General features: G+C 44.9%; 1 protein-coding gene across 3 annotated transcripts; it reads right to left on the bottom strand.

The window, feature by feature from the left end:
* Positions 1-7,895: 7,895 nt before the first annotated feature.
* TNFAIP2 (TNF alpha induced protein 2) lies at positions 7,896-37,826 on the bottom strand. Of its 3 annotated transcripts, none has more exons than XM_074956291.1 (12): positions 37,699-37,826; positions 26,434-26,830; positions 23,883-24,522; positions 19,304-19,418; positions 17,744-17,866; positions 16,356-16,456; positions 16,154-16,252; positions 14,304-14,430; positions 12,890-13,012; positions 10,958-11,113; positions 9,696-9,817; positions 7,896-8,615 (listed from the first exon to the last, which is right to left on the bottom strand). In XM_074956291.1, exons 2-12 carry the CDS (start codon positions 26,816-26,818, stop codon positions 8,474-8,476), a joined length of 2,133 nt encoding a protein of 710 aa, XP_074812392.1. In that variant the 5' UTR covers positions 26,819-26,830; positions 37,699-37,826; the 3' UTR covers positions 7,896-8,473. The 3 variants fall into 3 exon arrangements, with proteins under 3 accessions (XP_074812392.1, XP_074812394.1, XP_074812393.1); XM_074956293.1 differs by having other exon boundaries at positions 26,434-26,789; positions 37,699-37,814; XM_074956292.1 differs by lacking the exon at positions 37,699-37,826 and having other exon boundaries at positions 26,434-26,841.
* Positions 37,827-54,205: the final 16,379 nt, after the last annotated feature.

Raw genomic sequence — 54,205 nt, 5'->3', positions numbered from 1 at the left:
TGGGTGTTGTATGAAGAAGTACTTCCTTTTGTTTGTTTTAATCCTGCTGCCTATTAATTTCATCGGGTGACCTCTGGTTCTTGTGTTGTGTGAAAGGGTGAATAGCACTTCCTTCGTCACTTTCTCCCCACCCTCCATGATTTCTAGACTGATGTCAGAGCCCCGCCCTTAGTCATCTCTTTTCCAAGCTGAATAGTCCCAGTCTTTTTAATCTCTCCTCATATGGAAGCCGTTCCATACCCTCAATCATTTTTCTTGCCCTTCTCTATACCTTTTCCAATTCTAATGTATACTTTTTGAGATGGGGTGAACAGAAATACATGCAGTATTCAAGGTGTGGGCATACCACAGATTTATATAGCAGCATTATGATATTTTCTGTCTTATTATCTATCCCTTTCCTAATGGTTCCTTACATTCTATTAGCTTTTATGAATGCTCCTTTTCAGAGAACTATCCGCTATGACTCCACTATGTGGTAACAGCTGATTTAGACCCCATCAGTTTGCATTGTTGGGATTATGTTTTCCAATGTGCATTATTTTGCACTTATCAACATTAAATTTCATCTACCATTTTGTTGCCCAGTCACCCAGTTTTGTGAGGTCCCTTTACATCTCTTTATAGTCCGCTTTGGACTTCACTATCTTGAGTAATTTAGCATCGTCTGCAAACTTTGTCACCTCACTGTTTCTCCCTTTTTCCAGGTCATTTATAAACATGTTGAATTGCGCTGGTCCCAGTGCAGATCATGGAGGGACTCTCCCCCCCCCCCCCCCCCCGCTATTTAACCTCTCTCCATTCTGAAAAATGACCATTTATTTCTACCCTTTGTTTCCTATCTTTTAACCAGTTACTGATCCATGAGAGGACCTTTCCTTTTATCCCATGACTGCTTACTTTGCTTAAGAGCCTTTGGTGAAGGCTTCCTGAAAGTCCAGGTACATGATATCAACTGGGTCACTCCTGGCCACTGCTTGTTGACACCTTCAAAGAACTCTAATAGATTGGTGAGGCATGATTTCCCTTTACAAAAGTCGTGTTGACACTTCTCCAACATATCCTGTTTATCTAGGTATCTGATAATTCTGTTCTTTACTAAATTTCAACCAATTTGCCTGGTAGTAAGCTTAGGGTTATATCTGAATAAATCATATAGACTTAAATCTGGCAAGAGAGAATCCTACCAAGTCATAACAAAACTTGGCAAAGCAGTCTAGTCTGGTGATGGGAGAATTCAAAGCTTCTGGCTTCTAACCCTTATTTCTAGGCTCCAGAGCCCATAAGTGCCTTGACTGGATCTGACAAAGCATTCTCTATTTTTATTTTTTATGCCTTCTCATCAGAAACATGCTTTAACAACTCATTGCTCAGCTGCCCAGAAATCTCAAACACACAATCTTTAATTTCATCACAAACTTCTTAGATTTGGCAGCAGCTCCAGAGACCTTGCTGACTTTCCTTAGCTTTGGAGAGACTTTCTAAGAGTCAGGAACCAGTTGGGGCCAGAGTCAATGATCTTTATTTTAGCAGAACTCCCATTGATTTTAATGTGAGCGTTGCTTGATAGAGGCCTGTTGAATTGAGCTGTTGTATTTTTTTAAATGTTTCTGCATGTCCCATGTTCAGCAGGATCTAGTGAGGGATGTATTAGGCTCTGGATCAAGGTTGGTGTTTAGATCTCACTACTTAGGAGCTCCAGAGAACAGGCAGTGCTTCCCTCCTCATCTATGATTTATGCTTTTTAACAAGAAATCATTGTGAATGATACTGTTAACAATGTAAAATAATAAAACTGGCATTTAATCTGCTCCAAGTTTCTTTTCCCTTGGGTGTCTCCCAGTGTCTGCCCCTACTTCCACAAAGGTTGAGTTCTCCCCAGCCCACTCCTCCTTAAGCATGTTTTTTCATTTCTTCCCTCTGCCTTAGCAGAATCTGTGGCATGGGAATACAGTGCCATGGGTCAAGGAACATACTTTTTCCCCAAGTCAGTTTTTCAGAAGAGAAATGCTACTTTATCTAATCTTAATGATCAACTAACTATATGTCCAAGTGTGGGTAGATGCCAGTATCAATAGACGTCCTATGGTAACTAAACAAGCCACGTTACTGACCACAGAAGTTGATTTTATTTAGCTTATAAGAGCGCTGGTTTATTTGTGATAATATCTAATCAAGCCACTCACGTATCCTCATAAGTGTGCCTTGAAAAATGTGTATGAAGTATGCTACATATAAATAATGCCATTATAAGTATCAGGTCAGACAATAAAATTAAAAGACTCTTTTGTTCCTGGGCTCGCTAAAGGTGAAAATGAAGATTTTTATAAGGGGACTCGTACAAGGCAATTGCTCATGCCATATGAAATGTGTGCAAGAGATCATTTGTTCCTTCCCTTCAGATGTTTAGATTTGCTATTTTCCTTTAAGCATTTATTTAAGTGGAATATTTACTTTTAAGGCCAACATAACAGTTGACATGTTTGTTTAGTTACTAACAGAACTGTAAACCAAAACTTGGACAGCATCAAGCACTGCAAAAAATTGTTTACATCAAGTAAAACATTCTTTGGCTAAGTGGGATATAAACTTCCATATAATGGCTAATAGATGCTATGAGCATTCGTGCTTGAATGTTAAAAAGTCAGTACTGCACCCAGATTTTGATATGTAAGTAGGTACATTGAGTTGCAATCAACTCTCACCTCAGACCTGATAAACTCATTTCACCAAATACATCTTACAGGATATTTATGCATAAAGAGTAATATGCAAGGTATCTACAGAAAGCTCATAACTTGTCAAGATTTGTAATAATTGTGAACGTATGTACAGGTAATATTTAAGAAATAATGTATTTATATTGAAAGTATGCTTTATGCACTTGGAGTAAAAATAGTCACCAGGGATAATGTGTCTCAGTGATGGTCCATTCCATCAGGTTTGGAGTTATCACCCTGGTTGGTTGGTGATGCAGTGCAAGGCTCAACGTTTCGCCTTGCACAGTACTAGGACTTTCACTAGGAGACCATCAGAGGTAAATGCAAACAACCAAAACCACCTGAAGCTAAAAAGGGAACTTTACAGTAAGACAAGGGTTCACCCTGTCTGTGAATAGAAATAAAAGGCTGTTTTCAGTATAACGTAGAGGTGGGCGAAGCACTCTTCACTGAGAAACCCCCTTGTGGAGGGGCGGTGTTTCATGAATATCCTGCTTCTTGGGAAACCAGCCAACTTTGCAACAGCCTGAACTTTGGGGGAGGAGGGGAACACCCTACTTTATGAGGTAGGAAAGGGAACTATTGATAAGTGTAGATCCAGATTCACATTCTGTGATTTTTTGTCTTGTATTGTAACCATTTGTTTCCACGACTTACTCTCAATTCTAGTTAAATCTTTACATTGTCTTAAATAAACCTACTTTGGATTGATTATAAGTGCTGTGTAGTTTACAGGAGTGGTGGTTTAAGATAAAACTGTGAATTGGGGTAAACTGCACCTTTGGGTGTGGAGGAGCTGGTACTTCTGTGAGTAGCCAGTGTCAGGGGCTGGAGTTCACAGGGGAATGATTCAAAGGGACTCGGGGATGGGGGGGCATCTATTGTTAACCTGCAAGGTGAAGACAGGGATGGCATAGCCCAGAGGAGAGTGTTTGAGTAGCTGAAAGGGTGCTGGTAGTAGGGAGCTGACACCCAGCCAGGCCCAGGCAAGACTCCCGCACACTGGTGGCAGGGGGTGACAGTCCTGGCTGCCCCAAAAACTGTCACAGCATTTGAAATTTTTTATGGTGTTGCTTTTTCAGCCATGTTGACAACATTCAGTAATGGCTGGTCGAGCTCTCTGGGACCTGATGTTTGCTGTTAAAATGGGTACAATTCCCATCGGTTTCAATTGGAATTGTGTCTGTTACTGAGAGCCTGATTGACCCACGGTGTTTAGTCCTTTAGGATCAGTCACGCATGTGACTGCCATCTCTAGGGAGGGGCAGTTGTAAATTGTGGCAGTGAAATGGTGGCTGATCCCTCTAGCCAACTTTTCATCTTTCAGTGTATCTTCTTTTTGACAGTAACTAGGGAGTCAGAGACTGCTTCCATGGAAGTTTAGCAACCTCAGCATGGAGGTTGGGCCTAGGAGCACAAATGACAATATGCGGTGAAAAGAAAAGGAGTACTAGTGGCACCTTAGAGACTAACCAATTTATCTGAGCATAAGCTTTCGTGGGCTGTAGCCACGAAAGCTTATGCTCAAATAAATTGGTTAGTCTCTAAGGTGCCACTAGTACTCCTTTTCTTTTTGCGAATACAGACTAACATGGTTGCTACTCTGAAACCTGTCAATATGTGGTGAACTGTACTTTCAGCCACACAAGAATACAAATTGGAAACATGGGTGTGCATGAATAACAAGAATTAAGTGTTGTGATGTTTCACTCCATATTTTTTATGAAAATGTGCTTATGATATGACATAACTGAAATGTACTTTATGCAAGATGGGTCTTGTAAGGTATCATTGGAAAGGTTATAATTTACTGAATTTGATTATCCAATTTGTATGCCTGTATCATTTCTGTATCTGAAGTTAGGAATATTGATTATGTATCTCTATTTCAACTATTGTACTTTGGGTGACGCCCACTGCTACCACTTCAGGTACAACAATGGAAAAGCCAGACAGGGCTCATGGGCCATTAGCAGAGACAACGGACTGTGAAAGAGCTTAGTCTTCCTGTGGACAGTGGAGACAGCCTACAAGCAATGGCTGCCACAGCCATGCAGAGACCAGGGTCCAAGTCACCTGGTCCTGGATACCCCTCCTCCCCTTTTGGAATGCCAGTGGTTTTCCACTAGAAGACAAAGGGATCCCGCCTTACACAAGAGCTATATAAGGCAGGGGAGTGACATCATCATGGTTCTCCTCTGCCTCCCCCCCTGCAAAAGAGACACTGAAAAAGACCTGGAAGCAAAAACTGAACTGAGGGGAGAAGGGTTGAACCCAAGCTGGAAGGACACCTAGCTTGTGAGTAATAATACCTGAGGTCTCAAGAGGGAGACCAGTGCAGCTGCCTTTCAAGACTTTCGTAATCTGCCTGCAACAATATCTAGGGTGAGAAATATTATTGGTAACTAGTTTAGTTTACGTGTTTGGTTTCGTTTGCTTAGTAATCTGCTTTGTTCTGTTTGCTATCTCTTTAACCACTTAAAAAATCTGCCTTTTACAGTTAAAATTGTTTTTGTTTATTATTAAACCCAGTTTGTGTGATGTCTAACCGGGGGGACATGAGAAGTTGTGCATACCTTTCTCCACACTGAGGGAGGAGGCGGATTTCATAATATATCTTTGGGTCTGCATTCCCAGGGAGGTGGACACCTGTGTGCTGAGGCAAGTCCCTTAAGATGATCCTTCCCAGAACTGTTTGTGTGTTTCGTTCTGCAGTTGGGTGTGGCCCTCCTGTGTGTTTGCTGGAGGAGGCTTAATAACCTAGCTCAGCAAGACAGGTAAAAAGGGTGCCCAAGATGGCATAAGAGGCAGGCTCAGTGCTATCTCAGCATATCAGGTGGCATCTTAAGGGGGTCCAACCTGTCACAAATGTATCCTCAGAAAATATACTGATCTGTCTTTATTATTCAACGCTTATAGTTCAGTTACACCTAGGCTGGGCACCACTGTGCTAGGTGCTACACAAACATACAGGAGATGACAGTCCCTACTCCCAAGACCATAGGAAGCCAGGCTACAGTATGAAATGAATAAGGCAGAGTATGCAGTAACAATACACACACATAGCATGTGGCCCTGCAATACCAGCTTCTTTTATTTGTATTCCAGTAGTACCCTCAATGTACTAGGCACTTGACTCCAACATAGGGTTGCCAGGCATCCGGTTTTTGACCGGAATGCCCGGTCGAAAAGGAATGCTGGCAACTCCAGTCAGCACAGCTGACAGGGCCGCTAAAAGTCTGGTTGGGTACCCTGAGCAGGCAGGCTCCGTGCCTGGCTCTGCGTGGCTCCCAGGAAGTGGCCGGCATGTGCCTCTGGCTCCTAGGTGGAGGGGCGGTGAAGGGGGCTCTGTGCGCTGCCCCAACCATCAGCTCCACAGCTGCCATTGGCCAGGAACACCATGGCCAACGGGAGCTGTAGAGCCGGCACTTGGGGCAGTGCCTGTGGGTGGGGGCGGTGTAGAGCCCCCTGGCTGCCCATCTGCCTAGGAGCTGGAGAGACATGCCACTGCTTACCAGGAGCCACGTGTACTTCCTCCATCCCTGGGAAATGCTGGGGCCAACTGAGGTCAGTGTGGCCCAGAACCTGCACCCCACATCCCCTCCTGCACCCTTACCCCAGCCCTGATCCTCCTCCTGCACTCTGAATCCCTCTTCCCTGGCCCCACCTCAGAGCCTGCACCTCCAGCCAGAACTCTTACCCCCTCCCACACCCTTGCCCCAGCCTGGTGAAAATGAGCGAGCGAGTGATGGTGGGGGAGAGCGAGTGACAGAGGAAGCAGGGATTAAGTAAGTGCGGGGCGGGGCCTCTGAGAAGGGGTGGGATTTCCTGCAATTAGAAAGTTGGCAACCCTAACCTAACATTCATCAGGGTGCAAGTAGTAGGGGAATCATCTCTGAAGGAATACCATAGGGTTACCCATGCCTATGGTACATACACACAACCAGAGGTAAGTCAGCTACATTTCCAGCATAATTTTAAAATTGTTTAAATATAAATATTACATACAAAGATAACTAATTAGAGAAAATAAAATTGGATTCTAAAATACACCAATGACCTACAAGCACCTGTGGAAATACAACCTCAGGGTTAGAAAGCAGAAGCTTACATGCAGCATACACAAATTGTGGTCACATTTAAAGGTGGTTTTATAGGGACGTTGATGCCAGTATGCTTTGTCTGCAACTGCCATTTCACAGTTTCCATAGTCATTCATCCTCCTCGCAGATGAGCTTTCTACAGTTTGATACAGAGGGTAAAGGTCTTGGATTCAACAACTTGGATATTTAGGTAATTCTCTGGCTAAAAGATGGTCTTGAAAACAAACTTGCTTTCAAAACATACCCAAGATTAGTATTTCCAGCTCTAGTCTAGACCAACAACAGCAGGATAGAGGGCAACTGAGAGAGAGAGAGAGAGATTTTATACAAAACAACACAAAATGTGTGTTGCATTTATGCAGTTAGGCCCCTGAACACTTAAAGCACATGTTCAAATCCCATTGAAAGCAAGAGAACTGAAATGCATGCTTTGCTGAATGTTGTGGATGTAAGCAAGGTAAGTGCTTTGCTGAATTGGGGCCTTAGGCTACAAGAACTATTACAATGTATCATTAGCTATAGAAACCCCTAATCTATAGCACTGGAAACTACTGAATATAAACAGGAGAAAGTCAGAAATGTGAGCACTTAAAATCCCAATCCTACACAGAACTCGGACAGGAGCTCTGCGTGCAAAGCACTTGCAGGACTGGATGCTAATTTGCCAAGCAGGCTTAGAAATTCACACCTCATGGAGGTGAATGGGGTATAGGAGTGGTAAAGTCCCACCTTTGGCTGGCTGCTGTGGTATGCTTTCTGCAAGGCTTGCTTAGCTGGGAAGCAGCCCATCAGTTTACACTGTGCTGACTGTAGCCTCACAAAAGGAAGGTGCAGAAACCTAGATTTTTAAAAAAATTAAAATTTGGATTTTACAAAATGCAGAAAGCTCCTAAAGTCCCAGGATTGGCAGCTTTCTGTGCTGTGACTTTTCTCTTGTCCATGATAAGGACATTTCACTTTTTGAAACACATGCAGTCACAACTTTCAATGAGACCCTTTAAAACGTTCCTTATCCAAACTGTTCCTGCAAGCTAGCCTGAGGACAGACTTTGTTCCTTCCTGACCCCTTCACCACATCTTACTGATCTAATAGAAAATGCAGCTTCGTAGCCTCTGATTAAAAAGAAAACCTAGCAGATGTCTACTGAGCATACTCTGAAATTATTTTTTTCCCAATCACTTTGCTAAGCTTTTGGAAGAAAAAAATGAAATGTAAATAGCCTCTTCCTCCACAGAGGACAAGCCATGCTTTATAGATCTTATCTAAATAATTAGTTAGCTAGGTAATACTTGCAATGCTCCTGGGAAGTAAGTGGAGTACTACTGTACCCAGGGGGAAACTGAGGCATAGTGGGATATGCCTGAGACCTCAGAGGGAGTCAGTGTCGGATTTGAGAGCTCTGTTTGCTGTTCAGAGAACTAGGCCACAACCCCTCTATCAGATTCCATCCCTTCGTAGCTAAGCACAGAGCAAATCTCTTCCCACAGGGGAGTCAATCTTACAATGACAAAAAAGGACTTCAGCAGAGAAATGCTGATGCACTGGTTAGCTGCATGGCCCATGCATGAGGCCTGCTGAATCTGGCCCCATGCTGTGACTTTTACTAGCTTAGCAAATAGTCCCATAGAGTATGAGTGCTGGGATCAAGCCTAGGAAATCCTTATAGCTGAGAACAGTGGTTCACAGGAAGTGGTGGACTTTGTGCTGATATCCAGGATGCTCAGGATGCTTCTTACTTCACTGTTCGGCAAGTTTCCCTTGATGTACAAGATGGCAGCAAGGTGCTTTTTGCTAGGGAACAGAAAAGATCCAGTGTTAGATACATAGAGTGGCACTATCTTAGGTTTTTATGTGGCCCCATCATCTGAGCACCTAAAGGTCTTTAATGTCCTTTGTCCTTATCCTCACAGTACCTCTGTGTGGTAGGGGAAGTGCTGGCCTGTCTTTTCGTTCTGTGTTTATACAGCACCTATCAAAATGCAGTTCTGCTCCATGAGTGAGACTTCTAAGTACTACGGTAATACAAATAATTCAATCTCAATTCTGTAGATCATAACTGAGACATGGAGAAGCTAAGTGACTTGCCCAAGGTTACACAGGAAGTCTGTGGCAGAGCAGGGAATATAATCCTGGTCTCCCAAGTCCCAGGCTAGCACCCTGACCACTGCACCATCCCCCACCCTCAGTTGACACGAAGAGGAGAAACCTGGCTCAGAATCAGCAAGGAGTCCGGTGGCACCTTAAAGACTAACAGATTTATTTGGGCATAAGCTTTTGTGGGTAAAAAACTCACTTCTTCAGATATGCCCAAATAAATCTGTTAGTCTTTAAAGTGGCAGAGGACTCCTTGTTGTTTTTTGTGGATACAGACTAAGACGGCTACCCCCCCGGATACCTGGCTCAGAATGTGTAGATTCTAGATGGTGTCTTGCTTAACACAGCTTATTTCAGCTGATGTGTCACCAGCCAAACAAACAGTCACAAAAAATTACATGTTGAAGGGTGGAGTGGAGGACACCTAATTGGAGCTATAAAATCAGTGGTGGCACAGCTGAATTATGGAACTTGGATCTGTCTTTTGGAAAAGAGATCAGGAACATTTAGGGGGAAAAAAATACCTCCTATCAAGATCTCTGAACTGTACCTTGCTAAAAGGGGAGTTGTTACCCAACGTACAGCGGTGTTCCTAGGCACTCAGCATGGATGATGAACTCTCTGCTCTCTTTGTAGCAGGCCTTGAAGTGCTTGAACCTGATCTAGAAAAGCTGGTGCTCACAAACTAGCTGCTTTTCATCTAATACTCAAGTATCTTCATGGAACTACTGTGGACGTTCCTATTAATGTTCACAAATATTCTTCAGTACCTCTTACCTGATATCTGGGTATGTATTAGCAAGTATAGCAACTTCTATTTTAATGGCACTTGAATCCTGAAGTATGATTATTTCAGCCAGTTTTGGGAGTGCAGAATCCAACCATGTGGCCTCAGACCCCTATTAGAAAAAAGTAACTAGAGTAAACAGTCTGTAATACAGGTCCATTGGTAATACAAAACCCCATCTGCATGGGATGGGGACATAATTAAGAAACGCTGTTTAAATATGCTAAACCAGCTAAACCAGTTTCTAACACAGTTGGGTTGGCTATCAAGGAAGGAACTAAGCAGTAATTAGAAATGATGCCCTATAGTTTTCAGAGACACTGTTCTAAACTGGATTTAGCCGTGCCCAGACTTTGAAAAACTTATTTAGCTAGATTTTTGTTCTCTAAGCTGTACTCAGATCACTCTTCCCTAGCTGCTACTCCCCAGTATGATTTTCTTCTCAGCTACTTAATCTGCTGGTTACCCTTGGAGATATGCAGTGACCTAACCTACGTGGCAGATGCATGTTGCATCCGTGGATGTGTGCCAGATCTTTGACTTCTCTACTATCTGCTAAACCCCTTCCCTTATTCCCCTGGAAAAAAAAGCCCGAAGCAGACCTGCTTTCCAGTTGCTGGAAACCCTACCTATGAAGAGTCTGGACCTCCCTCCCACACCACCTGCTTTTCATAGTCACCATCCCCCCTGCCACCTGGGTTCACTGCAGAGCCATGAAAGGAGGGATAGGATTGAGATTAAACAAGTGTGAGTTGATCACTAATTCCCTTACCCAATACACTGTTCTGAAAATAAATACTGGCATTTCCAGACCCAGCCTAGACTAAAAGCAGCAGAGTCCAGGGAAATAAAGGGGAAAGTTGCATGTAAAACATACCCAGTGTATGTATTTATGCCACAGAACTGAAGCACCTTGGTATTACAATAGAGAACTATTAGATAAAGAAACTTAAATCTGTGTAAACTGAGCATAACAGGAAAGGAACCAATTGCATGAAATCAGGAGAAAGTGGGAAATCAGCATTGTACTTGGCAGCCCTTTTGCTGCTCCCTGTAAACTGTGTAACCTTCAGTCCCCAGGCATATATTCCAACTTGACCCACCCCTAGTCTCGGAAAACTCCCCTTTCGTCTAACATCCACTTGCAAAAACTAAATAGCATTTGAAGAATTAATCCTAGAGGCTGAAGAAAACTCCTTTCAGAAGTTCATAGGACTAAGTTCTAAAGTGGACATGATGAGCCAACACTAACCTTCTCTTTGCAGAAGCTCTGCAAGTGGGAGGCATGAGCTGAAATGAGTTTTGACAAGTTTTGCTGTAGTTCTGGGGTTTTCAAGCTGACTTTCTTCTTCATTAGCCTCACAATGTATTCTCTCACCAAGTGACCATGAATCTTCTCCATAATGCCCTGTTGGGGAGGGGAAATGGGAATTAATTCAGTAGGATCATATGCATGGAACCCACTGCGAGGGCTACAGATTATGCCAGATGTCTGACGTCTCATCTGACGCCTTATCTCAATGGCACTTACATACAGGGCCCCATAGCCCCCTCCTATTGTGTATCCAAGTCCAATGGTGGTGAGGGGTGGGGACATAGGGGCTGAGCCCTGCAACTGGGGAAGAAGTGGAGTTACAATGAAGCACCAAGCACTCGTCTTTGACTTGACAGGAGGAATGGGCAGGGAATAGAGACTCAGATGGTTCCAAAGAGTAGCAACAGAGGGACAATCCTCCCTCACCTCTAACAGACTTGCTCCCACTGCTGTCACGGAGAGGACAATCTTGGGGAATTTCTTTTCAGTTGCTCCCAGTCCCAAGTTCTACAGTTGTCCCTGGTGGAGCTGATGCAGGAGGCGAACACTTAGAGAAGGTAACAGCTCCTGCCCACTCACCCAGAGGACTTCCAGATGTGCAGCCTCTTTCTAAGGCCAGCCATCAAGGAACAGTCAAGAGCAGTCTTGGAACTGGATGAGTTAGGGGAGGAAAGAAAGGGAATGGAGGTGACATTCACCACGGGACGAGAGGATGGCCTGGGCTAGCATAAGTGAACTCAGGGAAAGGGTGGGGTCTGTTTCGAATTCTTAGCATAGGTGAACTTGGAAAAGGGTGGGGTCTGTTTCGAATTTTTGTTTGTGACACCTTTGAACAGCGTTAAGCCCCTGTTTGTACATGTGGATCGAGGGCAATATGGTCCCAATGCTAAAACATGGTGTGCCAAATTCCCACCCTCAGTTACACCTGGACAGCCATGCTGGATTCTCATTAGTTCCGAAGTACTCGCTCACCTCCCTATTACTGGCTGGTCTGGAGTCCTGTTCTACCCAGTGCACAAACCCTCCCAGCCCCTCGTAAGCAAAGCCAATGATGTCTGGGAATTGGCTCTTTCCCAGAATGGGGACTTCCTATTGGGAATGAGTGATGCTTGAAAAATGAAGCATGAGAGGTAGAAATATCGTAGGGAAACAGGAATCTGCCTCAACTCCTCCTGGTCCCCTATTTGATTACATATATTACTGAATTTGTTCAGATATTAGTGAGACAAAAGCAGGAAACAGAATTCTTACATGGGGACTGTACATAGTCCTATTTGAGGCTTGCTGTATAACCACAAGAAATATGGACTTGGACACTTAAAATTGCCTTGGATGTGGCTGAGGATAGAAGCTTGCACTGCAAATCACAACATCTAGACCTGGCCTGTTCTTGAGATTGGCTCCTGTTGCAATCACCCCTGCAAATACTTAGGATTATCAAAGCCACTATAAACTAATTTGCACATGTGCAGCCATGCTGGGGCTGGAGGACGAACAGCCGAGATCCTTGGTGTAGACAAGGCCTTATTCTGAAGAGCATCCTGAACACTGAAGCCTCTCTAATGTGTTTGGCCATCATGCTGAAGAAACCAGGGTAAGAAGGCGCTACGTGAATCTGGCTTTGATGGATAGGAGTTGGCATGATTTAGGTAATCTGCACAGTAATGGAAATCCCTCCTTGGGGGTGGGATTCGCAATTGTGAAAACTCTCCAGTTTAAATGGGGTTAAGCTGGCACTTGCCAACATGCCCACCCAGTCCCCTTGCCAAACCGAGGTGAGTCCATACAGCTGAGCGTCACAATGGTCCCTAGTTGACAAGCCAAGCTTGGATTCCCTAGAATTCTTTCAATGTCTCCCTTTGACCTTACCTGGTAAAAGGGGTCGAGGAGAGTCTTGAATTCTGAAAGGTGGTTGCTGGTGGCCTGAATGATTTCATCCATCGTTTCACTGCACGAAAGCCATTTACTTTGTGTGAACTTTCTAAAAATAGGCTGAGGAAAGAACATGCTGTTCAGCTTCTGCAAAGCAAAGTCTAAATGCAAATATGTACATAGAGATTTAACATCTTATACAACAGGTGTGCATGGTGCTGTACAGAGAAATTAAAGATGGCCTGCTAAAGAGAAGAGGTGAATGGGGCTTGTGCCCTTCTTTGCTTCCTTCTGATGAACAGGATAGAGGCCCTGAAGGGCTTAAATTAAAAACAATCTTTCTGTTTCCATTTCTTAAATTAGAATTTTGCATCTTGTCTACTCTATGGTGACTGACAAGGACTGATGGCATTGAGTTCCAAGGGAATGAAAGTTGAAGGAAGAGATTTTAATCAGAAATTGTATTTTGTTGGAAGTTAAATAGATATTTACCAAAAAAACCCCCCCAATAATGACACTGGAGAGAGGTTGTCTTCCTTAAGAGTCCACCCCCCTTGGTCCTCTCAGTTAAGGTTTGAGTTCACAATGAACATCCCTGAGACCTCCCAAGAGGTCCTCGAGGAAAAGCAGGGAAGATGAGATTTGACAATCCTGATGTTTCTTTAATTAGAAACAAGAAGTGGAGAAAAGCCTTTTATTTCAAAGAAAGGAAAAGCCCAGAAGCCAAAAAGTGAATAAGTCCAATTTTAAATGCTTCACAGATCATCTTTAGATATGTGTCCTATCCCCAGGAATTTACAGGCAAAGGCCCTGCTGCTGCAGACAAGTATGTAAGTAATGTTGCACATGTGAGGAGTCCCCGTTAGTTCAATGGGACTACAGTACTCAGGCTCATTAAGTTACATTTGTTTTCGGGATTGAGAACTAAAACACTGGGAACCAACTGAGTTTTAAATAATGAAGGTGGGGGCTGAGACTTGAAGTTCAGATCTGGCTCTGATCTCTTCCCAAGTTTGGGCGTGATTGGTTGTGGACCCTCTCTAATAGCTGAGAAAAGCTCAGATTTTTCTTTAGACTGTAAACTTCCCATTCAGTTAAATCAGCCAACCTGAAGTGGTGTATTCATTGCTTTGATAAAGACAGCATGATGATGACGACCTCAGCGAAGTAATGTGCTCAGATACTCTGATGTGCAGTACAAACCTGGAATACTGGGTTGCTGTGTGTTTCGCACCCCTCCCTCCCTCCATCCCCCCCAAAAAAAGAATTCTGGGAAAATTATGTTGACCCTACTTTTTTGTCCCAAATCAAATCAGTACCATATTAGACTTTTCCTCTACAGGACTATTTCATAGGAGACAATTACATCCCTAGATGCTTGGTATTTATTCATGTACTTCACACAGGTTACCTTTAACTCCAGAAACAAATCTTGAAGCAGTTCATCATAGCCACTGTTCTCTATTTCACGAAGCGTAGCAAGTATTTTCAGTCTGGTGCTGTCTTGTGCTGATGTCGTGGTTTTCTCCGTGTGGTCTCTGAAACAAGATGCAGGAAGAGATTCGTTACACAAAAAGAGGAACGCTAGTGGGAGAAGCAGATGTTAATAGGTCCGTAAATGCAACTTAGCACCAGGACATCAAGTTTTTGTCATTACCCAAAAAGTAAACTAGAATTCTGAGTGGCTTCTATGTTTTAGAGTAGAAGTAATGGTCAGTGTTAGTGGGAGGGATACTGATTACATGACGATGACTTTTTAATTTGTCTGTCTGGCAATTGTTCTATTATTGGATGTGCATGTAAATTATCACTGCATATGTGGATGGCAAAAGGGCAGATTCAACAAGCCCTGCCATCGCCCCCCGTAAAGGCCAAACTGCAGTGGAAATGACATCCCCTGCTACATGGGACTCGGCCACTGCAGGAACTCCATACCTCCTTGCCAGCTTGATGGCAGTTCTTGGCACAGGAGTGCAGGAACGAAGTTGTGGGTGAGCTGAGCTGTAGCAGGTTCACGGGGCACACAGTGCAGATACATGGACTCAAACCCTCATGAAATGAGTGGCAACAGGCAATATCTGATGCTCCTTCCTGTGGCCCTGGTGGACACTGGCTACTACAGGCTGGGCCATAGGATTCAGTTCCTCAGCCTTGTGCATAGGTGCCGATTCCATGGATGCTCTGGGGCTGGAGCACCCATGGGGGAAAAAATGGTGAGGGCTTAGCATGCACTGGCAGCCCCCCCATTGACACCTCTCCCTCCCCCAGCGCCTCCCATCCACCTGCAGCTCCACAGATCAGCACCTCCCACCTGCCACAGATCAGCTGTTTTGTGGCATTGGGAGATACTGGCGGGGAGGGGAGAGGAGCCAGGGTGCAGTGCGCTTGGGGAGGGGGCAGAACTGGGCGGGAAGAGGCAGGGCAGGGGTGGGGCATTGGTGGAAGGAGTGGAGTGGGGGCAGGGCCTGGGCAGAGCCAGGGGCAGCATCCCCCAGCAGAATAGAAACTCGGCACCTATGTCCTTATGCCTTTTGAACAGTTTGACTCAGGCTCTGACCTCTCACGCAGGATTCAGTCTATTGTTTTTCAGTTATTTCATGAAAATAATAGATAATATCTCCATTCTGTTAGGAGAGCCAGAGGGTACCTTAGTTTTGTAGCAAAATATTTAATGATGCACAGCTTGGATAAAGGAAAATGCAGTTGTGGAAACTGTCCTAATAGCATGAAACTGCTTGTTCCTAAATAATCAAATGGCACTTTTCTTTTAACCCAAGTGCATATCTGTTCTACAGATGGGTACTTGGAGACTCATGACTTGTCCATGATCAATCAGTGTAAGAACAAAGAATGAAACCCTGGTATTCTGATTCCATGACCCCTATGTTGTCAGAATTTGCACTCAATAGGAATATTTGAAATCTGGAATAATAGGACTATTTTATGAGCCAAAAATCTTTGGGTGGGGTTCTCAGCTGCTCCAAAATGACACATGAATGAGTTCCCTGGAGCAATGCTAATTTACACTAGCTAAATAATTAGGGTGACAAGAATATAATGTAAATATTTGATTAAGCATTTTGGATATTAGCTACTGGAAGTTGCACTGTAGCTTCTCTCTCTCTAAATCTGTATATAAATATTAAATACAATTAAAGGTTTCAGTGTGTTTGCTTCTGTAATGCTCTTTACCTCCAAAAGCTACAGTCACCCGGATTGATTACAAAGCAACAAGTTAAGCATTTTCATTGTGACTCTTACCTAAAATTCATGCAGTTGTTAATATTTGCAATTATCATAGCCTTGAAATAGCCATGCTGCTTGTTTTTTTCTTTAAATTCTTCTAAGGCTTTCTTGTAGCTAAAGGGAGAGATTGAAAGAAGAAATCATGATCAGTAACTTTGCAACTGGATGTCACTCTTGCGCTTAGAAAGCTGTTTCCTGCAACAGCTTGTTATTGTACCTTTTCAAAAATGTTGACAGCTCCACCAACAGTACGATGGACAGTTGGTTGCCCAGTTCAGGTGTAATTTCTGCAGCTCGCTTTTGTCCTCCATGAATAGTCTAAGACATAAAATTGAACAATGGTCAACTTCAAACTTCTACAACAACCCTCTCCCACCAAAAAGAACCCACAGGAGAGTTGCTAAGGTGGCTGATGCGGATTTCTTATTAGTCATTGGTGTTAGAAGAGATTAGTGCTCAATGCGATAGGCACTGCACAAACACAAAGCAAGAGCCAGTGGCAGCTGCCTGCTTTAGCTGCCTATAACTAAAGATGGTGGAGAAGTGGGAGAGGTGCCGTGACTTGTCCAAAGTCACACAACAGAGCTTGGAACAGAATGCTGGTCTCTCCTGAGTCCCAGCACAGGGTCCTAGCTGCTGGACCACACTGCCAGTCCTAGGAATAAGCAATGGAACTGTACTTATTTTGGACAATAATGCAATATTTGCACCCTCTGATTTCAATCAAAAACAAAGATGAAGAGGAAGGAGACACTAAATAGCAATTCAGAGGAAGAAAAAGTGGGAACAGAGTGTCAAATGATATTTTTATATATATATATATATATATATAAAAATAATACACACACACACACACTTTTTGAAAAATATCTTCTAATCATCTCCGGGGGGGGGGGGGGGGGGGGGAGTCCTACCCAAGAAAAGATGAAGGACAAGAGTTGATTTGTCTAACACAACCTGAAACTCAGCCAAGTTCCTCAACAAATAACTTCTATTTTGCTCATTTGTGTACAAGAGGTCCTACTGGTTCAGTTTTGGTTACACACATGCATTCCCTTTTGTCATGTCAAACAACGGCAGGATTTTCCACCTCAACATGTTTGAGGTGTGGGGAAGAGGAGTTTCCCAGGACTGCAGAGCAGAGGGACCCACTAGTCCCTAATGGATAACCACCCATGCAATCAACCCACAGCCTCTTACTGAGGCAAGCCTAGTGGATAGGACATTGGTCTGGGCTGTGGGAGAGCTGGGTTCAATTCCCTGCTCTGGTATAGCCTCCCTGTGTGATCTTGGGCAACTCACTTAGTCTCCCTGTACCTCCAGTCCCCATCTGTCAAATGGGGATAACAGCACTTCCCTACCTCACAGGGGTATTGAGGATAAAAATCTATTGATAGTTAGGATGTGCAGAGATACTATAGTGATGTCATAAATACCTAGAGAGATTTTTCCATAGGATTACATGGTCTTCCCTTTATTTGGATATCTAGAGCTTCTTGACTGGATTGTACTTAGTTTCAAATCCTAATACCTTCATGACAGTTATTTAATTTTAACTATATCCTGGATCAAGTAAAACAATGCACTTCAGTGCATTTTTGTTACCTGGATGACATCTATGGCTAATTCACTATGAAAACGTCCATCCAGTTTTTCCGGTTCTTTCTCTTCTGTCCACCTCTTTACTTCCATTTCTAAACTCTTGGCCAGCCAGTTCTTGACAGAAGCCTTGACAGAATGAAGGAAAAGAAACAACATTTACCACAGCCCATGTACATGGTTTTTAGTGCTCACAGTTCGTGGGCTACATTTTACTGGTCAGTCACGTAATTTGTCTGGCCTAACGGAATTTTACATCAAATCCTGCTAGGAACTTGAAACTCTACTCTCTGCCAGTTACACGAGTCTCTCAGACGGTACCATGTAAAAACCCTATACCCGTAAGGCCCAATCCTGCCCTCTTTATTCAAGACTATATTGTACCCTCCTGTGCTTAGCTCAGGGGAGGGCATCCAAGAACTCTGGAACGTGAGGCTCATTGCAGTGTTTCCAATTAATGTTTCGTCAGGGAGAGGCTTGGAGGGTGTACAGGATATTGCCCCCAATTCCCGGGGGAATGGGAAATGGAAGCTCCAGTGCTGTGAGTCCTGCTCAGTCTCCCTCATGGCTTCTCTACCACCCAGAGTGCAGAAGTTAATGCTACAAAAAGCAGCACAGTCTTCTGGGCACATCTGCACCTGACTAGCTGCCAGTTTGGGAGGAGAAGCATGCTGCATATAGTGGCTGCTTCTCAGCGCTGACCCTTCCTGCTCCTGACATGGATAACTGCAGAGCCGCACAGTGCATACAGTAATTAACACCGAGAGGCTACTGCTGCATTCTGTTTGCTCAACAACTTGCCTGTCCCAGCTCACATCTGGAAGGGATTATAGACTGGAACTCCAGACTGAACTTCCTCTCTACTTACAAGTCTCCAGGAATTCTAGCCTGATGTTTTTGACTGATCAAAAGGTTCTAAGCACTGTGATTACTAGAATGGTCACCACTTGAGGTCTTTTGGGAGGGCGGGGGGGCAACCCAAGAATAACAGCCTCTATGCCATTTCTGCAAAGATTCTTCAGTACAGTTAAGGGCTAGGTTTTCAAAAAGCAGGTCTGCACAGTTGCACACCTTTGCATGCACCCAACCTGCTTTCACAAATGCTGTGGGTACGAGTCTCCTCTGACAACAGCACTAAGTCAGGAGTAATGCCACTAGAGCTACACTGGACATACCTGGCTAGGAGAGGAGAACTGAGCCCTCTCTCCATGCTTTACTTAAAATTGGGTCCAAAAAAATCTTTGACTGTTTATTCCCTCTTATGGTAAGGCTTCCAGAGCTAGGATAATTGTTTTACTGTGTAAATAGCCATGCAGCCCCCAAGGCTCGTAGGCTGTGCTGAGCATGAAGACAACAGCATTTTGTTATGTAGGTCTTTGTGCAAGAGAGAACATGATTCATTTCCCACCCGCTTAGCGAGGTTGAGCTAACATGTCTGATCTTGAAAGGTATGTAAAATGATACAGAGAGCAGAGCAATGCACAGTAACTGTGCCCTGGACAAAATAAAGCTTCACTAAGGTGTGTCACAGAAATAAAGGTAAGAAAGGAATGAACAGACTCTCACCGCTTCATTATACAGGTATGTAGCTTCAAGCTGTTTGATCATTTTGGGTGGCAAAAGGCTCCCCAGTTTGGCTTCATCCAACTCTTTCACTAAAATGGAATTTTTTCTTATGTCACTGGAATGAAAAAGCCAAACAAACAAACAACCACATTTTGTAGAGTCAGTGTAATTAAAGACAATTGGTTTACATAAATCTAACATTGCTAAAGAAATCAGTGAAAACCAGATGTAAAAATGTGTTGCCGTTAAACGCAGGCAAGCCTTGGAGGAAAGGAGGCAGCGCCCAGGCTTTGTAGCCCAAGTCTCCAGTTATAGTTCGTTCGTGCCACTAAACAATAACGGACACTGGCACAGCTTGCTGTGGGAATTCAAACAGTGCAGAAGTGTTCTAGCCTAAATGGAACCAGGAGTTGAGTTTTGTGCCAGCAGTTGAGGTCTGGTGGGAAAGGGAGAATTCAAAGCAGTGAAAATAAAAGCAACCCTTCCTCCTTCAATAGCTGAATTATCTGATGGGACACTGGGTTTTAGTGATTAAGTAATGTTGGACAAGCAGTTGTTTTTAAAATTTCAATCTCTAAAAGGCTGCTTTTGGTGTCTCATATCCTGCTATTATTCTTTCTGTGAAATGCCTACTGAAGGGAGGACTGATGGCTTGACATGGAGGCAGAAATAGGCTGCTACCCTGGTGTCAATGTGGAATGACTCCATCAGCCTCAAAGGAGACTTACACTGAGGGCAGGTTTTGCAAATTTGGCCTTACCCTTTTGAACTGCAGTGAGTAATGTTAGTGATTTACCCAATGTCCACATTTATAGATGAACCATCACTTCACAAATACCACATTGTACTACTCGCAACAATCCATGGGCTGCTTTTCTACAACTTCAGAAACTTGTTGCCAGATCTTTAGCAGCAGTAGTGCTGTGTCAGGCACAGCTGAGTGGGGAAGATGGCCAAGGTGCAGAATCTGCATTTTTTGTTGAAAAAAGTTCAGTCAAAAACGTTCACTCAGTTCTACGGTTTATCCTTCATAGGGCATTTGTATAAGAAAACAGCCAGTGTTCTAGATAACTACCCTAATCCAGTGGTTTGGAGCACTGAAACAACATTGTCTGATTCTCCCCGCCCCAAATTACTCCTGAAACCACCCAATCGGTTTTCAAAACAACGCCACGTATTTTGGCTTATGCCAGAACTTTTCTGAATGCAATATGCTGAGGGAGGCTTGCATGGTTTGTTTTTTTTCCTCCCGTGTGCTGCACCTTTAAACGTCTAGGGATCAGAGCTGTGCTGCTTCCCTGTTGCAAAGTTGCCCTAAAACTTGTGTAGCCAGCTGCAGGAGGGTTCACCCAGTGCAAGGGGAAACCGAGGCAACATGAATCACTGGTGTGGTTCCCCTGCTGCTGCATCTCCTGTTGCTGCTGCAGGAGGCTTGGCCAAGGATTCTCTCCACTCTGCTTTTTCCCTGAGAGGTGAAATGGCCCCTTGGGGCCATAGGCAACTAACTTAAACCTGTTTTGTGAGGGGAGCAACCAGTGTCCAGAATCTTGGGTGGGAGGGGAGGCACAATGATGACTTTAAGGCCAACTGTCTACATCTTCCCTTCTCCTCAGCTGCACGGAGCACTCCTTAGAATCAGCTCAGGCTCTGGGCCCAGAAGCCTGCCCTCTGCTAAAGGTGACCACTACGTTTCACTCAGGCTGTTAGGTGAGAGGCATGGTTTGAGGAAAATCTTTCACAGAGGAAATCTACAATCATCTGGTTTACATCTCCATATATTCAAATAAAGTCACTCAGAGTGATAGGACACGGTGAGGGTTTTGTGTATGTAAAACAGACTTGCTTTTAGAATTTCAACCCACTGGGGTAAATTCATCCCTGGTGTACATATCCTGTGGTGTTCTATGAAATGCCCAGGGACATCACATATCCTCATTTACCAGTGGCAGGTGAGCGCCTTGCACAGTGTACCCTCCCCCACTGCACGGTTGGCGTGTTTAACATGGGAAGTAGGTTAGGCTGGACGTGAAACACTGACCGTCTCTGCAGTCTTAGGGAAGGTGTCTGCAAAGTCTCTCATCCATATTTAGCAATACCAATTTAATCACACGTTGCATCTTATGAAAGTAGTTAAAACGTGGCTAGCCTATCAACGTTTCGAGCCCGAGTGCAGCAGCGCTTTTGGAAAAATTCTAAAATCAACCTCAATTCAATCATCTTACAGCAAAGCAGCACTTAGGAAGAAAAGACTTTCGGGTTTTAAAATAAAGTAACACAGCTTTTGTATTTACAGTTTGTGATAAGAAACAAGACTTCTTCACAAAACATATCTAACAGCAGAGCAACTGGTTTGTCTAGTGCTATAGAGGAGTTCAGTTTTACAAAGCATGGGGTGGTTTGGCCTGATAACAGTCCTTTGGCTAATGCTCTGCTGGACTTGGGTTCCAGTCCTTGCCCTCCTAACTCAGGGAGTGTCTACAAACTAGCTGGGTGATGCGATTGCCAGTGTGGCTAGACACACATGCACAAGCTGTTCAAGCTAGTATGCTAAAAATAGCACGGGGGCCAGGGTGGCACAAACGGTGGCATGGGCTAGCTGCCTGAGCTGTACCCCCGGGGCCGGGTGGGCTTGTACTCAGGTGGCTAATCTGAGCCACTGCCCACACTGCTGCGGCCACACTGCTACTTTTAGGTGCTCGTTCGAGCAGAGCTAGCCCATGTATGTCTACCCGAGCTGGGCATTACACCTCCCAGCTGCGGTGTAGACATACCCTCTGCAGTACACAGGGATTGTAGGTAATGCCTAAGCAACATGCTCCACCCTCCCAGATGACTTCACGTCGTGTTTCTCAGGAGCACAGGCCTGCAGTTGAATGAGGGACCACAAGGAAAAGAGGTCCTTCACTGCCCCAGGAGGAGGTGACTGGGCTGGAGAAGGAGAATCTGGAAGAGTTCAGTCGCATACCTGGAGGGGTGATCAGGACAGGGAGCCTTCCCAGGCCTTTGGATGCAGTGAGCTATTTGATTAAAGAGTGGCAGCAATGGACTTGACCCCCTTCCAGCCCCACTGGGCTGAAAGCTTGCTGTTGTGGCACTCTGAGGGGAAGTGAAAAATCCTCCCCACGGGATTAGAATAAACGGCAGGTGTTGATTTCAGGCCAGGTCCTCAGCTGGGGTAAATCAGCATAGCACCATTGAGTCCAAAAATCAGCCATGTACTTGACATCAGTGGAGCGAAGCCAACTTACACATAAATATGTGGGCATCTTTGGAGCCAATAGAGCTATGCTAATTTACATCAGTGGAGCGTCAGGCCCACGGACCACACAATACAAGACCTGGGAAATACCATCCTATGTATTTAAGCCACAGGGACAGGTGAGGGGACTCCCTGACTACTTGGACGCCCGCTGAATCGGCTGAAGAGCAATGGAGTGTAATTGGCATGACTCAGTGCACAGGAGCAGGGTGTTAAAGTGTAACTGTACATGGTGGCAAATGATCCACTACAGAGCATAGACAGAGAGGCATCTTCTGCGACCTGCAGGCTGTTAAGTTACAGTGTATAACCTGGCACGGCTGTCAAGACACCCAAGAGGTGTTTGAGTTTCAAAATTACTCTCTGAATTGGATACTGTAAAAATTGTACTTGATGCTGTACATTGCTAATAACTGCAGGCAAACTCCTGCCCTGGGCCATGCGGGTGTGACTGATGGGGGCACGTGAGGGTGCACACATCCATATGGCAGGACTTGCCACAAGGCACTAGGAGAGGGCCCACCTGCCAGTTCTCACCAGCCTGCAGAGCGGTATGGTCTGCTAGCATGGGGGGTGATGTAACCCCTAGGTGTCTTGTACACATGCTGCAACATGGAGCCTGCTCTAGAGGTGGGTGAACCCTGCTCCTTTCTGGGACCAGCAGTAAATTATGCTGTAGAGTGTCTCCCAGCTGCCGTTGCCCATCCTGCGCTGGCAGGATGGCTTATACACCTTCAGATGGATTCCTAAGATATACCCACTTCCCAGTGTGCCTGCTTACAGCAAGGGAAGGATTTTGCCATAAATATCCCCTATTCTATGGCTATGTCTACACCATGCAGCCTGTGTCAGCAAAGCCCTCTCATGTACACCCAGCCTACACGGATTAAAGGACTTTTTCGGTTGGTATAGGAATACCACCTCCCTGCACAATGTTCGCTGCCTCGACAGAAGCCATCTTCTGTCAACATAGCTCAATCTACATAGGGGTTTTGTCAGCATAGCTATGTTGGTGAGGAGTGTGGTTTTTTCACACCCCTGTCGGATTCAGCTGTGTTGACATAACTTTTAAGTTTAAACCAAGCCTAAGTGTTCTCTTATTAGGATGCACTTTGCTCAGACACCATCTCTAAACGTCTAGAGAGAGAAATCACCTTTACTGACTGGTTCTGGAATCTACTATCCAAAATCTGGTATTGGCAAAACCACCAAAGATAATGGACTAAGTGATGATAGGCCCCATCCATGTATGGTCTGGGAATACATGAATGCAGATCAGTCAACTCTAGTGAGAAACATACAGATATAATCACCACTTACTTTGGATAAAGGTTCTGCACCCAAGTGAGGAGGAGATATGTGTCCTTATCTCCCAGTTCAAAGTCAGCAATCTGCTGCAGCTGAGACGAGAAATAGCTGTGGTAACATTCTGCATATGTGCTGCACACGTTAAACTGTGCATGGTAATGTTGTTTAATGCATTCCACCACTGTCGTCATATCCTCTTTCATTGTCCTTCCCATGTGCAGGAGGCAATGAGCAGTTGTAGACAGGTTCTCAGCACAGCTAGTGCGCTGGATGTCTTTCATACGATCAGCTACAGACTGCTTCACTGTGTCCATCCAAACCTCCCTCCATTTTCTGGGTCTGTAACTCACAATCTTGTCAGGTAGCTTCTCTGACTTGTATTTCTCATCCTCCACCTCCTGTTCTTCTATTGTGTACACGGCATGCCGTAGTAACTTTGGATTAGCTGGTGCTAGGATTATCGAATTCTTTATGATGCTGAAGACTTTACACCTCAGTAGTTCATAAAGTGATTCCACTTCGCTTTGCTCCCTTGACAATTCCTCTTCACTCTTGCCATTTAAGTTGCTGTAGAGGGCCCACTCCAGAGCAATCAGCTGTTTAGTGGCATCGAAGAAATGGTCACTTTCAAGGTGCTCTCTGATTTGTTCAGCTGTCAAAAGAAGAGCAATTTTTGTACCCAAATGCTTTATGACAGAGGCTCCCATCTTCTTTACAAAAATGGCCCCACAATACTACAGTGCATTCAGTTATACAGCCCTTTTAATGCAGATTCTTAGACTTCACTGCAAAGCGTCATTCAGGTGACTTTTAGAGATCTCTGAATATTCCTGCCATCTCTCTCGCTAGACATGACTGTGACTCAGGCTGTGCCAACGTATTACAAATCCAGGGGTTGGATGTGCTGCCAACTGTTTTATGCTAAAATACTAGAGGTTCTACTAAGGGCTTATAGATAGAGAGATATAGATCTCCCAGTTGAGTTTTGAAGTTTTTTTTTTAACCCTCTGCCATCCATCTAGCAGTAGAAAAGATCCAGGCTACTAAACTGAGCAGTACCTGCATCTTAAAAGCAGGAACACTGACGATTACGGGAAAGCGTATGCAGACACACCAAAAGCTCAGCCAGTTGTGCTCTTTATTGTAAAGTGTGTGTGTGTAAGGGATGGGGAGGAGTGGAAATGAGACAATACATCCTCAGGTCTCACCCGTGTCCGCTTGCTCCTCAAAGATCACTTTGGAGGGAACAAATGTCAAAACCTTAGTCACCAGAAAGACTACAAATCATTCAAAGGCCATTAATAGTACCCCTGACCAACAGTGAAGGCAATCTGCTCATTCCAGTCATGTCACACCCAGTGATGTCACTGGGAATTCGACACATGGATCACGGGCATACTAAGACATTTGAAGAACGAGCATAAGCAAACAGAATACAACAGTAACTAAAAAACCTGGCACATGAAGTCCCAATATTAGAGAAAAATTCAAACTGTTGTTGCTCCTGAACTTAGATTTCCACTAGGATTGTGGATCAGAATGATAGAAACAGTTGGCAAGTACACAGAATCTAGTGTCCAGCTGTTAGTACTCGCTGTTGTACCAAGAGCTGGACACTAGAACAAAAAACCGCAGGGAAAACTGATTTTTCATCCCATGCCATGCCTGAGGCTTGTCTGCAAGAACACGGAGCGTGCAGCAAGCTGAGGTATAAATCTCTCCTGCTGCTGCGCACTAAGTGTCCATGTGGACCCTGCTGCTGCACACTAAAAATTCCAGGATGTGCTTGAATTGACACTCGTTTCAAAGCGGGGTAAGTCAAAATGCATGTGCATTAAGGAATTTACAGTGCACACTAGCAAGGTCCACATAGACAGACACTTCATACATGGCAGGCTAGTGTGGGGTAGATTTACACCCCAGCTCACCACAAACTAAGTGTTCATATAGACAAACCCTGAGAATATAAATACTTGGTGCTAGTAGATAAGCATCAAAGTGTCCAATCCTCCTTCAGGCACTATACTCTGGACCAGAGAAGCCGCTATGTTAGAATACCCCTCCCAGTAAAGGTCAATCATCATTGTCCAGTGCTACAACATCCATTACAGAAGCCTGGCTTTGGGGATGGTGTGGCTTCCAGTAACAGCTGACAACAGGTGGTTTCCAGCTAGCCTCGAGGCTGTATGGATGCTAGAATGGCCAGCCTACCTGCTTGGCCTCCAGACGTATATCCTGTGGTCAGACGCACACACATTTTGCCAAGCCTGTTTGTTATCTGTACCAGGGTTGGACATTTACATTGGACATAGACTACACAATACTAATTGCTTAAAAGGAGGAAGGGATAGTCTAGTGGATTTGGGAGACCTTGGTCCAATTCCTGCCTCAACCACAGACTTCACAGGAAATCTACTGGAAGTCACTTAATCTGACCTATGCCTCCATTCCTCACCTGTAAAAAGGGGATAATACTTCCCCACCCCTGAGGGGCACTGTGCGGATAAAATACACTAATGATTGTGGGGTGGCCATATATATAGATAGAACTGGCATACTGTACCTGTCAATGCTCCATCGTTTTCTATTAGATTCTCTATCTTCTGACCACCCCAAAAATTGGAAAAGGCATCTTTTAGTTTTCCCTTTATTCCCTTCTTTTTCTTTTTGGGACTATCTCTGCACTCAGATGAATGAGGACAGCTCTCATTGGCTTCAGTGGAAGGTTCATGTGAGTCTCCGAGAACAGAATCTTGTCCTTGGCTTTCAGTTTTCATCTGATCTTTTGGCTGGGTCTCTTCCACAGCTGATTCAATAGACACAATATCTGGTTCGGATTCTGATGATGTGGAAGGTTTTCCAGGCAGCTTTACTCCAGTGACGCAGTCCTTAGAAATCTTATCCATCCCAACAGGACTGCTGTTGAAAAAGTGCATCATTTTTATCATCTTTTTTTAAGCCTGTAAATTAGAGTAAGGAGTTGTCAGGCCCAAATGCTTGCATAAAAAACAAAACAAAACAAAAAAAACCACGTCAGTGACACAAAGTTAAGGCCTTTTCCCCAAAATGAAAATTGCTACTGTAATCTGCTGTTAAACATGTGTGGGCTGCCCTGAGAGAGTTAGAGCACGTGGCCCAAGAGTGCGCCAGTCGGGGGAGCATTGAAGCAGGCAATCTGCAGAACATTAGATAGGGCCCAAGACAACACCTTTGTTGACATTAATAACGCTGAAGTGGGTGAATTTACTCCTGTGGAACCTGAAAGCAATGATTCAGAGCTCTCTTTATTGGAAATCTTCAGGAGTCTGTATAAATACATAAGTACATGTCTTTCCACCAGAGTGTGGTGGAAACAAGGAACTCAGCGAGGTTAGTACACACAGTCTGTAATATAGGGACACCTGGGGCCCAGTCCTGCACCTAATCTGGGCCTGCTTCTAATCTCTATGAAGAAAGAAATGCATGCACATCTGTCCTTGATGGTACACACCAGTTGCCACTGGCAGCTTGCACATGCAGTTACCTGATTTGTAAGCACAATCATAAAAATCAGACAAGCTAGGTGTGCAAATGCATTTGTTGGGGAAAGTCGGGGATAGGTTCAACTTTGCTCCCAGTTAAGTCAATAGTAAAACTCTCTGACTTCAGCCAATGTTGAGAGCTTTTTGAAAATCCCATTTATAATGTATAGGAGACTCAGGCACGTACTAGGAAAAAAATCTTATCAAGTAATATTAATGTCTGCAGGGCATGAATTCTCCTGCATTAGGATAATATTTATTACTAGTCTCCCTTAAACACCAAAGACCCCGGTCAGAGTCAGGGTCCCTTTGTACTCTATGCTGTCCAAACAGAGCAGGATCCATCCCTGCAATGACTGATGCACTATAGACTATTTTGGTCCCTTTTCAGTGTATTCTGGAATGTAAAAGACCTCCATTCCAGCAAGCCTCTTGGTGCAGCGACAGTCTCTAAAAAGATATAGCTTGGCTGTTGTCAAATTCCCACACAAATAAACCAAATCTCTAGCTCCCACGCCCTCAGAAGAGATGGGCCTTAAATAGCACAAATGCTGACCTCCAGGCACTAGCTTGAAATAGCATGGGAAGCAAATTCAACTCGGATTTTCTACAGTGAGAGCATCCTCCTATGGCAAGGAAAAGGGGGAGTTTCTTGAGATAGGCAGGCCCCTAACCATATAGGAATTTCCAGTGGTACTGGAATCAGCACTGCAATGTCTGGTACTGTAAAATATCCAGTATTTGAAAAATCCACTCCCTACCAGTGAGTAGGAAGCATTCTCTGGTGAATGAGGGACCAAAGCCATCAGCTTTTTGTACAGCACCTAGCACAATAAGGTCCTTGACCCTGACTGGGGCTCCTAGATACTACTGCAATACAAATAATTAGTTAAAAAAACCAGCAACCCAAACCAATGCTAAGTTTCTAGCCCTTGCCACCAACACCACTCTTTGGCTCTCACGCAGGTCCTGGCTAATGCATTGCTATAGGCAGACTGGCCACTTTTCATCTGTAATGCTGTGAAACTGTAGCATCAGAACAATGGGCAGCTGCATGGTTAGAAGTGGGGGAAGAATTTGCCTATGACCACACCCTTAACAAATGAACGTATAATATCAAGCCCTCCCAATGCTCTTCTTCAGTTTATGCTGTAAGATTTAGGGCCACGTACTTGGATATATGCGTAATCACCCCCCTACATGCAGCTTCTATTGATACAAGCACTGACGTGTAGGGACGTCAATTGGAAGAATATGGCTTTGTTTTGATTCTGATAACTGACATTGTCATCATCCAAAAATAACTACTCTAGAACGTCAAATTGATTGCTGTGACCGTATGACACAAGCTTATGACTCACAGGCACTTGGGAAAGGGCAGCTTTACAGCATTCGGTTTTACAGAGGTGTATTCCTTCTCTGCTTTGACCTCTGGGGCGAGATTCAGGATTTGGAAGAAATAATGCAGGTTGCTTTTAGAGAATGCGAGAAACATGATAATTTTATTAATGCAAAAACCCGTTGGCTATATTCAGTGCCACTGCCAGTCTACACATGCAGAAATCAACCCAAGATAATTGGCTTATGAAAATTACCAGGCACACCTTGTTTAACAGGTTCATTCATTTGCAAGTGACCACAAAGGTTTGCTAAAAGTTAAAGCCGGGTGGGTAGCATTCCAAATGAATAGGAATAAGTGAATGACTCTAGGAAATCCTAGGGGCAGATGTGCCGATTCTTCTGCCAGCAGGAATGTCATCACAATGGCCAGAAACAGAGGGCTGGAACAGGAGTTCTTTCAAATCAGTCTTCATGACAGTTGTGGCATCACTCACACAGGAAGAGAAAATGGGAAGTCTGATGCTCAGGCTCTTAAGGATGTTGTCATTATCGCTAACATAATACTAATTATGACTTTAAACAATGGATACAATTTCCTTTTCTGGAATCAAAAGAAACGTGGGGATTTTTTTTAATTTTTATTTTTTGGTAAATAACCATTGCAATTCACTATAGCTAGACTCAATAAGGTACATCAACTCCAATTTTATGGTTCTTATGGTGTAAGACATCTTCCCCTTTCATTTGTCATTTATTTCAAAGGATGCCATTGTAATAGAGAATCTAGACAGATGCCCCGTGGTTATATTATCAGAAGGCTATTATCCTATTCTCTGTTTTCCAGAACAAAGACTTCTTTGTATCTAGATCTGCTGGGCCAAATTAATACCTCCTATGAGATCAGGAACAAATATGGTGTACACACACACACACACACGTATTTTTCTGTTTGTTCAACTGCAGAATTAGTTAGGAGTAACTTCACTCCCATCTGGCATTCCAAGCAAGCTGTCCTCTTGTTCTAAATGGATAAAGACATTTCTCCATTTGCTGCCCTCAAAGGTGACATGCAAATTAAAAAATGGGGCTTATGCTTTTATTGTTTTGATGAAGACTTGAAAGGTAGGTTTTGAAGAGAATTTTACTTGTTTTGACAACAATAAACCTTGCTTTTGTCTCAGAGGGCTGGAGAACTAGCAAAATGACACTACAAGGCTAGAGAGGGAAATGTGAGAACAGTTTGTAGTCAGAATGACTTTGTTTGTATAACATATTTAACTTCAATGACAAATCAGCATTTTGGATAAAGGATGGGCTTGTGAAAACATTTAGCAGTTCTCCAGTCCTTCAATTAAAGGGCTTGGTCTAACATGCAGAATGTTCTGACAATAAACAAGTCCTCCAGAGAGAACCAGACTTGATGTTCCTGATATTTCTAAGGTTAAAAAAAAGCAAAATTTAAAAACCTGATCAACAAATAATAAACAAACATAAAAGGGCACAAGCCCAAGTTAAAAACCAAAACAATGGAAAGTCCTATGGCTCCAGCCTTCTATCCCAGAGGGCTGCATTTCAGCAGTGGGTGATACAAAATAAACCATATAAATACAGGGATTTTAAAGATTGTAAAAAGCTAAATGATTATTACAAAAGTAATTAAATATCAAGAACTAGGTTTACCCTAAACCTGTAAATACTGCTTAGTGCTAGGGGGCACAGTCAATTATGTTTGACTCTTTCACTAGTCCCAGTCATTATCAAAATGCGTAGCTCTTAGTGATTTTGCATTCATTTATGCTGCCGGAATCCCCAAGGCATCTCAGCCACCTGTGCGAACTTGGAATGCAGGCCACTCCACTCTCCCCTACTCCAGGCTAAACAGACAAGCCAAGAGCCTCTGAACACGGTCACCTGCTTCTCCGCTGTAGTTTGGTTTTCCCTGCTCAGTAAATACAGCACCACAGTTACACTTCACCTGACTGCACTTTCCCAAAGGGAAGCTGTGTAAATTAATGGCTATATCACTAGACTAGGCATTAGGAGACTTGGGTTCTGTTCCTGGCTCTGCCACTGGTTTGGGGGTAACTTGGGGCAAGTCAGTTCTCCTCTCTGTGTCTCAGTTTCCCTCTTTAGCAAAGCAGTTAGAGGTCCACTGCTGAAAAGCATTGTGTAACAGCGAGGTGGCATTTGGTGGTATTAAAGCTCCTCCTGGCTAAAGCCAGCGACCTACAGAAGTTCTGAAATACTGAATCATTTCCCTGAAATGGAGCAAACTCCTCTCCCACCCCAGGAATCAGCAATTGATGCCACTTCCCTTAGAAGCATGCAATCTAGATAGACTCCACTTCATTAGTAACAGAGATCTCCAAGTGGCACCATTTCAAAAGGTGCCCCAGTGATGCGTGGAAACATCCATGGGCATAATTATTTCTGACTTAGTCCATCATAGCCAGAATCACAGTCGGGAGCATAAATGGAACCCTCTGCCGTTCCATATTAAGTAACAATAAGGTTAGGATCAATATTGCTATTGACTGGTGTCAGTGGCTGAGGAACACAGTCAAAGGATCATCACACAAAGTGTTTGGATTCTCTGGATTGTGCAAATAGCTTTGTGTTCCTCAGACTTCTCAGCTCCTGAAAAGTAGCAACACTGAGGTTTTGGGGAGTGGAAGAGGTGTGGTGTGTTGTGAGTGGACGGCAGGGGAAATGCTTGAAATAGATCTCGGAGGACAAACTCTGAAGATCTGGACACCACATGGAAAGAGCTCTTACCACTTTTATCTTGCCAAAAAACAACCCAAACAAACACAGAACCTTCAGAAAACTAGTAATCTGACTCCTGCCATATGGATATTATAGCACATTTATTTAGGATGAGCCCTGGCAAACCAGAGAAAGGACTTAGTAAGCAGGAAAATAAGCCTGCTAGATTTGTTTTCTTATAAGATTCTTTGTTGGCTCTCTCACCTTCTTATTTCCCCCCTCCCACATTGGTGCCTGCAAGTATTGTCACAAATTTGTCTTATTTTCATGTTTACTTCCAGCCTATTGATGATACAGGCTTGATGAGATTTATGGCATCTCTGTTGTTTAAAGAAATCCATTTACCTCTATTCTACAGGAGTTCAGAAACCCAAGATAAGTTACAACAGTAAACTCTGCTGACTATCTACATTTTCCTTTACAGTCCTGACTTTAAGGAATTCATGTCAAGGGCTGGTGCAAAAACTGAATATTGACCAATGTAACTAAATCAGTAGGAAAAAACAAGGGGAAATAGGTTACCTTGCATAATGACTTAGCCACTCCCAGTCTCTATTCAAGCCTAAGTTAATTGTATCCAATTTGCAAATGAATTCCAATTCAACAGTCTCTCGCTGGAGTCTGGTTTTGAAGTTTTTTTGTTGTAATATCGCAACTTTCATGTCTGTAATCGCGTGACGCGATTACAGACATGAAAGTTGCGATATTACAACAAAAAAACTTCAAAACCAGACTCCAGCGAGAGACTGTTGAATTGGAATTCATTTGCAAATTGGATACAATTAACTTAGGCTTGAAAGTTGCGATATTACAACAAAAAAACTTCAAAACCAGACTCCAGCGAGAGACTGTTGAATTGGAATTCATTTGCAAATTGGATACAATTAACTTAGGCTTGAATAGAGACTGGGAGTGGCTAAGTCATTATGCAAGGTAACCTATTTCCCCTTGTTTTTTCCTACCCCCTCCCCCCCCAGACGTTCTTGTTAAACCCTGGATTTGTGCAGGAAATGGCCTACCTTGATTATCATACACATTGTAAGGAGAGTGATCACTTTAGATAAGCTATTACCAGCAGGAGAGTGGGGTGGGGGGAGAGAAAACCTTTTGTAGTGGTAAACACCCATTTTTTCATGCTTTGTGTGTATAAAAAGATCTTCTACACTTTCCACAGTATGCATCCGATGAAGTGAGCTGTAGCTCACGAAAGCTTATGCTCAAATAAATTGGTTAGTCTCTAAGGTGCCACAAGTACTCCTTTTCTTTTTGTGAATACCGACTAACACGGCTGTTACTCTGAAACCAGTCTCATGTAAACGAGCCTTCATCTAAACTGCTTTTTCTATTGATTTTAGTTAAATTGGTGCCAAACCTGAGTGTTGACCAGCTCTACAGCTTCAGACCTGATTTCACGGCTTCATTAGAAGCCACCACCAATGATTCATAGAGTCTAAGGCCAGAAGGGACCATTGTGACCATCTAGTCCAGTGACTCTCAACCTTTCCAGGAGTCTGATTTGTCTTGCGTACTCCCAAGTTTGACTTCATTTAAAAACTACTTGCTTACAAAATCAGACATAAAAATACAAAAGTGTCAGAGTACACTAATACTGAAAAACAGCTTACTTTCTCATTAAATCAAATATTAAATATCATACTTACATTTCAGTGTATAGGATATAGAGCAGTATAAACAAGTCATTGTCTGTATGAAATTTTAGTTTTTACGGACTTTGCTCATACTTTTTATGTAGCCTGTTGTAAAACTAGGCAAATATCTAGATGAGTGATGTACCCTCTGGAAGACCTCTGCGTATCCCCAGGGGTATGCGTACTTCTGGTTGAGAACCACTGATCTAGTCTGACCTCCTGCATAGCATAGGCCATAGAACTTCCTTGAATTAATTCTTGCTTGAACTAAAGCATCTTTTAGAAAAATACCCACCAATCTTCATTAAGAAATTTTCAGTGATGGAGAATCCACCACAATCCTGGGTAAGTTGTTCCAATGGTTAATTACCCTCACTGTGAAAACTTAGCTCCTTATTTCCAGTCTGAAATTGTCTAGCTACATCTTCCAGCCATTGGATCTTGTTAGGCTTTTGTTTGAAGACCTCTCTCTTGTGAGCTGGCCTGGGCATTAATTTCCCAGTGTCTCTAACCTCTACCATATTTAGCAAATCCATATTGCTACACTCTGGGCTTTAAAGGAGACATCATCAGCCTTAGTATCCTTCTGTCTGAAATGTGCCTCAGATAAGGTAGGTAAGGTAATATCTTTCATTGGACCAACAAGATTTATTACCTCACTTACGTTGTCTCTCATATCCTGGGACCAACAACACTGCAGACACCTCTGACATGTTTTACATACAAGTGCCACATGACACTTTCAGAAGAATTCAGCATGGTGGGTGCTGAGCTCTTTTGAAAAGCTGTCTACCAACTTTCTGTTCCATTGCAACGAAGGTTGGATTAAAAAAAAAAAAAGACTCAACATTGGCCTGACTCTGCTTCCACTGAACTCAAAATCAGTTTTACCATGAATTCTAGTGGGAGCAGAGTCAAAGTAATGCTGAGCATTTTTGAAAATCCCATCCAATTTGTCCGCTTCCTTTGTGCATATAACAGCACTTTGTGTATAGTCAGTTTCACTTTCCCCCCTATAATATAACCACTTAGCTCATTGCCTACACTGCAGCTGGGAGTGAGCCTCCCAGCCCCAGTAGACAGATGGGCACTAGTGTGGTTTGAGCTAGTGTAACACCAGCAGATCCCAGTTGGCGGCAGGCAGTATTGAACCGGAGACATCTGGAACTTAGTGTATGAGCTAAAAGCCAGCTGGCTCTGAACTAAGGCTGTAGAGCAGACTCATTTAACTCTCTCTCTCAGTGGTCTCAGTGCCACTAGATGGGACAGAACACCACACCCAGAAGGTGTGTGGGTTACACTAGCACACTCAAAACAGCAGTGTACATGTTGTGGTTCTGGCACAGACTCACACTAGCCACCCACACTCAGAGCCAGGGGCTCGGGTGGGCTTGAGAGCCCGTGCTGCTGCCTAAACTGCAATAGCCATACAACTACTTTTAGCGTGCTAGCTTAAGTCCTGCTAGCGTGCATCTGTCTACCTGTGCTGGGAGGCTCGCTGACTGCTGCAGTGCAGACAGATCCCAATCTCACAAACACTTACACATGTAAGTTTTAGCATGCAAGTATTCCTGTCAACTTCCAATGGGGCTCCATAGAGGGACAGGGGTCTGTTTACCTCTGTGCAACCCCTGGGAGAGTGTGTGTTACAGGTCCCCAAATCTGCTGATCCACAGAGGATGTGAGTACAACTGGGTGACATTCTTTTCCAGGAATTAATATATTTACTGACAAAATGCAGTTTTGAGGCAACCCAAACTATTTGCAAATTCAGATCAAACTCAGCAAATAGTTTCAACAAAATTAAAAACTCAGTTGGGGGGGAGAAGAAAAAGTTGAAATGGTTCATTTCAACACTTTCTCACTGAAGTGGCATTTGGGAATGACCATCTGCTCAGAAACAGAAAAACTGAAACATCTAGTTTTGATATGAAATGAACCTAATTTTTTTCCCCCCAGCATTTTTTGGTTCCACAACCGAGCCAAAAATCACTTATCTGCTCAGTTCCAGTTAGGCACCTTGAGCTCTGGAAGTCCCCAGATCATTTCCTGATGTCAACCAAAATGGCAGGTGTCACATACCCACATCTCACTGCAGAATTGGAGCTTGTTGGTAAAGTTCTTAAAGTGTTTAAGTCCTATTTTCAAAAGCAAAATAGGCACTTAGGAGAGCAAGTCCCAATGATTTGGGCTCCTAAATCACCTCTGAAAATAGAACTTAAGTGCTTTTGAAATTTTTTCCCTATGTGACTAAGGCATCTAAGTCACTTTCTCTTGTTAATGAGGAGTTTTCAAAAAGCATTGGGGAGAAAAATTAAAAAAAAAAAATCATAAAATGTACCAGGGGACTCAGGAAAGTGTAGTAGCTGAAATTTCTTCTACCTCCCTTTCTGCCCGGATCAGCGGGCAGCGATCGATCCAGCGGGGATCGATTTCTGTCTGGCTCGGCAGGTGGGGATCGATTTATTGTGTCTAGTCTATTATTGTGCTCTCAGACCTGAACACAAATCCATGGACATTAATGGGAGAGGCACATGTATATCGGTGAGCACAATCTGGACCCAGGATATTAGCCAACTGGCTAGCTGTTTAAAAACTGGTTTCTGTAATGGATTTACTTTGGGCTCCTGCCAAAACTCAGTACTATATATAAATAATACCAGTGTGTGTGCAGAAGGTAAATTATTATTCATTTTATTTTTCTACACAGCTTCCTTAGTGTATCTGCATGACATTCCTTCAGTATGTAGTTAGAAACATTGTCTAAACTTATTCCGAGCTGTAGCTCACAAAGCTTATGCTCAGATAAATTTGTTAGTCTCTAAGGTGCCACAAGTCCTCCTGTTCTTTTTATTAAAAGAAATAAACAAAGAGAATGGGAGAAGGATACAGGCAACTTCTAATGTAGACATGGAGTTCTAACAATACTTTGTTCTTACACAGCATCTTCCTTGCCTGGATCGCTCACCCTGTTGCAAAAAAATTTAGCTCTTGGAAGCAGCTATTATCCCTGTTTTACCGACAAGGAAAGTGAAGCACAGAAATTAAGGGTATGTCTTTACTACCCGCCAGATCACGTAGCTGAAGCTGCGTAACTTAGATCGATCCCCCCAGTGTAGACCAGGGCTAAGGGACAGATTTTCAAAAGAGCTCTACTCCCAGTTGGTCAGTTAGCCCTGGTCTACACTTGGGGGGGGGGGGGGGAAATCGATCTAGACTAGACGCGATAAATCTATCCACGCTGGATCAATCGCTGCCCGCCGATCCAGTGGGTAGTGAAGACATACCCTTACATAAAGAGACCAGACTTTCAAAAGAGCTGAGCTCTTAATTGAGAATCCCAGAGGAGCTGCTGGGTGATGAGTATTTCCTAACATCGGACCATAAAATGTGTGCCCCATTTCTCCATGGGCACGATGAAACAGAACCAGATGTGACTTTCAGTCATATGCTTTAATCAAAGGATCATTAAACAGCATCAAGGAGACACCCTCTCTACAAACATTAAGAAGATAGTTAACTCTGGAGTTGAAAACATCATCCACTTAACTGCTCCGATAGCCATTGCAGGGGATGAAGGGATCACTTCCTAGGTATATGGTGGGATTCCACAAGATAGGAGATGTTCTGGGGTGAGATGGGCTCTCCAAGTAGAGCAATTCCAGGATGGGAGTTACCTTTGCACCTTCAAAAGGGGGCTAAAACATCAGGGGGTAGGTTCAAGGTGTTGGCGTATGTCCAGAAGTATACAGCAATACCGTAACTGGCCCTTGTGGATAAAAACTGGCAGAATCCAGGCACTGGATGTCTTTCCAGTGTTATTGGGCTGCGATGTGGCAGGGCAGGACCAGTCCGGATTTTTGCAGTGAAGTAGAAGGAACTGTTTTCTCCCTAGCATGATTTGAGAGTTGGGACCAAAACTGCTAAAATCCAGCAGGAGCCCCATGTTGGATCCCTGGGGATTAGGGTGCAGGAGGGGTGCAGGGTGCAGGCTCTGGGAGGGAGTTTGGGTGCAGGCTCTGTGCTGGGGTAGGGGTGTAGGAGGGGGTGAGGGGTGCAGACTCTGGGAGAGAGTTTGGGGGCAGGAGGAGGTGCAGGGGTGAGGGCTGTGGGGCTGGGGATGAGGGGTTTGGGAGGGGCTCAGGGCTGCGACAGAGGATTAGGGTGTGGGGGGATGAGGGCTCTGGCTGGAGATGAGGGGCTTGGGGCGTTGGAGAGGCTCAGGGCTAGGGCAGAAGGGCAGCTGAAGGGCAGCCTGCCCTGCCATAAGGCGGCACTAGGACCCTACGGTAGCAGTTGATGCGGGGAGCCGGCAGAGCAGAGTCAGCGTGAGCTGCAGGCTCCGGGGCCAGGGGAGGTGAGCGGGGGCAGCAAGTGGGGGCCAGGGGACATCCGGGGGAGCGGCGGCAGGCGGGGAGACCCGGCCCCAAACATTGGTGGATCCGGGCTCCCGGGCCCTGAATATTGCCCGGGCACCCTGGAGAAGACCCCGACCCCACTAGTGGGGGGCTAGATCAGCTGGAAGGCACAAGGCGCGCTGGGGTGACTTACTCTGTCCTGCAGTCCCAGGCTGGCTCGCGGGGCTCTGGCGCTCGCTCCTGCCGCGGGTGACTCTGCTCCACCGCTGCTGGAGGAGCTCGGTGCTGCGGCTATATAGCGAGCAGCGCATGGGGGGCGGGGGCGGACCGGGCCACTGGCTGGGGAACTCCGCCCGCGGTTGGGCCAGAGAAGAAGGGTGCGGGAAGGGGGAGCCCGGAATTTCCGCGCGCCGGGGAGCGGGGGCTCGCGGGGCAGGGGCCAGGAGGTGGGGCTGCGGCACAGCAGCTGCCCCCATGACAGGAGCAGGGCTGGGCTCCGGCGGCTGCCCGAAACTCTCATCCTCACTTGGGGGCACCCGAGCGTACCACACAGGGGGGGACCTGGCAAAACTGATTGGTCAATAATCCCCGTGAGGTCATAGCCGCGGATTGTCCAAAGCGGAATTCTCATTGATCCGCTGGGCAGTTGATTGTGATATCATAGCCACAAGGCTGTCATCGCTCGGTGTAAATTCCCACTCAAGACACAGCCAGAGCGCCTTCCTCCCTGCCTTGCTAGGGTCCTTTATCGGCGATTTCCCTGTGGAACGATGTCCGTCTCCTTCCAGCAGCGGCCTCCCTTTCTCCATGGCTCCCTCCCCAAATAGTTACATAGTAATTTAAAACAAAAACAAACGAACCCTCTCTCCCGCAAGAGGAAATACATGGGCCACGTGCACGGGCTGGTTTCATGCCCTTCTGTGCTTTCTCTTGGGACATGCTGATTCCGCTCAACCACCAGCGTTCACAGTTGCTGGGTAAGTGGTTTCCCGGTGCCCCCACCTGCCTGCCATTGCTACCAAGGTAGCCAGTGGACAATTTTCAAAACATTCAGTGGCATTTTTTTGTTCATCCTGTTCCATGTAAAATATCACATTAAAGGTTTCAGAAATAAGAAATCTTCCTTGGGATGAAAATCCCAGTGCTGCACTAGTCTAAAAATAACCCTGTCCGCAGAGAACAGGGGGGCAGCCGCCCCGCGGGGCCCCTCTGCCGCTCCCCGGGGGGTGGCTGGACCCGCACGCCCCCTGCACCTTTGGGGGGGGATGGGGCCCCATCACATGCCCTTCCCCAGCGAGCGGGAGTCCAGACTGGAAAGATAGTTTGGTTAGTTTCTCCCCTCCTCAGTCCAGGGCCCCATGCTGGGAAAACAGGCCCCCAACTTTCTCACAGTGTTGTGCGGGTCTTCAGGGCCCCGGAGCAGAGAAGGGCCCAGGGAGCGCCAAAGGCACTCAGCTGATAGAGAAGATAATTCCAGGAGAACTTCATATCGAGCTGGTAACCCCTTACATGTAACAATACCATCTATGGAGGAAACTTACGATTTGGGGTCATCCCCACCCCATCCCCAGTGTAAATGACTCTCCACTCTCCACCTCAGCCTCAGGATTCTACATTGTTGGGATAAATAAACTTAAATAGGTGGCACCAAATTTGTACAGAAGAAGATAAGAAAGAGTCAGACCAATGGTCCATCTAGCCCACTATCCTGTCACCCAACAGTGACCAATGCCAGATGCTCCAGAGGGAACCAAACAGGGCAGTTATTGAGAGATCAATCCCCTGTTGTCTAGTCCCAGTTTCTGGCAATCAGAGGCTAGGGGCACCCAGAGCACAGAGTTGCATCCCTGACCACCTTGGCTAATAGTCATTCATGGATCTATCCTCCAAATGTAGGTGGATGCGATTCTTGTGTGGAATGTAGGTGACTTTAGGACTAAAGGAGGTACAGCTGAGAGGTGGCTGAAGGTATATTAAGCCCCATAGGAGCAACAAGGGGGGAAAGGCAGATGGGTGCTCAAGGGGATTAATAACATCCATTTGTTGCTTTTCCGCTTTCCTAAGCACCAACCCAATTGGGGACTTCTTGAAGTGGGGAAGACCTGGAGTCCCCATGCTCTGTCCTTTGGCCTGACTTGATCCTCTGGCTCTGCCAGATGGGGTCTCCTGCTGTTTCACACCTCTGTCTGTCCTGTTCTACATGCAAGCAGCAGGAAATGCATGGAGGAGAAATGGGCTATGACAGTTATTGTTGCCAGTTTTGTGCCCCCTCCCTCCATCCCACTTTGCTCAGAGGGAGCCGTGAGGGGCTGGGGGCAGACAACAATGCTTTTGGTCTGAGTACCATGGCAGGCCACCAGAAAGGACTAATGTGCTTGGGGGGGATATAGCTCAGTGGTTTGAGCATTGGCCTGCGAAACCCAGGGTTGTGATTTCAATCCTTGAGGGGGCCATTTAGGGATCTGGGGCAAAAATTGGGGATTGGTCCTGCTTTGAGGAGGGGGTTGAACTAGATGACCTCCTGAGGTCCCTTCCAACCCTGATATTCTATGATTCTGTGATAAGAATGGCCACATTGGGTCAGACCAAAGGTCCATCCAGCCCAGTATCATGTCTACCAACAGTGGCCAATGCCAGGTGCCCCAGAGGGAGTGAACCTAACAGGTAATGATCATCCGACAAAGTGGGTATTCACCCATGAAAGCTTATGCTCCAATACGTCTGTTAGTCTATAAAGTGCAACTGGACTCTTTGCCACTTTTACAGATCCAGACTAACACAGCTACCCCTCTGATACTTGAGGTAATGATCAAGTGATCTCTCTCCTGCCATCCATCTCCACCCTCTGACAAACTGAGGCTAGGATCACCATTCCTTATCCATCCTGGCTAATAGCCATTAATGAACTTAACCTCCATGAATTTATCCAGTTCTCCTTTAAAACCTGTTATAGTCCTAGCCTTCCCAACCTCCTCAGGCAAGGAGTTCCACAGGTTGACTGTGCACTCTGTGAAGAAGAACTTCCTTTTATTTGTTTTAAACCTGCTACCCATTAATTTCATTTGGTGGTGCCTAGTTCTTATATCATGGGAACAAGTAAATAACTTTTCCTTATTCACTTTCTCCACACCACTCATGATTTTGTATACCTCTATCATATCCCCCCTTAGTCTCCTCTTTTCCAAGCTGAAAAGTCTTAGCCTCTTTAATCTCTCCTCATATGGGACCCGTTCCAAACCCCTAATCATTTTAAAGTTGCCCTTTTCTGAACCTTTTCTAATGCCAGTATATCTTTTTTGAGCTGAGGGGACCACATCTGTATGCAGTATTCAAGATGTGGGCGTACCATGGATTTATATAAAGGCAATAAGATATTCTCCATCTTATTCTCTATCCCTTGTATGTATAGTTGGGGTTATTTTTTCCAATGTGCATTACTTTACATTTATCCACGTTAAATTTCATTTGCCATTTTGCTGCCCAATCACTTAGTTTTGTGAGATCTTTTTGAAGTTCTTCACAGTCTGCTTTGGTCTTAACTATCTTGAGCAGTTTAGTATCATCTGCAAACTTTGCCACCTCAATGTTTACCCCTTTCTCCAGATCATTTATGAATAAGTTGAATAGGATTGGTCCTAGGACTGACCCTTGGGGAACACCACTAGTTACCCCTCTGCATTCTGAAAATTTACCATTTATTCCTAACTTTTGTTCCCTGTTTTTCAACCAGTTCTCAATCTATGAAAGTAACTTCCCTCTTATCCCATGACAACTTAATTTACATAAGAGCCTTTTGTGAGGGACCTTGTCAAAGGCTTTCTGAAAATCTAAGTATACTATATTCACTGGATCCCCCTTGTCCACCCGTTTGTTGACCCCTTCAAAGAACTCTAAAAGATTAGTAAGACATGATTTCCCTTTACAGAAGCCATGTCGACTTTTGCCCAACAATTTATGTTCTTCTATGTGTCTGACAATTTTATTCTTTACTATTGTTTCAACTAATTTGCCCGGTACTGACGTTAGACTTACTGGTCTGTAATTGCCGGGATCACCTCTAGAGCCCTTTTTAAATATTGGCATTATATTAGCTATCCTCCAGTCATTAGGTACAGAAACTGATTTAAAGAACAGATTACAAACTATAGTTAATAGTTCCGCAATTTCACATTTGAGTTCTTTCAGAACTCTTGGGTGACTTGTTACTGTTAAGTTTCTCAATTAATTCCAAAACCTCCTCTAGTGACACTTCAATCTGTGACAATTCCTCAGATTTGTCACCTACAAAAGCCGGCTCAGGTTTGGGAATTTCCCTAACATCCTCAGCCATGAAGACTGAAGCAAAGAATTCATTTAGTTTCTCTGCAATGACTTTATCGTCTTTAAGTGCTCCTTTTGTATCTCAATCGTTCAGGGGCCCCACTGGTTGTTTAGCAGGCTTCCTGCTTCTGATGTACTTAAAAAATATTTTGTTATTACCTTTGGAGTTTTTGGCTAGCTGTTCCTCAAACTCCTTTTTGGCTTTTCTTATTACATTTTTACACTTAATTTGGCTGTGTTTATGCTCCTTTCTATTTACCTCACTAGGATTTGACTTTCCACTTTTTAAAAGATGCCTTTTTATCTCTCACTGCTTCTTTTACATGGTTGTTAAGCCACGGTGGCTCTTTTTTAGTTCTTTTACTGAGTTTTTTAATTTGGGGTAAAGATTTAAGTTGGGCCTCTATTATGGTGTCTTTGAAAAATGTCCATGCAGCTTGCAGGGATTTCACTCTAGTCACTGTACCTTTTAATTTCTGTTTAACTGACCTCCTCATTTTTGCATAGTTCCCCTTTCTGAAATTAAATGCCACGGTGTTGGACCATTGAGATGTTCTTCCCACCACAGGAATGTTAAATGTTATTATATTATGGTCACTATTTCCAAGCAGTCCTGTTATAGTTACCTCTTGGACCAGATCCTGTGCTCCACTCAGGACTAGATCAAGAATTGCTTCTCCCCTTGTGGGTTCCTGTACCCGCTGCTCCAAGAAGCAGTCAGTTAAAGTATCAAGAAATTTTGTCTCTGCATTTCTTCCTGAGGTGACATGTACCCTGTCAATATGGGGATAATTGAAATCCCCCACTATTGTTGAGTTCTTTATTTTGATAGCCTCTCTAATCTTCCTTAGCATTTCATCGTCACTATCACTGTCCTGGTCAGTTGGTCGATAATAGATCCCTACTGTTATATTCTTGTTAGAGCATGGAATTACTATCCATAGAGATTTTATGAAACATGTGGATTATTTAAGATTCAGTTCAAGTCAGATTTTAGCATATTTATTATTCATATAGCACCTGGAGCTTTGCAGAATGTGTAACTTTGCAGATGACTGTTTCCCAGCCCCCAAAAGCTTAGTCTAACTCTGATACACAGGGTTTGTGGAAGAAGTGAAGAAAAGCCTGGATGTTTTCCCCTTCTTCTACCAATCTGTCTCCTGTTCACTGTTCTCTGCCCAGCTGCTGCACTCATTTGAGTGTCATTAGGCAGCTGCACCTGTATGCAATTTTGGGTATGTCTACACTGCAGTAAAAGACTCACGGCACAGCTGTGGCTGGTTCAGGTCAGCTGACTTGGGCTCAAGAGCTTGGGTTGTGGGCCATACAAGATATTCCAACCTAGGCTGGAGCCTGGACTCTCCGGCCTCACAAGGTCTCAGAGTCTGGGCTCTGAGCCTGAACATCTCCATTGCAATTTATAGCTTTGCAGGCTGAGTCCCACAAGCCCATGTCAGCTGACCAGGGCCAGCCATGGGTGTTGCAGTGTAGACGTTAAAGGTCCAGTTCTGCGAGTTAAATTGCAGAGAGGCCGCTGCTTACAATTGATGAACTTGGATGTGGAGTGAGCACTCAAATATGCCATTTCTGCCAGTTTGCCACCTGCAACTTTCCAGTGCCAAGTGCCTACCTCCTGGATAATGCTTTCCATGCAGTATACAGGGGCATACACACAAGTTTAGAGGTGGATCTCCACGTGGGACTAATGCAGATAATGGGTTGAAAGCACTGGCTCAGGAATGTGAAGCAGCCTCTCGAGTCATTCCAGACCCAAACTTGCACTGAACCTTTTGTAAAGCTTTGTTGTATTCAGAGAGAGTTCTCATCTCCTCCACCAGCATCACAGGACCAGGAGACAGGGCAGCAACTGCCGCAGTTTTTCTGTTCCTGGCCAAAAGCAAAGGTTCTAGATGCTAAAATGATAGATGCTGCAGAAGAACTGAAGAGAGGGAGGGCCTGATCCACAGTTGGTGCAAATAGGCATAGGCGTACATTCAGTGGTACCCTTCACTGTTTCATGAGCAAATGAATGAAAGGATCTAAATTATCTTAGCTTATGGGAGCTGTTTGTTAGTCTGTAAAATCAATGTAGTTCAATTGATTTCAGCGGAGTGGCACCTATTTACACCAGCTGTGGATTTGTCTGAGAGAGAGATTCTGGAAATCTGAAAGAGAGCTTCTTCCAATGAGATTTCCTGCCTCATTTTGCAAGCTCAAGTGGGTTCAGGGGATAAACCATCTTATAAGCTTTGGATAAGCTTTTGGATCCTTACCCAAATCTGAACGGCAAACTTTGAGGTTCACTGATCACTTCTACACACACAGAGCCAGTCCTGATATCTACATTCTAATGGCCAAGATCCTACAAATGTGATATGTCCTGTAGTGAATGCAAGCATGATTGACTGATTTTTGCATTTTCTGCAAGAGAATGAATCACTTCCCCTTCAAAAATATGGGAGATGCAAGATAACCAACCATCTGTATCTGTACCTGTACCTGTATCTGTATCGCCAAACATCTTTTTTATACCCTTTATGGTGTAGGCAAGAAACTGGTACCATTGCTGTGTGACTATGATCAGGTTTGTTATGAAGTTCCTCTTATGACATTCCAGAGGCAATAAGCTAATTATAAAAGAATAAGTGCTCTCTTATTTCAATACACTTATTCATTGGGATGTGTCTAAGATTTCTGGTTAAGCATGTTTAATTAGCTGGATTACCAGTGATAGATAATTTTATTTCCCCACTGGGGTTTTCCAAGAGCTGAGCTAATTTAAGTCCTGTATGAATCCAGCTGCCCATGAACAAATTCTAGGATGCCAATACATGTACAGTCAGGTTGTTTTTTGATTGCAGACTAGAGTCACATGCTAACACATAGCTAGCCATGGTCCCTGTTTCACAGATCTTAGAATCTGATTTGGAAACACACTCACTTTCTGAGTCTTAAATAACTGGAGGGGTTTAACTGCATAAAAACAACATAAGTGCAGCCCTGTAGTTGAATCTATGGAATAGTTCCAAAAGCAGGTTGAACTGGAAAAACTACTGTACACTAAACCAGCTTTTGCATAGAGGGTGCAGGGAGCTGAGTTAATGCACTAGCCTTTTTCCTCTGGATACATGGATTGATCTTATCATATGTCACAAACAGAAAAAAGTCTGGAATCAATTTAATCCACACGGGAATTTGCCCACATGACCAAACCCATCGAACGGTTGCTCTATTCTTTTCAGAAGAGGGTAACTCGGTCACTTGGTGGGTTCACAGAAACTCAGCTAGACACCCATTTCCTTACAAGATTTTGAATGTCCACTCACATCCACCATAATCTCTCCACTGCCGAGAGGATAGCCATACAGTCCCTGAAATCTAACTACCAGATAGAGATCAAAGCAGCAGACGAAGGGGGCACCATTGTAGTCCTCCACTGTGACGACTCCATTACCAAGGCTAACCGCCAACCCTCTGACGCTACCAACTATAAAGAACTCAAAGAAGACCCTTCACCACAATTTACCCAGGAACTTAAGGATATCATCAATTCCTTCCCCAAACAACTCCAAGATAAATTCTACAAACTTCCCGGGCCCATCCCAGGGACCTTCCACATGCTTCCCAAGATACACAAACAAGGGAACCCAGGCAGACCCATCATAGCTGGCCACCAGGGCCGGCTCCAGGCACCAGCGTTCCAAGCAGGTGCTCGGGGCGGCAGTCTGCAAGGGGGGCGGCGGTCCGTGTGCCGTTAGGGCGTTTCCGTGGCGGCGCCAATTCTGCAGCAGCCTCTCTCTTCAGCCGCCCTCGGCTGCAGCTTCTATCCTGAGCCGCTTGCAGCGGCGGCAATCCTCGGCAGCAGCTTCTATCTCTTCAGCCACTCGCAGTGGCGGCAATTGGGCCCACTGCTTGGGGTGGCAAAAAGGGTAGAGCCGGCCCTGCTGGCCATGGCACTGAAGGAACATCGGGACTGATAGAAACCACTCTCAAACCACTCACCACACAAAGGGCCAGCTTCCTTTAGGACACAACTGACTTCCTCCACAAACCCCACAACATTATCAACATCCTCCCTCAGAACACCATTCTTGTCACCATGGATGTCACCTCCCTATCCACCAACATCCATCACAATGACAGCATCACTGCCTGCCTCAAATACTTACAAGACAATGGACAACCCTCTGCTATTCACCCCAAACACATCACCAAACTCATCCATTTCATCCTCCCATAACAATTTTACATTCAACAACAAACACTTTGTCCAAACCATGGGAACAGCCCTGGGTACTAGGATGGCTCCCCAATATGCCATCCTCTTCATGGGCCATTGTGAAGGGCTCCTCTGGGTCTGTTCCATGGGCTCCTTTGGGCCTGCTCCATGCTAATGAGATGCACTTGCAAGATTTGTTCAGCCTGGAGAGGGAGGAGCTTAAAAGAGGGAAAGAGTGGTGAACAGGAAGAAGGCTGCTCCACCCAGAGACTGCTGGTAACAGAGGTAGTCCAGCTGAGGAGGAGATAGCTGCGAGACACACCACTCCTGAAGCCGTCCTTACCGACAACAAAGCAATATGTCCCAGGAAGAGGGGTAGAAGGTAAACCCAGCTAAGGGCAATGGACTCTGAGAGACTGAGCCCTTAGAGTTGAATCTCTAGGGGCTGCCTGGGAGACTGGTCTTTGTGCCGGCCAGATCCTCCCCTCTTGCAAGGGGAAGAGATGAGGAGGAGCTATCCTCTGCCCATGGGTGGCTTCCCTGACAAAGCTCCCTCAAGCACTGCCAACCAGGGAAGAAGAGAGGGTAAACAACAGACAGTGGGACTGGATGTGCGGGGTCCAGGGAGCCCCCCCACAGCTGCCTTGAAGAAGAATTTCTGGACAAATGCATCACAAAACCAATGATATACCTGAGATACATCCATGATATTTTTATTCTCTGGACAGATGGCTTAAACTCCTTCATAGATTCCTACCACAACTTCAACAACCATCACCCATCCATTAAACTCTCTCTGGAACACTCCTCCACCAGCATCAACTTCCTGGACACCATAAAATCAGATTTAACAATGGAATCCTACAGCCAACCACATGCAACAGGAGAGGTCAATTGTTGTATCCCCTTCCAAACACCTCCATTTCCCCCACCTCCCAAAAAAATCTGTTAATGGGAATGCCTGAGCTGGATACATTGACGTGGGATGCTTGGCCAATATGTAGTGTGCCCTGCATTGTTCACAGATGCTGAACTGGTCATTGCTTCAGAGATCCTAAGAGAAATGGAGCATATTGGCTAGGATGGAGTGGGAGCAGACAAGGGCAACAGAATATGGAGGGCCCTGGTGAATTTATTGAGGTAGGTGTGCCAAGAGACCCTGTGGTCATATTTTTGTGTCTTTGGGCCAGAAGTATAGGTGTGTATGGGGTGTACTGTTATCTGATGGTTTTTCAGTTTCAGTAAGTCTGATTGATGGAACCCAGACTGTGAGGAGAAACAGCCAATCAGCCAGTAGTACCTGCGTGAAAAGGGGGTACTTTGTTCAGGAGGGAGTGGTAGTGCCTGCAGGATGAGACTGGGAAGTTCGAGCCAAAAGGAAGTGGCAGTGTCAAGTGTCTGAAAGAAAGCAGCTGGTAGCTCAAAGGGATCTTTGTGAGATGGGTGAATGAGGGAATGTGATCTCTCGCTTTAACAGGAGTAGGCGATGGAACCAGTTCTTGAAACTGCTTTGCATTTTATCCAAAATGAGTCAGAGCACAGAGCTATCAATATTCCTTCGGCAACGCAGTAACTAAATATTGACCTGCAGTCAGGGTTTCTTTCCCTCTAACCCAGTAGTGCTCATCATACTTTTTCAGTCAGCCCCCACTCCACACCCTCAGTAATGGAATGTGTCTGTGCCCTGCCTCCCATCACTGCACAAGCAACTTATGTCAACCTAATTATGTCAGCGTCTACACTACAGCCTTGCTACCGGCAAGTGTAAGTGCCCTACTTCACTGACATTATAACTCCACCTCCACAAGAGGCATAGGGCTTATGTCGGTGTAGTTAGGGCAACACAGTGTCCCGATAGATACTGTGCTACTTACATCTATTGGCTGTCATTCTTGTAATTCTGCTGGAGAAATTGACAAGAAAGCTGGCTCCCAGCTCCCCAGCTGGGCTGCTGCCCAGTCTCCACTCCAAGCCAGGCTGCAACCCAGGCTCCCGACTCAGGCTGTTGCCGAGACTCCCCACTCCCCAAGAGGAGCCCTGATGCCCCCCTGGAGTCCTGGCTCCCCACTCCCAGCCGGGCTGCCACCCAGGCCCTTGGCTCCCCACTACCCGCTGGGAGCATGGCAGCTGACTGGACTCTGGGTGAGGATTTTCTCATGAAGAGCCCAGCTGCCCCCTTGATCTCTCTGCTCCCTAGTCCCCACCAGGAATGGGACAGCCGCACCAGGCTTCTCAGCTTCCTGCTCCCCTCCATGAGCAGGGCAGCTGACCAGACACTCTGCGCGGATCTCCCCGCCGGGAGCCTGGCTACCTCCCTGGGCTCTCGGCTCCCTGCTCCCCACTAGGAGCATGGCTGAGTCCATCAGGTAGCTCTGCGCCCAGATTCCAGTTGGCTGCCATGCTCCCGGCGGGAAGCAAGGAGCTGAGAGCCAGGGCAGGCAGAGCCAGGCTTCCAGCAGGGAAATCCGTGCCTGGTGTCCATTTGGCTGCCCCGTTCCCAGAGGGGAGCCGAGAAGCCCAGTGTGGATGCCCTGTTCCCAGCTGGGAGCTGAAGGTGGGGGGTAGCTCAGCTCCCAGTGGGGATCTGTGCATGGAGCTGAGAGCCCTGGCTCTCAGTCCCCCACTGCCCCTTTTAAGTCAATGGAAGCACCCCTGGTGAGGATGCACACCACCAACAGAAGGGAGGACAGCGTGGACATGAACCACCGCAGTAATTGCTGCGGTGCCTGTAAGTCGACCTAACATAGATCAACCTAAGTTTATAGTGTAGATGTGCTGTAAAGAGTGCCTTGTGAGCACCAGCTGCCAAACTTTAGGTTTGGGTTAGAGGACTAACCTGAGCCAGGGTGGTGGCTTGATGGTTCCAAGATCTTGAGCAGTTCCTTTGAGATCTTGGCTTCAAATGATATAAATCTCTCACAATCAGCTGTTCAAGATATTTGTGCCATCTTGAGCCACATTCCTATTGAAGTGTCAATGAAGGGCCCATCTGGTTTTGACCCAACCCAAAATCAAAACCAATAGGTGGGTTTGGGACCAGGAATTCAAATCTGACAGCAGCACTCTGAAATGTAGGTTGGAGGAGGGGTTCATTTTTGTGGCTGGTCTGACATCCTCACCCGGACTTGTTGGAGGAAAGTCCATATTTGAGGTTTCGGTTTGGACCCAGCTGTCACTGGTATTTTTTAAATGTACAGGAGCTAGTGATGTTGGCAGTATGGTCTAGAAGCTAGGACACTGCCCAGCAGTCAGGGGACTTGTGTGCTAGTCCTGGGTCTGCCACTGAACTGCTTTTTGACCTTGGGCAAAGGCAGTTTCTGCCTCAGTTTCCCGTCTATAGAATGGGGACTGCGATACTTTACTTTTGTCAAGTGCTAAGTGTGATCTAAGTAACATTATTGTTAAATATATTTAATGGTGAATGTTAGAATATAGATATTTAGGCCTGTCTGTAAAGGCCTATACTCTAATTTAGGTGTATTCTTATCACTTAGCTAGTTATAGAGGTATAAAAGAAAGAATCAAAATCACTGTCTGCTGGTGTAAGGGCCTTCTCTTACTGTGACAGCCTGAGGCCCTGTGCTTAGGCCAAGGCCTTTGGCTAAGCAGCAGAGGCAGCCATAAGCTGGGAAGTGAACGGTCACATCCTCACATTCCAAACAAGTCACACTGAAATAAGGTGCTATTGGGCTGGTAGGAATACAATCCTGTCCTGATAATGCCTATCGCCTCCAGAGAAAGGGAAGAGCCTAGAGGATGTAAAAGGAAGTTTAGTTTGATAGTTTTCTGTTCGGTAAGAACTCACTTATCAATAGACACAGCTGGGAAACCCTTATGTCTTTATAGATGTAGTTGTGAAATCCTCACTTCTCTATTGTTTTGTCATGATAGTTCCCACTTTGCTATTGTTTATTTGCATGGTCTCTGTCTGGTTCTGTGATTGTTTCTGTCTGCTGTATAATTAATTTTGCTGGGTGTAAACTAATTAAGGTGGTGGGATATAATTGGTTGGCTAATCATGTTACAATATGTTAGGATTGGTTATTTAAATTTCAGGAAAATGATTGGTTAACGTATAGCTAAGCAGAACTCAAGTTTTACTATATAGTCTAACCAATTTATTTGAGCATAAGCTTTCGTGAGCTACAGCTCACTTCATCGGATGCAACACGATGAAGTGTTGCATCTGTAGCTCACGAAAGCTTATGCTCAAATAAATTGGTTAGTCTCTAAGGTGCCACAAGTCCTCCTTTTCTTTTTGCGAATACAGACTAACACAGCTGCTACTCTGAAACCTGTCACTATATAGTCTGCCATCAATCAGGAAGTAAGGGGAGGAAATGGGAACAGGGAATGGGGGTGGGGAAATTGGAATCATGTTTTGCTAAGGGGGTAGAATGGGAACAGGGACACAGGTAAGGCTCTGTGGTGTCAGAGCTGGAAAGGGGGACACTAAGGAAGGAAACTGGAATCATGCTTGCTGGAAGTTCACCCCAATAAACATCGAATTGTTTGCACCTTTGGACTTCTGGTATTGTTGCTCTCTGTTCATGCGAGAAGGACCAGGGAAGTAAGTGGAAGTAATATTCTAACAGGGAATATTAAGAAATAATGTCTGAGAACACTCTGATTCTATGGTGACCCTTTGGGCAAAAAGTCCAACGATAGAGGTATTCTTGTTTATTTCTACACTTCTTATGGCTATCATTGTGGCAGAGTCAAGGGAGACAATGATGTGAATGGTGTTAGTCAGCACAGGAAATATTCTCACTTCCCATCTAAACAAGGTCCTTGGCTAAGACATCTTTTGCCAGGAACTGCTTTGGGCTTGAGAAATCTGCGCCTGGAGATTTGCCAAGAGAAAGGTTAGTTTTCTCCTCTTTGCTGGTGCTGACAGGCTTTCAGGGAGCGGAAATGGGGTTATTCAAGCTGTGGCACACCTGAATTAAAATGTAAATGTGTTCCAGCACTTTCTATTCTCAGTGCTGCCTTTTCAATAGGGAGGGAGCATTGATTAGTGATTAGAGCAGAAGACAGTCAGGAGAGTTGAATTCTATCCTTGGCCGTTTTACTGGCTGTGTGATCTTGAGCAATTTACTTAACATCTGTGCTTCATTTTCCCTATCTGTACTGGGGTGTTGGCAGCCATAATTACCTATATCACGGGAAGGCTGTGAGGCATAATTATGCATTAAGTACTTTGAGATTCTGGAATAGAAAGCTATATGAAAACACCGTACTATATTTGTCTTATAACACTATCGTCTGCCTTTCACGCTCCTTGTTCATATAAATTTGCCATTGTTAACAACTTCTGAAGGCACACACCTGTTGTGGTATTAACATAAACATGCAGCAGTTAATCCTGTACAACACCAAATGAGGTGGGGATGTGCAAGCTGAATATTTTCCTCAAATACTTAAGCTACTGGTGCTATCCAGAGAATCCCAGATTTCCAAATATCGCTCAGCAAAACTGCTTGTTACTCACGATTTCTCAGTATTTCAGACATATCTTTCCTATTTCGACTCCAGGTACCTGCTGGTTAGTGCCCGAACGCGAGTGCAGGTAGCCGAGTGCTTCGACTCAAGTGCTCACCTTCTGAAACAGTTTCCGAGAATGGATATTTAAAATGGCTTCTGGCAGCTTGCAAGTCAAGTAGTTTTCAACAGCTTTCTGACAAAACAAGTTTACCCTGCCTCACACTGGCTACCAGCAGGCAGAACAGCTGTTACCTGAAACCCTTTGACATCCATTCATGAAAACAGTTTTGGAACTGTCAGTTTCTCAGTGGAAATGGGTCCATTTATATAGCTAATCTCCTCTATGTAGGTAGAAATGTTTATGTCCTTAAAAATCAGTATATCTGAGGATTTCTTTCAGATTCCTTTCATTCATATTTGTCTTTGACCTCCCTGAAACAGTCTCTCAAACGCAGGTCATTATGTAAGTATCATAGTGTAGCTTCTATATTGTAGATAAGGAGCCTAATTTTAGATCAGAAGGAATGAAGTGCTGATTCAAAAAGTCATCCGACCTTACCAAACCCTGTCTGGGCTACAGTTTACAATAGGGGAGGCCTGTCTGATGGTAGCAGGTTCCTGGCATATATGGGAGTATGTCCTGTTAACTGTGATCCCAAAATCTTTTGCAAAGGGGCAGGGGGGAAGGGAGGGTTTCTAAAAGTAGCGAGAGATGCTGGGCAGAGATTGGAGTGTTCTTAGCAATGGGAGGAAGGCTCCAGGGAGCCTCACAAGGACTACACACAATGTCAAACGTTATAAACTATCCTGGGCTCTGAGTCAACACAGCACTTAAGCATGTGCTTAATTCTAACCATGCCATAATCCCAATGGGACCTTAATCCGTAAAGGGAAGGAGTATTGCTGCCCATATGGTACATTCACTTTCTTTTAAAGCAAACAAGCAGAGACTGTCTCTGTCCCAGTTAGGAAACCTCCCTTGTACAGCTGTCCTGGGGCAGTAACTCAGACCACCTTAAGATTTACCATATTTTTACCTCTTTGCACCCAGGAAATTCAGCTGAATGGGGTTCACGTGCATCTTTCAGAACTGGAAGCACTGCTCCTCCTGTCTCAGAGAAGATGGTAGCAGATCTTCAGCAGAAGATCATTTGTTGGGAAATAAAGTCCCCGCTTCCCACTTCAGGTACATGGCAGATCTCCTCAGAACCTTTGCATCATGAACTTTTCCTGTGCTTTCCATTTCTGTGTTTAGGAACCTGCCTCTGTGGTCAGCCATGCCCTGAAGAATGATGTGATGATATCCATTGTGATTCACAAACTCACGTGCCCATTCTGACTGGCAAACTATGACCGCAGTGCAGTTTGGGAACCCCATCCTTTGAAAGCCAGGGAATATTTCAGGCACATTTCTTATGTCAACCACCTGCGTGTAAATCACAGGGTTAATTGCCTCACAAACCTTCACTACCATGACCCCAACAGTGGACTTGCCAGCACCAAAGTGGTGTGCTACTGTCATGACCGGGACATGAGTGGTCTGATCTAGTGGTCAGAGCAGGGCTCGGGACTCAGGCCGGGTTAGATAACAGGAGGTCAGAGTTTGCAGCAGGCCAGGGAGAAATCGGAGAGTTGTGTGTCAGGCAGGGTCAGGTTACCAGAAGATCGGCAGTAAGAGCAGCTATTGCAGGGAAAGCAATCCTAAGCAGGGAGAACAGGACAATTTCCTGTTCTTGTGCTTGATTTAAATAGAAGCTGTGAACCAATCAGGACTGCCAGTGTTCTGCCAATCAACTACCAGGACTGGGGTCCTCTGTCAGAGTTCAGAACTATTCTGACAACTGTTAGCAGGTCATTGGGTGGCAGTTTGGAACTTACTAGCTCTAAAGAGCCCTCTAGAGCAGGGTTCAAGCACCATGGTCCCTGTCAGCTATGAGCCTGTAGCTGTCTGGAGTAGCCAACCCCCAGAGGGAAATAGCAACCTGCTTCTGTACCGCTAATGCATTCCTCAGTTGAGTTTTCTAGCAGCCGAGGCTTGGGGCAGATCCTCATGAAGATCCATGAAGGTCTGTTTCCTCATGCAGAAGTTCTGGAGCCCCTACTGATCATCCTAAGTCTGCAGAACAATGTGATCCCACCACACTGTGCTAGTTCACCCACACCAGCAGTGATAGTAAACCCAAGGGTATCCCATGGCAACAGCAGTATTCATCGTGTCTGTCCAGTCTTCCATGAATTAATGGTCCTCATCCCCCAGGTCCTGCTGCCTTCAATATCTCAGAAAATGCTCCTGAAATACAATCCAGCATCTTTCCACGCTCATACTCCACTACACAAACATTTCACCTGCAAGAAAGAGCAGGATCAGCTCATTCAATGGATCCATGGCTGTGACCCAGTTTTGAACAGACAGAAGTGAGGGGAGACCTGATCTGGAAGAGTCACTGGCCAACGTGAAGGTGGGGGAAGTCTCTCTTCTGCACAGGGGTCCAGAAAGGACAGGAAAGTGCTACCAACAACACACCACAGACCAGTTCCTAGGGAGGTTCCATCTGACACAAAGAACTCTGGGATATTCCCCCTGAAACCATAGCCTCAAAACTGCATATTTGGAGCAGCAGTGTGGATGCAGGACACAGGGTTCTATGCATGACCAGCACAGCAAATGTGGACTCTT

This window comes from Natator depressus, chromosome 6 (genome assembly GCF_965152275.1).
Source record: "Natator depressus isolate rNatDep1 chromosome 6, rNatDep2.hap1, whole genome shotgun sequence".
In the NCBI taxonomy this organism is placed as follows: Eukaryota; Metazoa; Chordata; order Testudines; family Cheloniidae; genus Natator; species Natator depressus.
The sequence above is the reverse complement of the archived record's forward strand: the minus strand, read 5'-3'. Positions and strand labels throughout refer to the sequence as shown.

Coding starts and splice junctions, on each gene's coding strand:
- TNFAIP2 (XM_074956291.1), bottom strand. CDS start 26,818: ATGATAAAAATGATGCACTTTTTCAACAGCAGTCCTGTTGGGATGGAT. Junction 16,253..16,355: donor CTGTCAACATTTTTGAAAAG/GTACAATAACAA, acceptor CTCTCCCTTTAG/CTACAAGAAAGCCTTAGAAG. Junction 8,616..9,695: donor AATACATACCCAGATATCAG/GTAAGAGGTACT, acceptor TCTGTTCCCTAG/CAAAAAGCACCTTGCTGCCA.